The sequence below is a fragment of the Notolabrus celidotus genome, chromosome 13 (genome assembly GCF_009762535.1).
Source record: "Notolabrus celidotus isolate fNotCel1 chromosome 13, fNotCel1.pri, whole genome shotgun sequence".
Taxonomy (NCBI): domain Eukaryota; kingdom Metazoa; phylum Chordata; class Actinopteri; order Labriformes; family Labridae; genus Notolabrus; species Notolabrus celidotus.
In genome coordinates, this window is record NC_048284.1 from 32,359,239 (window position 1) to 32,431,327 (window position 72,089).

The 72,089-nt window shown below is 42.4% G+C and overlaps 2 protein-coding genes across 3 annotated transcripts; both read left to right on the forward strand.

Moving 5' to 3' along the window:
• Positions 1 to 11,138: 11,138 nt before the first annotated feature.
• On the forward strand, positions 11,139 to 38,638 carry meis2b (Meis homeobox 2b). 2 transcript variants are annotated; one of them, XM_034699688.1, is made up of 13 exons: positions 11,139 to 11,361; positions 11,924 to 12,156; positions 13,141 to 13,282; positions 13,504 to 13,554; positions 13,684 to 13,734; positions 13,836 to 13,982; positions 19,684 to 19,798; positions 28,886 to 29,025; positions 32,775 to 32,851; positions 34,616 to 34,674; positions 34,836 to 34,922; positions 36,287 to 36,380; positions 38,531 to 38,638. In XM_034699688.1, the coding sequence occupies exons 1-12, from the start codon at positions 11,350 to 11,352 to the stop codon at positions 36,343 to 36,345; spliced, it is 1,173 nt and encodes a 390-aa protein (XP_034555579.1). In that variant the 5' UTR covers positions 11,139 to 11,349; the 3' UTR covers positions 36,346 to 36,380; positions 38,531 to 38,638. The 2 variants fall into 2 exon arrangements, with proteins under 2 accessions (XP_034555579.1, XP_034555581.1); XM_034699690.1 differs by having other exon boundaries at positions 36,287 to 36,375.
• Positions 38,639 to 69,832: 31,194 nt separating this feature from the next.
• On the forward strand, positions 69,833 to 71,891 carry LOC117824295 (histone-lysine N-methyltransferase 2D-like). Its single transcript, XM_034699753.1, has 2 exons — positions 69,833 to 70,034; positions 70,426 to 71,891. The coding sequence occupies exons 1-2, from the start codon at positions 70,027 to 70,029 to the stop codon at positions 71,819 to 71,821; spliced, it is 1,404 nt and encodes a 467-aa protein (XP_034555644.1). The 5' UTR covers positions 69,833 to 70,026; the 3' UTR covers positions 71,822 to 71,891.
• The last annotated feature ends 198 nt before the right edge of the window (positions 71,892 to 72,089 follow it).

Genomic DNA, 72,089 nt, shown 5'->3' on the forward strand with positions numbered 1-72,089 from the left:
TGGACACAAGCAGTATTTACTCTCAGAACATGTTTGTGATCCCAACTCTTTCTATAATGATCTGTGATGAACAATCCTTCAGAACATAATTCAAGACACAGCAGCACCTACTGGTGACAGGTGGTACTGCAATGTACACTATGCTGATAACTGCACAGGTAAGCTCACAGTTTCAGCCTCAGCAGCACAGCAACACCTGCAGCACATCAGGGAGTCGCGCACATCAGGCGGTGCTTGAACGAGGGCCCGCACATCGCCGCTTGCGGCTTTAATTATTATTATTATTCTTTCTCGCGCCATTTCAATCCCCAATGTGCTTGCCATAACGCGGTGCAAAAGTCCCCAACCGCTGCACATGCACCAGGCCTGGTGAAAATTTCGACATTTTGGTGGTCCCGAAAAAAAAATCCCCAAAATGGCTAAACGGCGCCCCCTTGAATTTGAAAATTTCAGAGGGCCAGCCCCTCACGACGGTTCAACATGCATGCATGAAATTTTTTTTGGTAAGGTGTCATGCCAAGATCTACAAAAAAGCCTCTTAACGTCGTGGTGAAATCCCAACAGGAAGTCGGCCATTTTGATTTTTCTGTTTTTGACCCCTTTATTTTGGGTATGTATTTGTTCGAACTCCTCCTACAATTTTGCTCCCGCCAACTCCCAACCACGCACATTTTGGAGTGGACAGATTAACGATCAAACGATATCAGACAGAATTTCTCTACGTCAATTTTTGTGGGCGTGGCACTTCGCTAAACTTGGAGTACATTTTTTCAACCGCTAAAGTATGTATTTATGTAAATAGCTCCTACAATTTTGCTCCGATCAACTCCCAACCACGCACATTTTGAAGCAGACACATTGACGATCAAAAGTCATCAGACAGAATTTCTCTAAGTCAATCGGTGTGGGCGTGGCCACGCCTCAAACTCTGATGTCTCGCCATGAAACAGGAAATACTTATAGCTCCTTCATACAGTGTTCAATTTGTTTGAACTTACATACACATGATCAGGGTCCATCCCTCAACACACCTATGGACTCATATATCTACTACAGCCATAGCGCCACCCACAGGAAATGCATGGTACTGATATTTACATACAATCTCCGATCTCTTCCAAATTTGACATGTTTCATCATGGGCCCAGCCTGAACTCATCTACATACACATGTTTGTCATTTGAATAGCGCCACCTAATGGACACAATGAGTATTTACTCTCAGAACATGTTTTTAACATGCTTGTGATCCCAACTCTTTCTATAATGATCTGTGATGAACAATCCTTCAGAACATAATTCAAGACACAGCAGCACCTACTGGTGACAGGTGGTACTGCAATTTACACTATGCTGATAACTGCACAGGTAAGCTCACAGTTTCAGCCTAGGCAGCACAGCAACACCTGCAGCACATCAGGCGGCGGCTTACATCAGGCGGTGGTACAAATCTGGAACTCGCACAAATCAGGCGGTGCTTGAACGAGGGCCCGCACATCGCCGCTTGCGGCTTTAATTCTTCTTTATTACGCCGTTTCAAACCCCAATGTGCTTGCCTTAACGCGGTGCAAAAGTCCCCAACCGCTGCACATGCACCAGGCCTGGCGAAAATTTCGACATTTTGGTGGTCCCGAAAAAAAAATCCCCAAAATGGCTAAACGGCGCCCCCTTGAATTTGAAAATTTCGGAGGGCCAGCCCCTCACGACGGTTCAACATGCATGCATGAAATTTTTTTTGGTAAGGTGTCATGCCAAGATCTACAAAAAAGCCTCTTAACGTCGTGGTGAAATCCCAACAGGAAGTCGGCCATTTTGATTTTTCTGTTTTTGACCCCATTATTTTGGGTATGTATTTGTTCGAACTCCTCCTACAATTTTGCTCCCATCAACTCCCAACCACGCACATTTTGGAGTGGACAGATTAACGATCAAAAGTTATCAGACAGAATTTCTCTAACTAAATTTTTGTGGGCGTGGCACCGCGCTAAACTTCGAGTACATTTTTTCAACCGCTAAAGTATGTATTTATGTAAATAGCTCCTACAATTTTGCTCCGATCAACTCCCAACCACGCACATTTTCAAGCAGACACATTGACGATCAAAAGTCATCAGACAGAATTTCTCCAAGTCAATCGGTGTGGGCGTGGCCACGCCTCAAACTCTGATGTCTCGCCATGAAACAGGAAGTACTTATAGCTCCTTCATACAGTGTTCAATTTGTTTGATCTTACATACACATGATCAGGGTCCATCCCTCAACACACCTATGGACTCATTTATCCTCTACAGCCATAGCGCCACCCTCAGGAAATACATAGTACTGACATTTACATACAATCTCCGATCTCTTCCAAATTTGACATGTTTCATCATGGACCCAGCCTGAACTCATATACATACACATGTTTGTCATATGAATAGGGCCACCTAATGGACACAAGCAGTATTTACTCTCAGAACATGTTTTTAACATGCTTGTGATCCCAACTCTTTCTATAATGATCTGTGATGAACAATCCTTCAGAACATAATTCAAGACACAGCAGCACCTACTGGTGACAGGTGGTACTGCAATGTACACTATGCTGATAACTGCACAGGTAAGCTCACAGTTTCAGCCTAGGCAGCACAGCAACACCTGCAGCACATCAGGCTGTGGCTTAAATCAGGCGGTGGTGCACACCATGGACTCGCGCACATCAGGCGGTGCTTGAACGAGGGCCCGCACATCGCCGCTTGCGGCTTTAATTATTATTCTTCTTCTTCTTCCGCCGTTTGAATCCCAAATTTGCATGCTTCAACGTGCCCCAAAAGTCACGAAACTTTGCCCAAAATTCAGCCTTGAGAGAAATTCTCATATTCTGTTGTTTGTTTGTCAAAATTCGCTCTATAGCGCCCCCTACACCCATGGAAATCAGATCTGCCACTGGGAAAGACTTACATGCATGAAATTTTTTTTGCATATCTATCATGTCAAGACAAAAAAAAAAGTCTATTATGGTCATGGTCTAAACCCAACAGGAAGTGCACAAATTTAAGGTGAAGGCCAGATTTTGGCGATTTTAGGGTACGTATATAAGAGATATCGTCTGACAATTTTGCTCCGATCAACTCCCAACGACGCACATTTTGAAGTGGACAGATTAACGATCAAAAGTTATCAGACAGAATTTCTCTAAGTCAATTGGTGTGGGCGTGGCACCTCGCTACATCTGGAGGACATTTTGAAAATCTCTAAACAGTAATATCTCTCATATGCAATAATGGATCAGGCCCAGACCGGTCATGCATGATAAGTGACCGAGCCTGAACGCCTCTATAGGCAAATATTCACCAATATCATATAGCGCCCCCTACTGGCAGCACAAAATCACATGTACTACAGTTTTTATCCAATCAACTCCTGCCTCGCACCCAATGTAGTTGTTACAAGTTACATACACATCATCATGGGCCCAGCCTGAACTCATATACATACACATGTTTGTCATATGAATAGCGCCACCTAATGGACACAAGCAGTATTTACTCTCAGAACATGTTTTTAACATGCTTGTGATCATAAATTCTTTCTATAATGATCTGTGATTAACAATCCTTCAGAACATAATTCAAGACACGGCAGCACCTACTGGTGACAGGCGGTACTGCAATGTACACTATGCTGATAACTGCACAGGTAAGCTCACAGTTTCAGCCTAGGCAGCACAGCAACACCTGCAGCACATCAGGCGGTGCCTTAAATCAGGCGGTCGTGCACATCTGGGACTCGCGCACATCAGGCGGTACTTGAACGAGGGCCCGCACATCGCCGCTTGCGGCTTTAATTTCAAGGTTTGTGTTTCGTGGACGACCATGTGTTTTGTGGACGATCATTTAATTTGTGAACGATTGTGTTATTTATGGACGATCAGGCTATTTGCTGATGATCGTGTGTTCTGTGGACAACGTGTGTTCTGTGGATGATCCTGTGATTTGTGGATAACTTTAGATCCAAATTGATCACTCTAAATCATTTCAGCATATCGTGGGTCTTTGCTGGTTTTCTCTGTTAATTTTGGATCATTGTGGCTCCACAGTGAACATTGTTGACCGTAATCGATCATTGAGGATCAACTTGTTATCATCAGTTTTCCTTGATCAGCCTGACTGGATGTACTACACACACACGCACACATCTCTGCTGGCCTCCTTTCTCAGTCGGTCCTGACAGAGCAAAGCTAGATGACAGGCATCTATATTTGTGTGTGTATGTGTGCGGCCTGTCCATGTTTATGTGTGTGAGTATTTGTGTGTGTGTGTGTGCGCTTGTGAGTGCATTAGTGTGTGTGTGTATCTTTGTGTGTACAAAGGAGGTCAGAGTTCTGGTGCTCTGCTGATGTCGTCTGATGGTAATTTATCACATGTAACACAGAGCTGACACCCTGAATCAGCCTCCAATCAGATCACAGAGTGCATTTATGCATACGTGCATGTCTGTGTGTGCGTGCGTGTGTGTACAGGGAAGCAGGAGAGGAAATGATATGCAATGAGCAGGGCTGTAGCCTGGGGCTGCTGCATGTTTTCTTATAGTTTCTGTATTTATAATTTAAATCAAGATTTTAATAATTCACTGAACAGATTTTCAAAGAAACATGTTTCTGAAGTAAATAACTTTATATCAAAGATGAAAACACTGACACAATATTTTCATTCATGAAGAGGCCTGGTGTCCTTAAATAAATCTGTTATCAGTAGCGACCATGGTCTGTTTATGACATGGTCTCAGTGATGTCGCCAATTTTTTAACATGTTTGAAATTCAGACTCAACCTAACTTTGGATCAATTTAGAAGCAGGCAAAGGGGTTTAGGCTGAGGCCGGCCTTAAGCCACAATGCTCCTGCACCTGTCAGTCAACTCATCCACGCCCCTAATTATCCATAACTTTAATTCTTATAGAATTTACACAGGTGAGATATAAGAAAATTCAACCCCCACAGAGGCATGAATAAAGAAATGAGACAGTCACCCTGCTCTCAGAGGTACTGCTGTAGAAATAATGAGGGGTCGGGCGTGCGGCAATGTAGCCAAAGTAGAGACAAGACAGTTTGTCCAAGTGGCTGACTGTAGAGGCTAACCACCAGCAATGCCATTTGTAAAGAAATTCACCTTCAAAAGATGTCCAGCCACATAAATGGTTATGTAACATCCAGCACATCGATCTAGTTGTGAGCACATAATCATGAGTTTCAGTCACGTGACTTTTATGTTGTTGCCGCCAGTTTTAGGACCGTAGCACCTTCAGCCGGCTGCCTGAATCTATTAAATGAACGACCAGCTCCAGTGAAAAATCGTTGTTCAGACAAAAAACACTCCTAACAAGAAGAAATGTTTTTTAAGAAGATGATAAATCTAGATTTGGAGTTTTATTTACTTGTAAATGAAGCGCTGACTCCTCTGAGGTCTGCTGGAAATGTGTCTCTTTCTCTAGTATTTATATGGATCTCGTCCTCAGTCCCTCTCCTTATACCGGAGAGTCCCTCATGACATCAGAGCACCGAGGTTTACCCGCTCCTTTACTTCAGGATGAGTTCATGAGCCTGAAGTTTATCATGTGAAATAAAGACACTTCTCTTGATCAGAGGTCTTTATGGCTCACTGCAGCTGTGAGGCAGGTTGAGGAGAGGTCTGATGAAACAGATATGGAGTCTTTACTGTTGCTACAGCACACAGCTACGACGGAGGATTACAACCACAGTAAGGATACACACAACATGTCATCACTTAAAACAAATAAAGGCTTAAAGATAGGAGAATAAAGTCATAAATCAGCTAGAAAAGAGTTGTTATAGAATGAAATAAGTCATGATAACATGCCATGGTTAATCTATGTAGGCTAATGAACGTGGACCATCTTGTGAAGTTACACTCAGGTTGGGATAAAAAGGCTGTTGCAGAAGCGTTCACTTGAACATTTGGCTTTTTTATCCAGAAGCTTACAAATGTATTGTCTTAATCTTATGACTTGAATCTCAAAATTCCATTTTGTTCCTATTAGTTGGCACCAATAACCCGTCATAGAAAGGCAGGTAGCATGTATTGATGTTCAGTCCCAGGTCGGTCCTAAAGATTGCACCGCAATGCTGTGACACTATAAGTATGGGTAATAAATATTTTTCTAAAATCACAATAGTTTAGTATTTTGATATTCCTATTATAATATATTTTAGGGTTGTATTACCATTGTATTTCATGTTCGATAACTTCAATTTAGTGGTTTTAGTTGGTTATTTTATTTTGAAACTAGGACTTGTATTTTTGAACCTGAACTCTTATTTCAGACTCTTAAAACAAATGTAAAGTAAACTCATCACAGTGACATAAAATAATTTCGGTCAAAACTTCTAGAACCTCAAATAAATCATACATCTACCATTCAAACCAGGGGTGGAAACGGTAGAGGAAGCAGGAGAATGCTGTTCCAGGATTAGAAGTCAGAGTAGGTACTGCATCCCATCTCAGATTATAAACAAAGAAGGGTGTAAAAGAATATGCACTTGTATCGGCTAGGGATGTACATTTTAAGGATTCCCTGTGATCGATTTTTGGAAATGTTAACAATCAATAATCGATTAATCAATAAAAAAAACATTGAATTTTGTTACGTCAAAAACAATTCAGAATACGTTGTTTTCCCCCTAAATTATATTTTCCACAGCAACAAAATGCATATAACTGACAGAGTTGAATACTAGTACATGTTTCACACTGATTATCAACGATCAGGCTCATCAAAATATTCTCTGTGGACATAATCTTATAAAGTGAAGGCTCATAATACTAACAGAAACATATTTCAGACTGACAGTGTCCAGTTTTCTGTCTACTCGTTCTTATTGAGAATAATAAGCATGTGTACGGGGTCAGGTGTCAGCCGGGAGAGCAACCGGGTCAGAATCAGTCCAGCTGCAGAAAAGCTCAGACGGCTCTGATGTTTCTGCTCTGCAAACATAGCGTATGAGCAATTCCCAACAGTCTGTTAGCTTTGGACCTAAAGGTGGAGAAAGGTCCTGTTTAAAGATCTCAACCTTTGTGTCGTTGTTGGCAGCAGTTGTGTATTGATCCTCTTTAAAAAGCAGAGACCAGTCACTCAGCCGCAGCCACCAGCTGAGTGTCTCCGCTGTGTGCAACACCTTTAACAGCTGATCACATTGAAACATGCTTTAAACTTAAACACCTCCCTGATAGCTGAGTGTAATATGAGACCACATGATGTTTGTTCCAGGTGACTACATGAAAACTAAAATGCGTGCAAATCCAGTGTCCCCACACTGACTGCATGATTCTATGTTTTAATCTATGTTTTTTTAATAAAGAACCTTTAAAAAAATAGATTTCATTTAAAATGGAAAAAGAAAAAGGAGAAGAAAACAAATCTGAGCAGGCCTACAAGCACAAACTGTCAATGCTGCACTTCAGACCGTGTGTAAAAGTTCTTTAAGGTCTTAAAGAAAAGGTCATGGAAAACTAGCATGAATTTGAATGTATAATTTCCTCAGGACTCTGTCTAACTGATCCAGATGCTGGTCTCTGTGTTCTTGTGAAAGAAGTAGGTGTGTTTTTAAAGAAAGTAATGATAACTATTTCAACCCAGTAATTATTGTCTTATTGTTTTGTTTTTAATTTACCTGACTGATGAGGGGGCCCTTCAAATGAGTGAAGGGAGGATGAGAAGGAGAAGGAGAAGAGGAATGCTGTCTCCCCCTAAACAACCCACTACTATCCTTCCTGACTTCCAGGACCTCCACTGAAGCCTTCCACACCCAGAGAGCCTACAGAAGGGAAGGAGCAGAGGGTCCTTTAACGGCGTCCACCTTCAACATGCCAGCCGAGACAGAAACCACATCACCGGGCTCAGCACAATCCAACTCATATCCCAATTTACTGCAGGGCATACCGGATCAAGATGCACAGAGGTGTCAAGTAACGAAGTACAAATACTTTGTACCCTTACTTAAGTAGAAATTTTGGGTATCTATACTTTACTGGAGTGTGTCTTTGAACTTGTAACGGTCTGTCCAGCTTAGTTTTTGTTCCTGCATCTCCTGTTTCTGATCACCCCTGAATGCAGCATGCTAAAAGCGTATCCCCTGAGTAACGGCAGGGAGAGACATGCCCAGAAAAGTCTGAAGGAAGGTAACTACTACTGTACTCTCTGATGGTTGTTACAGACTTTTTATTATTGTGTCCGAGTCTGTCAGACACAGATTCAAGTTTCTTATGTTACATTTATGTGCGTGTTGTGATAGTGTCTTACTTAATAAAGTAATCAAACATTTTGGCTAGCCTAGATTGAAGCGGTCTAGCCTTCATGTTGAGTAAGACCCTTTTGGTCAACACCAGCTGTTCTGGGTCTTGAATGTGTGTGGGTGCTTGATGCTTGGATGTACATTGACATTCCAATAAAGGCTGTTGATAACATGCCTGTGAAGTTTGACTTTCTGCACCATTACAATACTTACAGGCAACTAGTCATCATATCCTCCGCTCCATTAAACACGTTAATGCTCAGTAGTACACATATATGTTCTTTAATGTATTTGCATTGTACAAAAATTAGGGATGCACGATAAATATCGGTGTCGATAATTATCGGTTCGATATTGGGAAAAATGACGTCACACCGATAAGTCCGATATTGAAAAAAATTGCCGATACTAGCAGTACGTACTGATTTGGCCAAAATTCAGTATGTGAACCAAGTGGTTTTTGGGTGCTGTGAAGGTTATTGAATTACATATAAAGCACTTCTTAACTTTTTAAATCATAAATGGATGCTAAAGAAGCAGTTTCTCTATCGGCTTCACCGTTGTTTACTTCCGCTTTCCGAACCCGGAAATCTAGTGACGTCTGGCCCAGCATCCTGCAACACAGATCGAACAGAACAGTCATACTACACACTGAATTCAAACGCAGTATGTAGTAGGCAGTACCTACTGTCTACTACATTAGTAAGTAGTATGTAGCAGGCCGTTTTGAAAACAGCCAAACTCTCCCTTGTGTATTCACAGTGGCATAACACCGCCATCTACTGACATGCTTAGGTATTGACTTAATACCAAACTTTTGAAATAGTATTAGATCAGTTCAGATATTTAACAAAAATATAGGGGCTGTCTGTTTCAAAACAAAAATAAACATGTAGTCTTTTCCAACCTACTACAGATACATCAGGCATTTTGGTGCAAATGTTTCGCTCAAAGTGTCTTATTTTTTAAACAAACTAAAACTTCATGAAACCAAATTTTTTGCCTATTAAACTTTGAGTTTCCTTCAAATTTTTTCCCAAAGTAATTTCAAACCTAGAATTTTTTTTTTCCATATTGCACGACAACGTCATACATATTTTGTAGCCAAAACCTAATTTATTGTATATTTTTTCTCTGAATTGTTCAGTTTTTAGTGGAAATCAATGAGCAAAACACAATTATTCACTAGGGAGCCATGGCAACCTTCAACCAGTCATCAGTCATCATGATACAGCAGGTTGCATATATATAAATACAATATACTTTATAAATATCTCTCTAAATATACTTAATTATGTCATTTAAATATTTTCTTCAATAATAAAAACACTGTATGTAGCTTTATGGAATAATGTATGAAATGTAATAAAATTATGATTGACAGATCTGAAAATAAATACCTGCTGTTTGAATATTGATACACATATTTTCAACACAGTTTGACTCTAATTTAAGTTATGAAATATTAATTAGTTTTACATTGAATCAATCCAGTAACCATTCCTCTAGAAGTTTCAGAAACAATTTGAAAGTTTTTTTCATCCAAACTTTTTCAAAATTGGTAAAAATATCCCTGAAAAACCTTGAGTGGGTCTCTGATCAAGTGACGTCCTTCTGGTGCATGAATTACTCACACATAGTGGATTATCCGTGCACTGCATGTATCTGATTGTATACATCCGGTTTCTTCTGAAAACTGATGAATAGAATATGATACTGTAGGTGTTATAGGGTTAAAACTTGTTTCTTACAACCCATTTCAGTTTGAATGCTTCACTATTTGTAACTGTTTAGTCATCATTTATGTCTCTTTATAACCGGCTTTCTTTTTATCACCCAACTGTGTTCAGTGGTGGACAGTAACAAAGTAAATGTACTTAAGTACATTTTTTGAGTATCTTTAAATTAGTATTATTTTTTGGTGAACTTATTACTTTTACTCCATTTGAAAGACAAATATCCTACTTTTGACTCTACATTTCTATCAGTGCTCTAGTTCCTCACTACTTTATCTTTGAAGTCAGCTGATGAGTCTTCTTTTCTGAAATCAGATCCCAAAGACCGTAAACTGTTGGAGTTCTTGTGTTTGGTTTGTCTCAGTGGTGTAACCGTACCTCAGTTGAGCGTATTTCAAACGTTCTTCAGATCAGTCTGTTCATTTAGTCGTGGTGATGATGGCTATGACTGAGAAGGATGATTTTTCTCTACCTGAGCACCACGGCCATATTTTAAACTCACGTTTGAGGTTTTGAAATAAAGAATGATTGTTTGTATTGTTGTAAATCTCTGATCTGTTTACCACACAAACTTCATCACAGCCTCCAAAACATCAGCATCTAACCTGAGAAAGCATGTGGAGGTCTGGAGCTAACACACTGCTTTGATTCCAGAGGAACATTGTAAACTTGTCTGTGCTTGTTGTAACTTAGTTTAGATTTCATGGTAGACTTTTTAGATATGAAATCATGTTTTCTAGATAAACAGAACGGAGCAGAATGTTCACCCATGCATTCTTGACTGACCTCATGCTTTGTGAAAAATTCAGAAGTGGGTCATGGCCACCCCGTACAACCCCTGGATGCACCCCTGTTAACATAGCACGATCAGAGAACAATGCTCATGCTCACTGTATACGTTTTATAGAATCTGAATAAACATGCTCACAGACTGCTACTGTGACTCCTCGGCTTTATTTTGAAAGAATATTACCGGAAATCACCGTTTGAACAATCGGTATCTTGATGTGTGGATGTGTGTGTTTGCATGTATTGGGTTGTAATGGTGTGTGTGGTTGGTTTGGAGGGGGGGGGGGGGGTCTATAAGATGCTGTGCGGCAGCAGCGCGTTCATTGAGCGTGTCGGCGCGCGCATACAGAGATGGACTCGCGGACAGAGTGAGGAGAGCTCGAGACAGTCCTCATCATTTGAAGAATCAGAGCACGCGGATACATGCTGCTTGTGATCAGCTGATCGATCTGTGAGATTATTGATGGTCAGGATTGTAATCCGGATTAAACTCTGTTTCAAACTAAATCTGCACGAGAGGAGCTGCGCGCGGACATGACGCAGAGGGTAGGACCGATCTGACATTATAAAATAATTCATAACTAGGCATGTTAGTAAAATAAGAGTGGACTATTTTCCTATATGATCTATTATTTGAATCACTTAGTATATATTATTGATTAAGTACTGATGGAATGTAATCTGTGCTGATGTGTTCTATACATTATTACTTTATTATTATTATATTAGCTCTGAGTTCACAGCAGAACTGATGTGATCGATTATTGAATAATTATTAATAACATGTGTGACTTAATTTAGAATGTATCATTTGACATTTTAATATGTAAACTTCAGATTAAAGATGAACGGGTTATGATCTGTGTGCAAAGAGGGAGAGGATCCTGTTATTTAACATTTTCATTTAAACTCTTGGAGTGAACAGCGGAACCTTTGTGACCGATTTTTGACTGATTAATAATAGGATAAATAGTTTGATCATTTATCATTTATTGCTTTGATAGATATTGATGCTCAACCTGGCTCAAATTCAAACTCAATAATATGATAAATAATAATAATACTTCACTCCTATCTTCGATACAATAAATGTAAATACCCCCCTCAGTACGAGGACCTGTCTCATTTCGGGGGGGGCATGGACGGTGTCGGGGTCCCTTCCTCCATGTACGGAGACCCGCACGCGCCGCGGCCGCTGCCGCAGGTCCACCACCTGAACCACGGGCCGCCCCCGCACCCCCCGCAGCACTACGGAGCGCACGCGCCGCACAACATCTTGCCCGCGAGCGTGGGGGGAGTGGTGAACGACGTGCTGAAGAGGGACAAGGACCTGGTCTACGGGTCAGTTTATTATTATTATTATTATTATTATTATTATTATTATTATTATTTATAATTACCCTCAACCTTTAGGCTACTATAAGAAGCAGCAGCAACATCAGATAAATAGGCCTATCAGTTCTGTTATACATCTGAACATTTTATTTTAAATGTTGTCTCAGTAAGTCTTTACTGATGATTTCATTTTTACAACATTTTATTTTATTTTATTTTATTTTCTTCTTCTTGTTTTTGTTTCTGTTTTGCTCTCGTCTTATTTTCATTTTATTTTACTTTATTACATTATTTGCTTTAATCTTGATCTTTTAGGGAGCCGTTTCAACATCTGGCAAGGGACTAAGAGTGTAAACTAGCCTTTTAGCGAATTCTGGCATATTTACAGAAGTGTGAACTAATATGCCCGGTCCTTTTAAATCAAAAATAAATACATAGGCAAAAAAAAAAAAATCAGTTCTTACATTGTTGATACTAGTTATTTAAATTATTTGTTCTGCTTTTATGGGGAAACAAAAAGGGTCTGCCCGAAGTGTTTTTGGTTGTTATTATTATATAAAATACTATATAATAAATAATAATAACCAAGTCAATTAAATTATCAGCGTTAGAATGATTTTATGTTTGTAGAATTGATCACAAATAACAAATATACCTTCGTTTTTTGACCTTTTTTAAATAAGGTTATTGTGGCCCATTTCTAGTATTCTAAAGGTATATTCCACCGCAGGCCCTGTGTGATAACGAAATGATTTTATTTCAGTGGTTTTAGTTTATTTGACAATAATAATTTAATATTCTGATGAAACAGTTCTCATCATTCAGAGTTTTAAATTAAGAAAACGAAAACAAATCAGTGAAATACACAGAAAGATAAATGTTTACAGCAGAGACCAAAACGTTTCTTTAACTCAGTTTATCCGAGTCGGATTTATCACGGGCTCTGGCCTTAATTCCGGTCCTGGTCTGAAGTGGTCTCTGTGATTTCAGGCACCCTCTGTTCCCGCTCCTCGCGCTGGTCTTCGAGAAGTGTGAGCTCGCGACCTGCACGCCCAGAGAGCCAGGTGTGGCGGGAGGTGACGTCTGCTCCTCGGACTCCTTCAACGAGGACATCGCCGTGTTCGCAAAACAGGTACGCGCATGCGCAGGGGATATTTTCGATCAATCGGCAGGAATAAAAAGGCGGATAGTTTATCTGCTCTGTATTTAAATAGAGACAGATGATTAAAAAATCATAATAGATATCATTTAGAAAAGAATGACCTTTGAATGTTCTCATGACTGTGAGCAATAATCTCTGGAAAATGAAACAAAAAGAAAACTGAGATTTATTATTTTAATCTGTTCATCCAGATCCGCGCAGAGAAACCTTTATTCTCTTCAAACCCGGAGCTCGACAATCTGGTGAGTCTCTAACACAGGTTCTATTTATCACAATAATATGGTATTATTATTTGAACCTGTTTGAATAAATATGCATCAGTTATATGAGTGTAAAAGGTGAAATGATCTGAATCCTGTCTGTGTTTCTAGATGATCCAGGCGATCCAGGTGCTCCGCTTCCACCTGCTGGAACTCGAGAAGGTGAAAAACAGAAGAGAAATTTGAAAATGATTCATTAATAGAAATATGTATCTCTGCTGTGTCCGCTCAAACTGAACCGTCATCGGGGTATTCATCCGCAGGTGCACGAGCTGTGTGATAACTTCTGTCACCGGTACATCAGCTGTCTGAAGGGGAAGATGCCCATAGACCTGGTCATCGAGGACCGGGACGTCTGCAAGGCCGACTTCGACGACCTGTCCGGATCCTCCACACACCTGGCAGACCACGTGAGTCCGCGCCATCCATCAACGAAGACATGTTTGATTGAACTGCAGATTAATGCTAGTTCACCTGCTCTCACCGTGTTTCAGTCACAGCTGGTCACTGCTGTGTGCGCGCACGTGTGTGCGTGTGTGTGTGTGTGTGTGTGCGTGTGTGTGTGTGTGTGTGTGTGTGTGTGTGTGTGTGTGTGTGTGTGCGTGTGCGTGTGTGTGTGTGTGAGTGAGTGAGAGGGGTGAAACTGATAAGTTGGAGTGTCATGATAAAATAATAAAATCAAAACACAGTAATTTGATATAGTATTCATATATTTCAGATTTGGCCGCGGAGTTAAACCTCTGATATAAATGTTAAATAAAATAAATATAGGGCATTGTAATTATTTGAAGATTATAGCTTCCTTTCTATGAAAATCATGAGTTGATAGTTAATTTTTTTATAACAATTATTTAGCTGACTCACTAAATATGAGGATGGATCCACAGTGTTCCTGCAGTTGTCTGTGTGTAGAGACACCGACCTGTGTTGTGTTGGGATGTGGCCAATAGCAGGGGTTCCCAATGTGGGGGTCGGGAACCCCTGGTGGGTCAGACACAAATGGGGGGGTCGTGAGATGTCTTCCAAAATGCGTTTTTTTATATAAAAGTTAAAGTCTTCAGTTATCTAAAAATAGTAAATTTTACCCGTTATAGAAAAAAATATCAACAAAAATAGTAGCTAAACTTGAAATAAAAACTTGAAAATAGAAAATGTAATGAGTTTTCTGCCTTTCTTTGTTGCCAGATGACTCCTAAGTTTAGGGTTAGTGAACAGTTAATTATCAAAAGCATCAGTAGCAGTAGGTTAATTCATAATGGCACAGGAAACACAGACACATAACATACTCAAACACATTCATATAGGTAGGCTAATTTTCTGCAGACCAGCTAAATGAAGCCACATTAAATCACTTTGAGGGACATGGGGGAAGCAAGTCTTTGGCATTGATATTTTGAGGGTCGTGGGCTGAAAAGTTTGGAACCCCTGGCCTATGGAATAGCTAGTCCCTGATCCTGGGTTGTCACATTCTGACGCTCTGTCCCTGTGCGTCTCTGACTGATGCACATGGCAGCATTTATTTATTTACTGCATGCCATGTGGTGAAGAGTGGTGAGGACAGCGGGTTTGTGTACCACCGCAGTTGTCTTTATATATGATCTGGAGTGTCAAACAATTACGCTCTTTTTATCATGGTGATAGTCACATTTGGAATTTCATGTTTAAAAAAAACAAAACGTTTTAATGACAGATTCATAATGACATATTAATAATGTATTAATACATTAATAATGTTTTAATATGTAATCTTGATCCAGGAGTCAAATGAATGTAATGAAATGTGCTTTATGATCTTAAATTTAAGATATTTGATTCAAATAAATGCTGCACTGCTTCACCACTGTGCTGTTGTAGAGCAGGGGTTCCCAAAATGTGGGTTGCGAGATGTCTTCCAGATTTTTTTTTTTTAAGTTATCTAAATTTGCTTATTTTACCCAATATTGTAAAATATAGACAAAAATAGTAGTTACATTAGAAATAAAACCCTGCAAATAAGTACATTTCATTAGTTTTCTGCCTTTCTCTGTTGACAGATGACTCCTAAAGTTAGGGTTAGGGTTAGCTAACAGTGAATTAACAAAAGGATCAGTAGCAGCAGGTTTATTCACAGCAGCACAGGAAACACAGCCACATGTGCATGTAGGTAAACTCATTTGAAGTATGAAGCAACATTTAACCACTTCCAGGGGGTCACAAGTCTTTGGCAACTATATTTTGGGGGTCTCAGGGTGAAAGTTTGGGAACCCCTGACTTAGAGGGAGCAGTCAGCTTCAATGTGCTTATTATAGTATCGATTTCATTTTTTAAAGCAAAGGAGAAAATGTCCAATCAGTGGATATACTGTATGGTGTGCAGTTATTCCAAGATCATTTTGATTACTCACTGTCGTCCAGTGATCCATCGTTAAAGACAGCAAATGCACTTTTCAGGAGTTCCAGTTTGGTTGCTTTCTCTGCTTAACATTGATCCTCTATAAGAAGCTATTGTTCCCTGCGAAGGTGACCGGACACACCATGGCCTTATCTCAATGTCCTCCCTGAACCCTCAGCCCTTCTTGACTTAAAGCTAGGGTTGGTTGTCATGGAAAAACTAGCGTGAATTTGAATGTAGCATTTCCTCAGGACTCCGTCTAACCCTTCGCCCCTCCCCTCGGAGCTCCTCCAAAACGACGCCCCAACTCACATGCATGAGCGCCGCTGATTCAAGACCATACGATGGTGACTGATTGAAAACCGGTCCTCAGCACATGGTTTGTGTTTTGCACTACATCAACTCATGTCTCACTCAGCGGCAAGAAAACACCAAAACATTCTCATAGTGAAAGTTAAAAACACAAACAAACATGAAATGTACGCGCAGGAGGCGGGCTGAACAGCAGGACAGGATTTGATTGGTTTCATAATTTGGCTCCTGATGGCAGGGATTGGTTGGTGTTTTCCCAGGTTTACTCCGGCTGTAGATAGCAGCTTTTTTTACCTCTTTTTTAAGAACACATTATGTATTGATTACCATCAGGACATGAAGATAATTTTAACCATAACAAAAAGTGGATCTAAATGTGACTGCCAACCCCAGCTTAAACTGCTGTCACCTGTAAAGGGATTGAGGGCAGGAGGCTGTAAGGACTCAAACTGTAGAACTGGGAATAGGAGAGTACTTTGGGAGTTCTCATGTAACCTGCATGACATCATGTAGATCACCTTAGAGATATTAGGAATATTTATTGCACCATTTTTACTTTCCTCAAATTCAATGCGCTTAAGGGAAGGACTGACTGATTGTCATGTGATCCAGGCTCTTACCATACAGACTGCTTAACCACACAATTTATATAAATAGGATATATATACATATTAAAACTCAGTGTTGTTTATGTTTCTATCACAGTTGCAGCAGGAAACAGGAAGATGCTGCTCCAGCTTAACTAAAGTGTGCAGAGAGGGACAAAACGGCATGTGATTAAAAAAAATGATGCGTAAATGTCTGACCTTACAGTTATTGCTTCACAATTAATGTTGTACATTGTTCACACATGCAGCTTGTCCTTAAAGAGAAGGAACGTTTTCAGGGATTAGTGCACGTGTGAAAGCAAGCTATAGAAACTCTGGGTTTATTAATCAAGCTAAGAGCCAGCTTCATGTGACGGATGGATTAGTGAGGTCTGATTTGCGTGGATAACTTAAGAAAACCTGCGTACAAGAAACAGGAAACGTCTAAAACAATCTGATAAAAAATGAATCTGCTGATGCGAGGACACCTCAGTGATGATGATGATGATGATGATGATGGTTCAGCTGTGTTTGCTGAGGTGCTTCAGTGTGTGTTTCAGTAAACAGGATTAATACAGCTGGTTGGGGGTGAGGGGGTGCGGTGGGGTCCTTGTCTCAGCCCCCCTGCTGTGCTCTTCATCACTCAGCAGCAGACTCAGTCACATGTTAAACACAGTCGGATCACAAACCCTGACACAATGATTTGATTTGATCAGGGGTTTTATTGGTTGTGTATTTGCTGTCATACCAGGTGTTCCAGGTGTCCGGAAGTACCGGAAACCACATACACACACATTAAATAATGTGTAGCTCATTTCTTGATCTGCACACACTGTATGGGGGGTGAGTTTTTTCATAACTCGGCAATTTCGAAGATATTGAGATCAGGAGTCTTCCATTATGAGAGGCACAGCTGACTTGATTGACAGGCGGATTGACATAGCTGTTAGTGAGGAAACTTAAAGTCCACCTCTTTATGTCACAATCACTCGACAGAAGTTATGTTGAGTTAAGCATTTCCAATATGGCTCCCGCCGAAGATTGGTCTTAAAACAGCACTTCAGAAACAGATGGGTGACATCAAGGATACTACGTCCATTATTTATACAGCCTATGGTATTCCTGGTAACCTGCTGAAGAACTTCTACTGCTGCACGATAGAGAGCATCATCACATACGGCAGCACAGTCTGGTACTCCAGCTGCACTGCAGCAGAAAAAAAGGACCTTCAGCGGATTATCGAAATGGCACAGTGGATTGTAGGTACCCCACTACCATCTCTCAGGAACATCTACTCAACCCGACTGCCCAAACAAACATCATCCATTATGAGGGACTCAACGCACCCTGGACATTCCATGTTCACCACCTTACCCTCAGGCAGACTCAGAACAATCCGCAATCAGACGAACAGATTTAAGAACAGCTTCTTCCCCAAAGTGGTGGACATACTACAGAACCTGTGACCCAGCCCGACACCCAAAAAACTGTTTATATTGACCCTAGCCACTTTGCTGACAGCACACTGTTCATAACTGTCAGCTATTTAAGGCGATGAACGCACATAATTTTATACAAGTTAATATTTGTAGTACTTTTGAAAATTGTATTTATTGATAGATTGAAAACTGCTGTATGGAAATGCCAACAAACAAAGATGTGTTGTGCCTATCCCATCCTATCCTATCCTATCCTGTGATCAAAGCCCTGATGTTGGGGTATCGGCTTGTGTCTGTTCACTGACCAAATTTTTGGACGTGCAAGAAGTTAATCTGACGGGGCAGGGGCAGCTGATTGTGCGCTGATTTAACCGTGCCTGGCCAAGTGCACAATACAACAAAAACCTGAAATGATCACAACTTTTTAAAACCGGTAAAGTGAAATCAGACCTTAGAGAAAAGGTACCGTAAACCCAGGAGGGGTTTCACAATTCACCGTCATCAGCTCTCATCAGAAGAAGACAGACGTCTCTTCTAGTAGTATGTGTATTGTTGCCCTCCCCACACAAGTTAAATATGTTAGATCTTCTTCAGTCTCAGACTTAAGGTGAGGAGATGAGACAAGCTCAGTCAGATTTCAGATTTAACCCTTAAATTCACCCAGAGTTCAGAGACAGATTTTACCACCATATAAAGAGTAACTGTCTGAGGCATGATGAGTTTCTGACCTGTTTAAACCGGAGAGATCTGTCAAACCTGCTGCAGTCTGAACCTGTGTCTTTGTAAACTGTATTCACATCAGAAACATTTAAAACACATCTTATTGCCTGTGTTCACCTGCAGCCTGAATCTGACACACACACCAACATGTTGTTAGCCTTAACACACACACACACACTCACACTCACAGCTGTAGAATAAAGAGTGCGTCTGGTTCTTGCTGAGTCTTTGTTCCCTCGTCATCTGTGGACTCTTCATCGGAGAGCCATCCGGCAAACAGCTGACACACACATGCACACACAGAGCTGAAGAGGTTTGCTCTGAGATAAAGTCCTGTGGGGAGGGGACACACGGGGGGGGGGGGGGGGGGGGGGGGCTCCCATAAAAACAGGACTCAGTGTGACCCTGCTCAGTCTCTGAGCTGGACTCTGGAGGTTCACAAGCTGCTGTCTGTCTCCTAAACTCTCTAATCTGTGTGATGGACAGAATGGTAATGTAGCTAATGCTAAGCTAACAGTTTTCCTCTGCTGTGTGTGTGTCTGTGTGTGTTCTGTGTGTGTGTGTGTGTGTGTGTGTGTGTGTGTGTGTGTGTGTGTGTGTGTGTGTGTGTGTGTGTGTGTGAGTGAATCTGATCCTGGACCTTGCTGGTTTCTCTAACGCTCTTCTCCCCGTCGTACCCTCAGAACACGGCGTCCTGGAGAGACTTGGACGACACCCACTCCACACCGTCTGTGGGGACACCGGGGCCGTCCAGCGGGGGACACGTCTCTCAGAGCGGGGACAACAGCAGCGACCTGGGTGAGAAAAACAACCTTCGTATCACAGCTTACCTTTGACCTGTGACTGATACAGGAGGTCATACATCACCTGTTAGCTGCTGCAGGAGATGATGATGATTATGATGATGATGATGATGATGAGGATGAGGATGAGGATGATGAATGAAGAGTCTCTTATTATTACACTGTTCATTCAGCTTCTCACAAATAGATCAGTGTGATCAGTTTATTCTCATGGATTTGATCTTTCTGGTCTTTGGTTGATCTTGCTGGACTTTGGTTGATCCTGCTGGTCTTTGGTTGATCTTGCTGGTCTTTGGTTGATCTTGCTGGTCTTTGGTTGATCTTGCTGGTCTTTGGTTGATCTTGCTGGTCTTTGGTTGATCTTGCTGGTCTTTGGTTCGCTTTGTTTCAGTCTGATCTCAGATCAGTCCTGCAGCACGTTACACCCCTGTAACGTCTCTCCTTCAGTGTGAACGCCATAGAGTCATGATGAAGGGACTCACACTGGGCCTAGTTTTGCCTGTACTGAGCTGAAGCCTGATTGTCCCCCCTCCTCCTCAGTCCCCCTGCTCTCCTGTACTGTTAGATCTTGTGCGTATGTCATCATGGCGTCCAACACATGCCTTAATGTCACCATGTAGCGTCCTTAGTTCAGAAGAACTGTATCACAGAGAACTTCACTGAGTTTGTGGCTTACTTTGTTAGAGACCTCAAAATGATTGAAGAGGAACAGTTGCATTGATTAGCTGGTTAGCTAGCATGTCCTTATAGCGTACTGTCTGCTTGTGCTCATGCATGCTCATCCACTTCTTCTGACCCTGCCAGAGCAGGAAGTGTCCCTTGGTTGAGCATGTAGGCAGCACTCACACAAGTGAGACAAAGTGGACTTCGGGGTGAACCATGCAGCTTGCCCACCGCTGTGCCGCCATCAGAGGTAACAGAGGCACTAAAGGGGGAGACGGGGTCACGGTAAAACGATACAGCAGACAGGTGAACAGACAAAGTGTTGCCTGTGTGACTGACCCCTTTGGTTCTGCAGTGCCGTAACCAAATGTGAATGACATGGTACTTCCACCAGATCCATGTCCGGTCCGTCTCCAATCCCCTGTGGTCCAGCTCTGTGCTCTTTCGTCCGTCAACACCAACCGGTTGCGTTTTCAGAATGCAGCACTGAGCAGGACCGCCGGACAGCTGGAGTCATGTGACCGAGGTTTTCCCGAGGTAATCACTGAATCAAGGATTCTCCTCCTCCTCTCCTCATCCATGTTGTCTTTCTGGTCCTCTGAAAACCTCTGACCTGTTGACTCCAGGCCTGGCTCCGCTCATCATGACGGTTTGTTGTTGTAGTTAAGTGAAATACGATCTGGTGATAACACAGAGTGTTTTATTCTGAAAATTAACCGGATGTTTTCATTTTGTTTTGGTGAAACCTGACTTCCTGTCCCGCTCTATCTGCTCTGTTGAGATTGATGCGTCGTGCTCTGGCATTCTGCAAAAATAGAAGTCTTGTGTATCTGATCCAGAGGGCTCTGACCTGCTGGATCAGAGACACAGCCTGAACGCAACAGAGTGGATCCAGTGGAAGTTAACACACTGACTAGAATAGAAACCTATCAGATCTGGTGCCGTGACCGATTGGAGACAGACTGGACACGGATCTGGTGGCCGTAACACACATTGTACTGTTATTGGTTCACTGTTAAAGTACACAGGTGCCATGACAGCAGAGCTTCTGTCTTTAAACTGAACTCCTCTGGAAACTGAGAACTCTCTCAAATGTTTTATACCAACATTTTTATCAGAGATCCTAAAATCCTCCTGCTGCCGACCGTCAACATCTCGCTCTGTAAAAAGTTGAGATGTCGTTAACGAGATGATCGTCACAGTCCAATCCTCTCAGCTGGAATCATGAAACTTTAATGACGGGCGACAGAAGGTGGTCACAGCACGATGGTATCACTCTCTGTGGTTTGACCTACAAGAACATGTGGGCACACCGAGGGGACCCAGCTCACACCGACCACAGGTTTGAGTCTGTGTTCTGGTTCTGGTTCTTCGATGCTCTGTGATCCTAAACCAGGGGGCTGGGTGGGTGGTGGTGGGGGTTTAGGGGGGGCTTGGAGGTCTGAGGACTCTGAGGAATGTTTGGATCTTGAAGTGTGGTCACAAAGAGCCGAGAAGACAAAAGATCTGCTGCCGATCCGAGAATTCGAGGAAGGGGATGTGATGCTTTTGTTGTGAACAGAACCTCGAGGGGGGGCATGTGTGTGTGTGTGTGTGTGTGTGTGTGTGTGTGTGTGTGTGTGTGTGTGTGTGTGTGTGTGTGTGTGTGTGTGTGTGTGTGTGTGTGTGTGTGTGTGGTGGGGTACTCTGACATGCCAGTGACATCAGATCACCATGATGACAAGCTAACAGAGATGATGATATTATAAATCGGATTAGATTCAGATTTTATGACACTTTACAGAAATATTCCCAGTGAGCTGATGAATGTTCTGACTCCTCATTGAACGTTTAATCTGTTAAAATATGCAGATTTATGCTGGACCTCTTCATCTACACAGGTTCATGCTCTCTGTGTTTACAGACAATCTTTAAACTGAATCATCCCCTCCTCGGCAAGTTTAATATTCCCCACCTCACACAGAGGAGAAACATCCAGTCAGAGCAGTGCATCCTGGGTAATGAGGGGAGGGGCCTGTAGGTGTCATCATGATGGATTCGAGCCCTGCTGAGCTCATTAGACGAGCCGTGTTAGTTTTACATCACCGACACAGCCGAGAGCGCCGCAATCAGTTCAGCTAGCCGCTAAGCTATCCATCTTCCACTGTAGACAAGAGGAAATGTCTCCCAGAGAGAAAACACACAGAGCCGCTCTGAGAGACGTAAAGAGAGAATATGATTCTATGAGTGAAATATAAACAGCTTTAAATATCAGTCATACGAGGTCTGAAACGATACTGCAGAGAGGGAACACACTGAGACCCAAACAGCTGCAGGTCAGGAGCTAAAACATCTCATACTACACTGTGAAGAGACGTCTTTGTCCAAACACTGCGGGTCTTATCCTTGATTTCGGAATTATCCTAAATTATAAGCAGTTTTCATCACTCCAGCTGCCTTTCGTGATGTTGTTAAACAAGATATTTACGATGTAGATTTATTAGTTTAGTTTAGTTTATTAGCTTAATTGACGGGGACCATGTTCTACACAACTGCTGAGCCAGACTTACGGTCAAATTCCACCAGATCTGTGTCTGGTCTATCTCAGATTCTGTCACAGCACTGCCTCTGATAGGTTTCTGTTCTAGTCAATGTGTTAACTTCCACTGGATCCGCTCCATTTCGTTCTGGCTGTGTCTCTGATCCAGCAGGTCAGAGTCCTCCGGATCAGATACACAAAACTTCTATTTCTGCTGGATGCCAGAGCACGACGCATCAATCTCAACAGAGCAGATGGAGCGGGACAGGAAGTCAGGTTTCACCAAAACAAAATGAAAACATCCGGTTAATTTTCAGAATAAAACACTGTGTTATCACCAGATCGTATTTCACTTAACCCTCCTGTTATGTTGCGGGTCAAATTGACCCTTTTTAGTCTGTATTAGGCAATATATGCCCTCCAAACCAGCTAAATGCAGCATAAAAATCTGGACAAGAGGTGTCTCGGGTTAATTTATCAACATCACTTCATAAAAAAAAAAGAAATTCAAAATTTGAAATAAAATAAACAAAAATATATGTCATGTGAAACGGTTGCATTTATATTTAAGCCTTTCCAATGTACATTAAAAAAGTTTTAACATGAATTTTAATGAAAAAGGAGTGAGCTATCCTCATTGAACCATGATCTGTGAGAATTAAAGAACACCAATGGACTAAATCTTGATTTAAATGGTTAGTAATGGAGTTAAAAATTAGATTTTAAAAATATGTTTTAGGATTTTTGGGGTTCTGAAACTTTTGGATAATTGAATATACCCCGGGTCAGATTGAACCAGGAACATTAAATGCTGTTCCAGAGAAACGAACATAACAGGAGGGTTAACTACAACAACAGACCGTCATGATGAGCGGAGCCAGGCCTGGAGTCAACAGGTCAGAGGTTTTCAGAGGACCAGAAAGACAACATGGATAAGGAGAGGAGGAGGAGAATCCTTGATTCAGTAATTACAGCTTTAATAAAAAGTCATTTATAAAGGGGAAAAGCATTAACTCATATTTAACAGCTGCAGCATAAGGCTTAGCACAGAAGCTAAACTCAGTCATCAACGTACACAGAGCTCTCAGAGAGACAGATTTCTGTGTCTCAGTGATCTCATGTGACATATAGAGATGATCAATGTGAGCGTGGATCAAATTACAACAAAAAGAAGGATAAACATGATTGAAAAATGATACAGTCAGCTCAGTGTTACCTGAGGAAAGAGTTCAAAGTATAAACAGTTTAAATATAAAACAGTTTCTAACAAGAATAAAAAGGATATTCAGACTTTAAGTCTGAATCTAAACCATATTTATCCTCATTTAAGTGGTTTTAAAACTCTCTTTATATTTCATTTTTATCACTTAATGTGACAATATTTAGCAAAAGTCATTTCCCAGCCGTGTGTGAAATGTGTCTTTACACAGACATAATTCTATTGGTTGTAATTTTCATACAAAGACATAAATACTGCACATTATGGGCGCTGAGCAAGATGGTTCAGAGACATTGTAAACATTTCCCACAGAAGAAATCGGTCTCTGCAGATGTCTGTCTAACATGAGTCTGGTTCTGCTCGAGGTTTCTGCCTGTTAAAGGAAGTTTGTCCTCTCCGCTGTAACTTGCTAAATACTGTGAGGTGCAATGCTCATGATGGATTAAGGTGGGGTAAGGCTGAGTCTTACCCTGTCTTGGTGTTGGGTCTCTGTTCATAATTTGACATAGAGTGGTCTAGACCTGCTGTTTGTAAAAGCGTCTTGAGATTTTTTTGTGATTTGGCGCTATACAAATAAAGATTGATTGATTGAAGAAGGAGAAGTCTGAGCATCCAGGAGTCCTTGGTGAGAAACATCAGACTTGAATGCGTCTGATGTGGGTTTGAGTTAAGATGCACTTCTCACTTATTCTCCCGCTTTGTCTCTGAGAATCTGGTCTAAACATAGACGTTCATCAACCAAAAGTTCTCCTAAACCAGTGTACAAAGATGTTTTTATCAAGCTCTATTTCACAAAAAATTTAAGATGTGCAGGTTTAAATTTTAATTAATAAAATACTAGAGCTTGAAATGTTGAAATGTTTACATTTAACATTATATTTACACCTTACAATGAAAAATAGAGGCTATTCTTCTTCTATAAAGCTGTTACTGTAAGATTAAAACACTTTAAAGACTGAAAGTGTAGAACAGTATGAAACAGACAGAGAGGAAGTGGAAGAGGCTCTTCATACCTCGGGGTGATGTTTTTTTCTTTTCCACCTCCCGGCATCACTCCAGCACCCCCTCGGGTAATCCACCCCCCCGCCTCCCCTCCGATACACACAGGGTGACGCGTGCAGACACAGCAGGCAGGATGTATTTGTGTGTGTGTGTGTGTGTTTGTGTGTGTGTGTGTGAGAGAGAGAGAGAGAGAGAGAGCCTGTGCACGGTGTCGGACTCTGAGCGTCTCTGTGTTAGACGGTGGAGCTGCAGAGAACAGTCAGAACAGATTAGTGTTTCTGAGGATCTGCCCCGCGGCTCTAACCCCCACCCCCCCACCCCCCCTTGCTCCCATCTCTACAGGATGGGGGGGTTGGGGGGGGGGGGGGTGTCCTCCTCAGATATAATTAGGATGAGAGAATCTGTTTGTTCTTTCTTAAGGTTTATTCCTGTTTTCACATTTAAACTTCAGAATCAAAACACAGAAACCCTCAAATATACAACTTATCATTCGTTACTTAGACCACTGTGTGTGTGTGTGTGTGTGTGTGTGTGTGTGTGTGTGTGTGTGTGTGTGTGTGTGTGTTTTCTCCTTAAGAGACACCAGCTCATCAGCCACATAGGCCAGCTTTAAACAATAATCAATAAGATTGACCTGATTGTCACTACTCATTGAAGCTGACCTCTGATAGTGGGACTGAGACCATGCTGGGCTCTGAGTTCAGGATGTTCAAGAGTGTGTAGTTTGTTCAGTGTGCTGTAGTAAAACTGATTGTGTTAGATGACGACCACTGACCGTATTTCACAATTAACGCTACACTGTAAACCCGAACAGTACTTTTAACTCATATCCATTATGGGTACAGCGCTCAAAACCAGCTATTTAGTTGAACCAACAATTAATTATTGAGTTATCCGAACAATTCATGTTGTTTTAATTACATGTGGATCAATTTTATTGAGTTAATATCCATGTCCAAATAACAACTTTAGAGAGTACAGAGGGACGCTGCGTATGACGTCATCAATGTCACCACGTAAGTCTTCACACACTTGAAAAACCACAATGGCTGTGCTTCACGAAGCGAGTAACGAGGAAAGACAACGCCAAACCGCTGTACAGGTACAGGGAAGACCAACAATGATCCAACAAGGGACAGGGGAACCAGAGGAACTAAATACACAGAGTCATCAACACAGGTGAGAACACAGGACACAGGAGAGACTAATGAGGGGAATCACAAGAGGAGGGAAACACACAAGGACAGGAAGTAAAACTAAACTGGAGACACAAGGATTTAGAACTACAAAATAAGACTGGAAACACAAGACTAGACTAAGAAACATGACAAGAGACATGGATCACTAAACACTCAAGAGAGATGAAGGATAACTAATACAGAATAAACACGGGGAGGAACTAAGGCATGAAACACAAGAACTAAACTAACCAAACCATGACATGGACTCAGTCTCATCTAGAATGTATGAATTAAAAATATAAAAAATTTAACTAATAAATTTGAATTGGAGAAACTTGAAAATTAAAAAAAAGAAAGAAAACAATTATGTAAATCTAAATCATATTTTATCATTTCAGTTATACTCAAAAATGTTATTTCTGCTACTTGTGAACTCTGATGTAATCAGTTACCACAAACATTTTGAGTCATTTCAACTTGTTCGTGTTTACAGTGTTTAAGTGTTCACTGGATGTGAAGCCAAAAGAGTCAGAGCTCCCCCTGCTGACTGGCTGCTGTATAGGTCATAAACCGGCCTCTCACACTTTAACAGAGAGATCAAATTATAAAATGAATAACACATCAAATAAAACTCTCACGGTTTCTGTCCGTTCTTATTGTGCGGATGTTTGTCCACGCGCTCGTTTCCAGAGCAGTTCAGCTTTAATTAGTTACTTGATTTTAAAAAGATGATTGATTGACAGCTCTGTTTCGAGCGAGTACCGGATTAGCAGTGCAGAAACAGTGAGGGCAAACATAAACACTAACACAAGAGTCAGGGAACTTTTTAAAGCTTTAGGTATCTGCCTCAAACCCACACAGGATTCAGGTCTGTTGTGGACTGGAACCACCTGAGGTCGTCATGACGTCAGATTTACGTGACCGTTTTTCCCAGCAGCACTAGCGCGAACTTTCCCTCACAACAACAACAATGGCGGCGCCTGCTTGTGTCCTCGGCCGACCACTGCTTTGCCTTGGAATACATTAATAGTTTTAATTTTTTCACTGCAGGACAATGGAGGGAACACGTTTGGTTTGTGTTTTTGATCACGACAACCCCATCCCTGATGAAGGGGTTCTAGACCAGCAAAGCGTTGGAGCCACTCTGGAACCGGTTTTCCCGGCCGGTTCACTCGTAGTTGAAACACGAAAAAAACGGTTCTCACTGGTGCCAGCTCCGAACTGCCCCTGAAACTGCCTCGGTCGAAAAGGGGTATGACGTTCAGAGTGTAACTGGACCCGTAGACTCTGTTCAGACCAGTTTATTAAATTCAAACAGGATCCAGAAGAGATAAAAACAGACAGAGGAGGTGAACTTCTGCTCTGCATGATGAGTTTATTGAACAAGGTGAGGCACACGACAGCCAGAGGACAAACACGTCCCTGTTAGAGGACAGGCTCAGAGCCAACTTGGACCATGACTCTGATCTGGACACCATCCGTCTGAACTCCCGCCGCCCCCCCCGAGCCCCTGAGCCCACAGCACTTCCTTTTTAAAGTCAATATTCATCAGCTGAAATATTTATGCATGAATATGGCTCATATAGGCGCGTTTGATTGATGCTTCTCCAAAAACAAAAAGACATGCTCGGGCCAGTCTTAAGAAAAGTCGAGTCTCTGTCCCGCCTCGGGGGAGGAGTCTCTCAGATGCATTATTCACACGCCCTGCAGGCAGGCTTTCAAGGCTGCTCTGCCCTGAGGGCGCCGAAACAACCAGCATGTAACAGAAAATCATCTCTGCTGATGCACAATTAATGCAGAGAGGAAGAGGAGGAGGAGAATCTTCCTCTCTACTCTCCTTTTTCTCTCTCCTCTTCTTTTTTCCTCTCTTCCTCCTCCTGTTTTGGGAGGAGCAGAGGAGAAGATCTCAGCTACAAACAAAACAATTCTCCGGTCTCCATCCTCCGCTGAGGTCAAACATAGATCCTGCTAATCATCCAGTACTGACTTTGTGTGTGTGTGTAAGTGTGTGTGTGTTACTGTGTTAGTGTGTGTGTGTGTGTGTGTGTGTGTGTGTGTGTGTGTGTGTGTGTGTGTGTGTGTGTGTGTGTGTGTGTGTGTTGGGGGGGGGCGGTCAGTCAATGCCCCCCCTCCCCGCTCTGTGTCAGCTCCCTAAATGAACCTCAAACATCTCGGTGTTTACTGTGATCTTCTTTGTTATTGTTGTTTTCTTCTTCTTCTTTGTTGTTTTTGTTTTTCCTCTTCCGAGGAAGTGGCGAGTTTGAGGTCACACAGAAACGATGCAGCGGTCTGAGAGCTCATTACTTCCTGTCAGCTCCTCACGCTCTCATTACCTCATGTCAAACGCTTGGCTCACATTGAGTTAATAGCTGTGGTTTCAGACTCGTCGCTGTTCTGCAGGGACCACAGTGAGGAGGAGGAGGAGGAGGAGGAGGATGTGAGAGTATGATGGAGGTTAGATCTCTCTGCTAACGTGACCCTTTTTGTCTCTGATCACAGGAGACGGCCTCGACCACAGCCTGGCGTCGCCGGGGACAGGAGACGAGGACGATCAGGACAAGAAGAGGCAGAAGAAACGAGGAATCTTCCCTAAAGTGGCCACGAACATCATGAGAGCGTGGCTGTTCCAGCACCTCACAGTAAGAAAAACACCAGATCCTCTTTCTCTGATCCCCAACACCAACTTGATCCTGTTAGTCTGATCCCAAAACTTTCTGGATCCTGTTTAACTCATCCCAAAAACCAACTGAGTCCTGTAAAACTGATCCAAAAAACAGCTTGATCTTATTAGTCTGATCCCAAAAAAACAACTGGATCCATTTAGTCTGAGTCTAAAACCAATCAGACCGTGTTAGCCTTATGCAAAACCAACCAAATCCCGCACGTCCGAACCTAAAATGACCTGATCCCCACAACAACCCAATCCTGTCAGTCTGATCATGTTGATCTGGTCCTGTTAGTCTGATCCTTCAAGGATCCTGTTGGTCTTTTGGTCTTTGGTTTGTACAGTGTACCCCCAGGCCTTCTCTGGGGTTTCTTCAGTGTTAGACCAGAGTTTGTGCTGAATTTGTCTGGGGTCCTCAAGTGTTTGACCAAAGGTTTCATAAGGTTTGGTCGGTATTTTGTTCATTCTTGTAAAATGACTTTTTGTAAATGCACTGTTCTCGTCATTCTGACCGCTCAGAGGGCTTTTGACCCTGCTTGTCTCATTCAGCCAGTCACACATCATTCTTACACTGATGCAGAGGATGCTGTAGCGAGGGCCATCATTAACAACTATTTCACACACTGCTGACTGTTTGGGGTTCAGTGTCTAGCCCAAGGACACTTCCGCATGTCACTGCAGGAGATGAGGTCGGACTGCCATCAGACTGAGGAGCTTCCCTGTAATTCCCTCCAGGGTTCATCCTGTAGTTGTCTGGTTTTTCCTGTCTATCTGTATTTGTCCAGAGTTTGTCTATACAGGGTTGTTGTTCAGTATCCCCCCAGTATTTTTCTGGGGGTTTGACCTGTATTTGTCCAGTTTCTATCCAGGGGTTGTTTAGTTTTTGGGGTTTTTTTGCATTGGTTTTCTAGTCAATCAATCTTTATTTATATACCACCAAATCACAATACTTTCTATCTGAAGACTCTTTCCAAACAGAGCAGGTCTAGACCGTACTCTGTCATAGTATTAACAAAGACCCAACAGCAAGACAGGATCAGATCCAGTCCCATCTTACAGACAGGACTCAGTCTGATCTCATCTTAATCCACCATGAGCAGAGCACTTTGCAGCATTTAGCAAGTTACAGTGGCAAGGACAAACTTCCTTTAACAGGCAGAAACCTCCAGCAGGACCAGACTCATGTTAGACACACATCTGCTGAGACCGTGTTGGAGAGAGGGATAGAGGGAGATGAAGAGAGAGAGATGATAGTGGTGAGACGGATAGTAGTAGTTGTAGCAGCTGGAGTCTGGCACGTCCACAGCAGTAGAGATCCAGAGGAACCTACGAGACAAGGGAGCTCAGGGACTCCAGAAAGGCCAATGGATAGTAACTTTAATGAGACAGGAAGAGTTAAAGTAAGAGACAGGCAGAGAGAGGAGAGAGAGGGAAAGTTAGTTGAGTGTGAGTCTACTGTGGCCAAGTGTTCAAGGTTTTCCATTGTTTATAAGAGGCCGTTCACAGTTCACAGTGTCCAGTAGTTTTCAGATATTAGGCGGGGGTATGTAAATTGCTTGCTTGTAGTTTGTAACAGATTTGGGTTGTGTTTGTTTAATGCTTTCTCAGGATGTATACAGTGTTCCTCAGCAGTGCTCAGAGCTTTGTAAGCTGGCCAATAAGCAGAGCCTTAGCTTTTATCATCGGACTGGAGACCCTGCCTCCTCAGAGTCCTCCTGCCTTAGATGTGATCACTTTGTTTAAGGCCTATACAGGTCCAGTAGTCGCAGTAATCCCTCCTTCCCAAAGGCCACCCTCAGGTTTTCAGAGCAAAAAGCAGGATGATTGAACTATCCCCTCTCTGCCCCTCTTTCAGGACTGATTTGTTAAGCCCAAGTGTTTTCAGACAGGATGTGTGTGAACAGTGAGGGGCACGCTCTGAAAGGTTCTCTGCAACACCAAAGCAAACCAGCATTCATCCGAGGTGTGAAAGGAGAGGAGTTAGAAGAGTTTGAGACGCTGCTGTGTGTGTGGGTGTGTGTGTGTGTGTGTGTGTGTGATCCTTTATGGTTCTCTCTGAAGAGCCTCAAAGATCTCCTTTGAGGAGCAGCTGGGGAAGGTTCAGATTCATTATATCCTTCATTATAAGCCCATTAGCCCGCTTGTTGGTTTCTGTCCTGCATTCCTTCTCTTTTAAACATCGAATGTAAGTCTGAGCCCGACGACCACACCTAAATCCAGAGAGCTAACAGTGTCAGAGTCACTGAAACCCAGTAATTCAAACATCTGTAAGGCAAAATCTGATATAATCCCACATGTGAGCTTCAATCTGTCTCCATCCTGACAGAAAGACTCGGTCTCAGTCTGAATGTCCATCAATCAATGAACAATGAGAGAAATGACGAGCATCATCTCATTATATAAATCTGTCATTAATAAAAACAGTATCTATTCAGAGCTTTGAATATACTGAGTCAAATCTTTAAAGCTTTATATCTAACAGGCTGAAGAGATGATCTGTGTTCATACAGAGAAAATAAAGCTTGCCCAATCTGCATCTTCTTTTAGACCGAGTTCATTTGCAAAAACAGTTAACCCACTTTTGAAACATTAAAAAAAAAAAAAAAAAAAAAAAAATGTTTTTTCTATTACTAGCTTTTGGTATTATCAGTCAACTGAGGTTGGCTGGCTTTGACTAAGTAAAAATGACTTTACTAATCAGAGGTATCTTGAAAATGTAACTTAATTAGGAATAAATATATATAAAAAAATACGTTTTTGAAAATGTATAAAAACGGAGAATGTACCAAATACAGGAAGTGATCTGGCAGTGATCGAGTGAGCAGTTTGCTTTTTCGAGGAGAGACAGACCGTCCTGCCAGTCACAGGTCATTTTGATGTGTCCTTTCAAAAATTAAAGCCAAACGTAATTTGGAAAAATAGCCTTAATTCTGGATATTTTCTATCAGAGATGATGAAAAAAGAATTCAAGTTTCCACTCACTTATTATAGTTCAGACTAATAGTGGTACATTATTCAAAGTTAAAGTTATAGCTTTTTTTTGCCTTTATTGACAGGACAGCTGAAGAGAGATAGAAAATGTGGGGAGTAGGGAGTGGGGGAAGACATGCAGTGAATGGTCGACCAGCCGGGAGTTGAACCCACAACCTCTATAGCCTCCATACATGGGCCACTTAGACAGCTAGGCCACCAGTTCATAATCTCTGCTTAAAGATATCCAGAATTAATGCTCCTCGCCGCCAAAACAAACCGCTCACTCAATCACTGCCGGATCACTTCCTGTATTTGGTGCATTCCTTTTTAGTCATAATTTGTTGTTTGTTCTAAACGTTTAAAGTTTTGATGTTAATCTTTTAATGCCTTTCATCCCAACAGTATGGAATATTTTAGCAAATGTATTCTGCCTGCCGATATGATTTTAGTTGTACCTGTTAACCTCACATACTACTTGTAATTGATTCTATTATTATTTTCTCTATTGTTGTTATGTGGAAAGAACTTTGTAAACTTTCCATGAAAGTACAGTTATCATTATGAGTCAGCTGACAACATTTTTCTTTTGTTTAATGTTAAATTTCTGTTGTAAAAGAAAGATATAGAAGCAACGAAAGGTCAAAGGTCACACTCTGCAGGTCCTAAAATATTTTAAACTGTTTGATATTTTGAAAAAACAGTTCTTAAATTACAGCCTTTGATTTTTCTGTCTCTTTTTGTCCCTCCCAGCACCCGTACCCCTCAGAGGAACAGAAAAAGCAGCTCGCACAGGACACAGGCCTCACCATCCTGCAGGTCAACAACTGGTGAGACACACACACACTACACACACACACACACACACACACACACACACACACACAGGTTACAAAAAATTATATGATGACTGATTATTATCACATTTTAATCTGGATTGTAACAGTTTGAAAAGGTTTTCTCTTTCTTCTTCAACCTGATTGGAAGTTTCTGTCTCACCTGGTTAATTAATTTAGTATAATTACATTAAAACAGATTACTTGAGTGTTTTTTGGTTCAGAGTTTACATGTTCTGTAAATATAAATACTTTTATATTTAATTATTACGGTGTATTGAATTGTCAGGTCACATGACTGATAAGTAAATGTTCTGAGCATGTTAATGTTATGAACACATGTATTCATAATTTATTTTCACAAAGACACACGTTTTTCTGTCAGAGGGTTCCAGTATGGCGAGAGGATAACCTTACTTAATCTGCAGTCTGATCGAATTATCAATAATCTGGATCACAGCTTCATCACTCAGACATTAAACAGTTTATACCTTTCTCACCTGATTAAACACACCTGAGTGAAGACCGGCTCAGCCTCTGTGAGCTGATGGATCAATCAACCGATCGCCCCGGGCCGCCCTGAACTCTAATCAATACTTTTTAAACTGAGACTCACATCATATTGATCACACACACACAAACCCACACACACACACACACACACACACACACACACACACACACACACACACACACACACACACACACAAACCTACACACACACACACACACACACACACACATACGTGCGCGCGAGAAAGAGACTGTGTGAACAGTGATGAACATGATGGAGGACGGGTCTTTTTCTGTCAGTCATTTAAAATTAAAATGTGTAAAACATGAAAAATTTAAGTGAAACGAACATTTCCCCTTTGCGATGTTTGAGGATGTTGGAGATGAATTTACATATTGGAAAACATTTTTACATTTTACAAAACAAATTCACATTTAAGAAAACAGATTCACAAAATCAGAAACACTTTTAAAGAGACAGAACATTAAGCCTGAAACAAATTTTAAAAAACGGCAGATTCTGACTGAAAAGGAATGTACCAAATACAGGAAGTGATCACAGGTCTTTTTGATGTATCCTTTCAAAATAAAAGCCAAACTACATTTGAAAAAATAGCCATTATTCTGGATATTTTCAATCAGAAATAATGAACAAGAAACCGAGTTTCCACTGACTCATTATAGCTCAGCCTAATAGTGGTGCCTTATTCAGCGGACACTGAGATTTGTTCATAATCTCTGATTGAATATCCAGATTTATTGCTATTTTTTTAAGATTTCAAATGGCTGATATTCTAAATTTACACATCAGAATGACCTGTGATTGACAGGGAAGTCTGTTTCTCTCCGCCAAAATAAACCGCTCACTCGATCACTTCCTGTATTTGGTACGTTCCTTTTCAGTCAGCATCTGCTTTTTTTAAATTTGTTTCAGGACCTGTAAAAATGTTCTGTCTCTTTAAAAGTGTTTTTGATTTTGTGAATTTGTTTCATCCTTTGTAAATCTGCATTGCACTTCCCAACCACCGTAAGTGGGAGCTTCATGCTGCTCTGTCACATCTGAGCTGGCCATGAAACCATTAAAAAACTTGTAACAAATGATATTTCACAAACATTTGGGTTTTGGTTCATTTCATGCTTGAAGGTTTATTTTCCCATCATGCTTTGGGGCTTTGGGAGTAAGATAGATAATAAATATCACTGTGTGTGTTCTTGTTCTAATTTAAGTTTCTTTTAACTCTTCAGGTTTATCAATGCGAGGAGGAGAATAGTTCAGCCCATGATTGATCAGTCCAACAGATCAGGTAAATCTGAACATGACTGACCCTTTCTGAAAGTCAGAAACATTCAGGAGTGCAGAGTGTGAGAGTGGAGCATGATTATGTATATACAGACTGCGGAGGGGTGTGTGTGTATATGTGTGTGTGTGTTATGCTTTCTAACAATGTGTCCTCTCCTCTATCAGTTAGTCAGGGTAACGCCTACAGTCCAGACGGTCAGCCAATGGGAAGCTTTGTTCTTGATGGACAGCAGCACATGGGCCTCAGAGGAGGTAAGACACACGGGTCATTGTTGTTGTATTGTTTTCTGTACTCATATTGTTCTCTGTCCTTATGTTGTTTTCTGTCCTCATGTTGTTTCCTGTCCTCATGTTGTTTCCTGTCCTCATGTTGTTTCCTGTCCTCATGTTGTTTCCTCTCCTGATGTTGTTCTCAGTCCTATTGTTGTTCTCTGTCCTCATTTTGTTCTCTGTCCTGATGTTGTTCACTGTCCTCATGTTGTTTTCTGTCCTCATGTTGTTCTCTGTCCGGATGTTGTTCTCTGTCCTTATGTTGTTTTCTGTCCTCATGTTGTTTCCTGTCCTCATGTTGTTTCCTCTCCTGATGTTGTTCTCATGCTGTGCTCTGTCCTGATGTTGTTCTCAGTCCTATTGTTGTTCTCTGTCCTCATTTTGTTCTCTGTCCTCATTTTGTTCTCTGTCCTGATGTTGTTCTCTGTCCTCATGTTGTTTTCTGTCCTCATGTTGTTCTCTGTCCTGATGTTGTTCTCTGTCCTCATGTTGTTTTCTGTCCTCATGTTGTTCTCTGTCCTGATGTTGTTCTCTGTCCTCATTTTGTTCTGTCCTGATGTTGTTCTCTGTCCTCATGCTGTTTTCTGTCCTCATGTTGTTCTCAGTCCTCATGTTGTTCTCTGTCCTCATGTTGTTCTCTGTCCTCATGTTGTTCTCTGTCCTCATGTTGTTCTCTGTCCTCATGTTGTTCTCTGTCCTGATGTTGTTCTCTGTCCTTATGTTGTTCTCAGTCCTCATGCTGTGCTCTGTCCTCATGTTGTTCTCTGTCCTATTGCTGTTCTCTTTCCTGATGTTGTTCTCTGTCCTGATGTTGTTCTCAGTCCTCATGCTGTGCTCTGTCCTCATGTCGTTCTCTGTCCTATTGCTGTTCTCTGTCCTGATGTTGTTCTCTGTCCTTATGTTGTTCTCAGTCCTCATGCTGTGCTCTGTCCTCATGTTGTTCTCTGTCCTATTGCTGTTCTCTTTCCTGATGTTGTTCTCTGTCCTGATGTTGTTCTCAGTCCTCATGCTGTGCTCTGTCCTCATGTCGTTCTCTGTCCTATTGCTGTTCTCTGTCCTGATGTTGTTCTCTGTCCTGATGTTGTTCTCTGTCCTGATGTTGTTCTCAGTCCTCATGCTGTGCTCTGTCCTATTGTTGTTCTCAGTCCTCATGTTGTGCCCTGTCCTCATGTTGTTCTCAGTCCTGATGTTGTTCTCTGTCCTCATGTTGTTTTCTGTCCTCGTGTTGTTCTCTATCCTGATGTTGTTCTCAGTCCTCATGTTGTTCTCTTTCCTGATGTTGTAGTCTGTCCTCATTCTATTATTTGTCCTCATGTTGTTCTCTCTCTCTCTCTCTGCTCCCTCAGGTCCGATGGGGGGCATGGGGATGAACATGGGGATGGATGGACAGTGGCACTACATGTAGACCGGTTTTGAGGCCTGAATCTCTTACAGGGTAAAGTAAGTTCACTTCACTCTTTCACTGCTGTCACTCATGTTTCTAACTCCTCCTCCTCCTCTTCCTCCTCACTCTGATGATAATGCAGGAAGCACTGTCACTTTTTAGTTTCCCCGTGTAAACACAGAGAGATTAAAACTTATGTAAAGCTGGAAGAATATTGAAATGAGAGCTCATTTAGCTCAAAGAGATTTGAGACTACATGTTCGGAGGACACAAATCCATGAATCAGATGTTTCTTACATGTGGACTACAAGCACAAAAGCTTCCAGCTCTTTAACACATATGCAGACACTTCTTTCTCTACCACATGATCCCCCTCTTCCTCTAAACCCCCACAGTCTGATTAAGAATGCCCCCCCCTCCTCACTGACAGGTGTAAATGAAGACGTATGGTAAGCCGGAGGCGTGCAGCTCTCTGAGTTTTATTTAAGAGCCGCTGAGCTCAATGAGCCTCGCTGTAATGACACTCAGAGTGATTAATAGAGCTCTTTATATGGAAATAAGACACACATTTTTCTCCACCTAGTCCCCCCTCCCTGTCTGATACCCCCCCTGTCTGATGCTAATGATACAGACTGTGATGCCTCCTCTGACACATAAAGAAATTAAACATCACGGTGGATCAAATCTGCGTGTTTATTGAATCTAATGTGATCGTTTCTCTGCCGGATCATTAAACAGTGAAATCTCTGTTCAGCTGTTATTTTTATTAAAGTGGAGCAGCATTGTTCTGAGTGTAAATCTCTGCAGGAGGACACATTTAAAGTCCTACCACCCGTCTCCACGCACAATAAATCCCAGTGATGACATTTAAATACATGTGTGAGCAGAGGAGAGGACCAGGAGCTGATCATCTGAACACATATATCTAACTGAGACGTCTAAAGGCTCAACTCTGATCTAATCTGACAATATGTAGTCTGTAATTTAATTTAATTTAATTTAAAGAGGAAAGAATCACAGAGACTCTGAGTTTTGCGTTTTTTGACCGGAGGAACTTTACCCCTGAACTACGTGCGTTTCGACCGGTGGACCCAGGGTCTAAATTTAGTTCAGGGGTGGAAAATCTCCCCCTAAAAAGCCCCTGCTAGGGGAGTAGTACTTTTCAAAGGTCCCGGGACTTTCGGGGGGCAGGGCCTACAATGCTGAACGTGTCTGATTGGTAGATTAACTGCAGTGTTTTTATTCTGCCTGCCGTCCACAATAACATCACACACATCTGTGATTCACTTGATTTCTCTTTCTTTCATTAGTTTTTATTTGTTCTATCTTTTTTGTATGTGTGTGTACTTTTCAAAAGAAGAAGCTGTGATTCTCTTGATTTAGCAGCTTGTAACAGTAGTCTTCTCTCAGCCCACCGTGAATGCATCTCTCCCAGTGTTACGGTTTAAAAGTGACCCTGTAAACTGGAGACCTTCAGCTGAACGTGTCAGTGTTTGTGGAGTTTACACAGCTGTTGAAACACAGAGGGAGTTCCTGGGAATGCAAACTAGTTTAGTTTTTATTAAGATTTCAAAATATCCTCATCAAATATTTAATGATCGTCTAAAAACGTTTATGAGGGATGCATCCGGCTGAAAGTCTCCAGTTAACAGGGTCGCTGTTTAAACCAGAACACCGGTCGATCTCTGCCACGGCTTTTTGAGTTCAAAAGGATTTTATAGCCGTGTTGAAATGTCTTTGCTACTCGCGCTTATCTCCTCTCACGTGTTGATTCAGTGAATCCATCTGTGATGAAATATAGCACCATCTAAAACAGACCAGCTGAGTCTCTTCATGCTAACAGGCTAACTGTTGTGTTGCTCATAATGATACCTGCCTGTCCGTCTGCTTCTATGGTGTCATCTGCGATGAATTGCATTCCTCTTTGTTTTACTGCCCTCTACTGGTCTGGTGGTGTAGCGCATTTACTTTTTTTTTCTCCATACGTCACTGGCCTGATTTACACAATCTACCCGGGACTTCAGCCCGCGGTCGAAACGCAGACAACAACGAGGGCACAGGAACCTTTTAGTTCAGGGTAAAGTAGTTCTGGGGGCTAAAAGACCCCGGAACTCTTGGTCCAAATGCACCTTATGACTAAATGTCCTGTTGAACTTTGGGTCGTACCTGGACTCATCTGGTCTACTCTCTGCTCCTCTATCTGTAGGTCTCCATGGTGACTCAGGGATCTTCTTCCATCAGGCTGTGGGCTCAGAACCAGCACCCCTGCCTGCCCAAAAGGATCTGTACCTGATCACCTGACCAACCCCCCCCCACCCCCCCCCCCCCCCCCCCACCCCTCACTGGACCCCTGTCTAATCAAGTGGACCCACATCCAACAGGGTGCTGTAGAAGATCATCATGGAAACACCCTCCCCACCCTGCACCCTGAATACGGACTTGGCAAAGATAAGAAGAACAAGAGGATGCCTTGCTCTTCTACATTTACTTTAAATTATTTATTTATTTTTTTACTGCGTGGTGGTGGTGGTGTGTGTGTGGGGAGGGGGTGATTCTTCTTCTCTGTTCTTGCTCTTCTGTTTTTGAGTTTGACCCTCACTCCCTGTACAGAGACCCCCCCCCCCCATAGGACTGGAACACTGTGGGATTGGTTTAACTAATGCGAGCCTCTGTCAGCTGCGTTGTTGTGTTGTATAAACGTTTATGTGTGATGTTAGAGTGACCTTTGACCTTTGACACTGACACGTTTTCTAAAGCAGATTTATACAAACACTCTGTAAATGTTTGTGTTCGTCACTTCTTATAAACGGGAACGACTTTGAAATGTTTTTTAGCACAGAGTCTGCACTCACATCGAATAAACAATCTCTGAGGAGCAGCGCAGTGTTTTATTGTGAAGGAGTTTGGGTTTGCTTCTGACAGCTTCATCAGTGCGGGTTCATCCTGGAGCGTCTTATTCTGACACTTTATCAGACATTCAGACACACAGAGTCACGACCAAGCGACAACCTCTGGTATTAAAAATATGAGTCCAATTTCAGAAGTGCTTAAAACTGCAGTTCATCGAGGATCCACTTGAGGCTGGCTTCAGAAGTACCGGAAACCACATACGCACCATTCAAAAAGACGATCTTTACAGCAGAAATAAACATGTTTACAGCCTGGTACAAAAGACCAGTGTACTCTGGATAGCTCATTTCTCGATCGGCACACACTGTACGGGGGTGAATTTTGTTCTAATGCTGCAATTTCGAAGATATTAAGATTAAGAGTTTTCCAATGAGAGGCACAGCTGACTTGATTGACAGGCGGGAACACTGTAGCTGTTGGCTAGGAGGCTTAAAAGCCCGCCTCTTTACATCACTAGCTCTACAGAAGTTATGTTGCTTTCAACATCTCCAATATGGAACCAGCGATGATTGGCTTCAAACATAGACTGTATAAAATATGGACGTAGTATCCATGACGTCACCCACCTGTTTCTGAGAGCTGTTTTGAAGCCAATCAACGACGGCAGCCATATTGGAAATGTGGAACTCAACCAGGCAGAGTGTGAAGTTGTTTGAGCCTCTTAGCCAACAGCTATGTGTTCTGACCGGGAGTCACGTCAATCATGTCCTTATTTGGGCAAAACTCGAAATCTTAATATCTTCTGCACCGTCATGTTATAAAAAAATTCACCCCCCCCCCCCCCCCCATACAGCCTCAAGTGGATTGTCGATGAATTGCAGGTTATAACACTTCCACATGGGCTTCATCGTTTGAGACCGGAGATTGCTGCTTGGCTTCAAAACAGTGCTTCAGAAACATATTGATGACGTCACGGATACAACGTCCATCATTTATACAGTCTATGCGTGCGTGCGTGTGTGTGTGGGTGAGTTGTTCGTTTGTTGCCGCAGGTCACGTGCCCGCGCGGCTCGATATGAGGCGGGATTCTGTGTCTCGTGTTGGATTGATGTGACGGCAGGTGATGGATGACCCCCGCGCGCCGCTTTCACTAAATGTTTCTATAAAGCCTCCGCGCGCGCGTGTGTGTGTGTGTGTGTGTGTGTGTGTGTGTGTGTGTGTGTGTGTGTGTGTGTATGGGCCCGATGAACAATAAAGAGTAAAAAATTTTCCTGAAATATTTTTCATTGTTTTTAAAAATAAAAACTCGATGATTTATTCCCGTGCAGATCAGAATAAAAACAAACATTTTGTAAATGAATTTAAAATAAATAAATGAATGAATGATTGTCTCGTTTGTCTCTGTCAGTCGGTAACGATCCGTCGACCTGCAGAGCTGCACGCGACCTGAATTAAATCATCCATACCTCCATACATTTCCGTTTGATCCAATTTATTTCGTGAATTCAGTTTGAACACAACCACACACACACACACACACGCACGCACGCACGCACGCACACACACACACACACACACACACACACACACACACACACACACACACACACACACACACACACTCTTATCACGCAAGATGCAAGATGAGGCCGACAATTTTAGTTCTTCTTGTTACAGTAATTATTTTTAACCTCAAACTCTTATTATATTTTGAATCTTGTTTTATTCTTTCCATAATTCGTTGAATCTTAAACGGGATTTTAATGTCAGACTTTAAAAAAATACAGGATCTCTAATCCCTCGTTTTTATATATTAAAAACTCTTTGTTTCGTCTTTTTAAAATAATTGGGAGACATTTTCATGATCACTGAATCAATCATTTCCTACTTTTGACAGATTTACTATAAATAAGAATAAAATAATGAGTCCGAGTTTCTTCACTTCAGCTCCTGAGCTTCATAATGATAAAAAGATATACAGCAACAAATCGGTTTAAATTAGCTGATCAATAAAAAGATACAGTCAAACACCAAACGGATATTTAGTGCGCTGTCATCCTTCATGCTCTGTGTGAGCAGGTGAAAATAAACTCTGCAGGCCTGAACGGGATCCGTAAACACGACTTACAGGGATCTTTATTTTGCAGTAGGGCTGATATTATTCTTGCATTAAATGTAGAACAAAACGAGCTTACAGAGAAAATCTGAAAACTAGAGAAGACTTTCTGTCTTTTATTACAATCCTTGAACACAGAGGAGGCTGCTGGTGTGAAATAAAATATTACAAACACACAAAGGGAGTAAAAGCAGTGTTCCTCTGGTTCTCTATCAGACCAGCTCCTGCTACAGACTCTCCCTGCTCTCTGCAGACTTTAAACCAGGCTGCAGACTCTCCCTGCTCTCTGCAGAAGATAAATGCGTTCTGAAAGGTGCCGGAAACGTGCGCGCGTCTGTGTGAAATGTGGGTCAGAGCTCCGCAGAAACCCGCATCACATGATGCACTACTCTGTTTTAATAACAGGACCCCTCCCCACAACAAAAAACAAGAGCTGATACTGGTTTTAACATGCAGAATACAACAGAATAAAAACCTTATTAATGCGCTGATATGAGACTGGGATTATTTATACTGGAGTATTAGTGCTACCTGCTTTAAGACAGTAAACTCACACTGTTTATATGATAAAGGCCTAACACATGAAATATTATAGAAAGCATATGTTATAGAAACATGACTAAATGAGTAAATTGCAACGCTGTTAATATTACTGAGTGAAACCCTGATAGACTTAAATTAAACAACAGAGTAATGTGTGAATATGTTCAAAAATAAATATTTTATCCTAATCTCTGTTTGGGTATAGATGATGGATGATTTGTTTTTAAATAACAATAATGATAAAAAAATTATAATAATGATAATAACAACAATATGAATAGTAATACTATTTGCATTAATAATATAAGAACAACAACAACAACAACAATAATAATAATATAATAATAATAATAATAATAATAATAATAATAATAATAATATAACCGCAATAATAATACAACATAAATAAAATATAGTAATAATAATAATAATAATAATAATAATAATAATAATAATAATAATAGTAAAACATAAATAAAATATAGTCATAATAATAATAATAATAATAATTGATACAAATCTGATTTTCCAAAATCTGCTGCGTCATCTTTCTATGAGGTCTAGATGCTTTCAACTTTAATGTCGCTCAGATTGAAAAACCTCTTCAGGTGAGGAAGAATGATGTGATGAAACACAACAGGTGAGTCTGAACACAGAGCAGGGGGGTGGGGGTCTTCATGTGACCAGCTCAACAATATTTCAGGATAAAAAAAACAAAAAAAACATGATCGTATGAATGTGTGAAAAAATGATGGGTGGAGGGGGTAGAGGGGGAGGTGGAAGAGAAGGAATACAGAAAGTAAGGAGGGGAAGAAAAGGTTAAAGAATTAAAGATGGAGGGTGGAGGTGGGTTATGATGATTGAGGATGGATAAGAGAGGACAGGAATAAAGGACAGGAATAAAGGAAAGGAATAGAGGACGCAGGGTAATGCATTAAAACATGAAGAGAGAGGACAAAGAATGGAGAAATGGATGATAGAGATTGGAGGATGAATGATGGATGATGAAGAAAGGGAAAAGAAAGATGGAGGGTAAGGGAAGAGGAATGGAGGAGGGTGGAGGCTGTAGGATGAGGAATGTCTGATTAAAGAATTTACGATGATGGATAAGGGAGAGATGAGGAGGACTGAGGTGGATGAGGAGGATGGAGAGGAAGACAGAATAAAGGCTGCAGGATAGATAAAGAGGAAAAAAGGATGGAGAATAAGCGGATAAGGATGAGGGGATAGGAATGGTGGAGTAAGGAAGGGAGGGTGTAATATGGAGGATGGATGTCTGAAGCTGCAGAATGTAGGATGCAGGATGTAGGATACAGGATGTAGGATGAAGGATGAAGGATGTAGGATGCAGGACGTAGGATGTAAGATGCAGGATGTAAGATGGAGGATGTAGGACGCAGCATGTAGGATGCATGATGCAGGATGTAGGATTTAGGGTGTAGAATACAGGATATAGGATGCAGGATGTAAGATGCAGGATGCAGGATGTAGGATACAGGATGTAGGATGTAGGAAGCATGATTTAGGATGTAGGATGCAGGATGCTGGATGTAGGATGCAGGATGTAAGATGTAGGATGCAGGATGTTTCATACCACACATTCACTCTCCTGTAAAGACTGAATCAAACCATGAAACAGAGACAGCAGTGTTTAATTATCTGTGAACATGTAAGAGAAAGGTTAAGAGTTTAATTTATCAAACTGGCATCTGTGAAGAAGTAAATCAGAATATTAACTGAAAACCTAAAGACATGTCAGAGGATGTTTTACCCAAAGAGACACCTGCAGGTTAAAATTATTATGACGTTAAGTGTCCACTGCCGATGTTTTTTGGGATGGCAGCGCCTGTTTTCTATTCAAACCCGGTGTGATTCAGCGTTTCCAGCACTCAAAAAACATCCTCAGAGTTAGCTACTTTCTGTCTCAGCGCTCTTCATTAAAAACAGTTGAACTTTTGAAACACCGCAGCACTCTTCAATGTCACTTCTTGATCACCAACCAATCAGAATCAAGAAGGGGTGGGACTTCTGGTATTAACTTTCGAACGGCAATGGTGGCAATCGGTATGGAGGAGAAAAGTTATCGCACTCGTGCTGCCGGATGACTTTTGTAACTAGTAACAGTAAATGCTGATGAGAAGTGCTCTGAAATTGAGGTTGTGAGCGCTCCCACTGCCAAAAAACTGTGTTAGTGGACACAGCACCTAATAATCCATGACTGAAAACATCGGGGGAACAGATTTAGAGGAAAAAGGGGCCATACTCAAACTTTATATTTCCAGTATCATGTCATAATGACAACAGGGACTCAAGATCCTATAGCACCTATAAAACAACAGATCAGGACACTGTCATCACTCTCTCTTATCTTCTCCAGCGGCTCTCAAACTTTTTCTGCAGGTTAGATGATAATATTACAGTACACATCAATGCACACACATACTGTAAGTCCACGTACATGAAAACACACAATCAGAAGTCAGAGTTGCAGCTTCAGTGAGGAACATCCAACTGCAAAAACAAAACCAACCACTTAGAGAAAAGGAAGACAATTCAAATCCCAACATCAAGACAGGATAAGATCCAGTCCCATCTTACAGACAGGACTCAGTCTGATCTCATCTTGATCCACCATGAGCAGAGCACTTTGCAGCATTTAGCAAGTTACAGTGGCAAGGACAAACTTCCTTTAACAGGCAGAAACCTCCAGCAGGACCAGACTCATGTTAGACACACATCTGCTGAGACCGTGTTGGAGAGAGGGATAGAGGGAGATGAAGAGAGAGAGAGAGAGAGATGATGGTGGTGAGATGGATAGTAGTAGTTGTAGCAGCTGGAGTCTGGCACGTCCACAGCAGCAGCGATACAGAGGAACCTACGAGACAAGGGAGCTCTGGGACTCCAGAAAGGTCTATGGTTAGGAACTTTAATGGGACAGGGAGAGTTAATGTAACTGATGGAGGGGAGCTGGATGGAAATTGCTACCACAGTGGAGCTAAGCAGCTAGCATTGTTTAGTCATCCCGTTGTCCGCCATGTTTGTTTCCTCTGTAATTCGGTTAGACTGAAAGAGACTGTCCAGTTTTGAGTGTGTGTTGTTGAATGTAATCTGTCAGTGTCTTTTTCCCTGCACATCGCGCAGCATAAGAACAAAAGTGTTAAATCTGTCATTATTCGTTGTCTCTCACTTTCTTAAAACCAGTTCTGATTTTGAGGATCCGTATTGTGGGCCAGGCATCACCCTGTCTGTGGTCTGTTTCTGAGGATGAAGTGAAGGCGGTGTAAATCAGAGACCCTCAGTGTCCCTCTGCTTTAGTTTGAAACTGAAGCTGCTGTTTTGTGTCAGCGCCTGCAGCTCTGTCCATCTTGCTCTGGATCCACAGTTTCCTTCATGTCGGGGGGGTCAGAGGAGGATAGGGGGCTGGTTGGATGCGAATGGGGGGGTGGAGGAGGATTCAGATGGACGTTCGGACTCTCAGTGGCGTGTCCTCTCTGAAATCAAAGTGACACGTGTCATCGCAGGTTTTTCACCTGATGTTTTGGGTGCCACTGTAGTCGAGTCTGTGTGACAGCCCCTCACTCTGAAGTTAGCACATCTCTGCAGACCATGACCCCACTGACCCCTCCCCCTGTCCTCCCTCTCCTCCTCCTCATGTGGACACATCCTGCAGCACGTCTGTGGGATTTACTTTTCATCGTGTTTCTGATGTGAAGTTCAGAGTAAAAACCAGCTGAGAGGAGAAGAAGTGAACTTTCTGCACTTCCTCAGTCAGATCTGTGTTTCTGAAGACTTTAACGTGTGTTGATAGAAAAGGATCACATGATGATGTCACATCAACCACAGGAGGCTGAGATGTGTGAAGTGTAAAAAAGGTTGCATGTAAAGCTGTGCAGACGGAGCCAGGGGGCGCTGTCAGGAACCTGAACCGTGATAGATTTAATATTATGTAAACTAACACCTTCAGACTGAGACTCATCTTCACAGAGAGTCATGGAGTCTACGAGAGACTCAGATCAACCTCTAACAGGTGACCTCATGTGGATCAACCCCAACCTCCAAAGACCCCTTTTCTGCAGCCTCCACCTTCATGATGATGTCACTCCACTCACTGCTCCCATGATGCTCAGTGACCTGTGGGCTTCAGTGAGTGAGGAAATGTCCAGGAAACTGACCTGGTTTCTGCTCCAGTGAAGTCTTCCATCCTCTCCTCATCCTCTTTTTTCCATCTTTCCCTCACTGTGATCCTCTCTTCTTCCCCATCCTCTCCTCCATCCTTTTCTCTTCTCTATCCACCTGTATCTTTTTTAGCTCCGCCTTCTAGTCTCATCTTTTCTTCATCCCCTTCTCTATCTTTCTCTCCTCTTTCCTGATGTCCAGACCTCAGCTCTGACTGAAGATATTGTTATCCATATGATGAGAAGTTAAAGCTCATATTGGAAACAAACCCTGATTAGAGGAGCTCTGTGATTTGTCACCAACAATCAGGCTGTTGGCCAATCACAGGGAGGCTCAGAGACCTTAGACTGTATCACTGAGTCCCCCTCCGTCACACAGAGACTAAGGAGACTTTAAAACATGGCTGTATCTCAGTGACTTCTCTCATTGGATCCTGAAGAGGTGTTCCAAAGCTTCATGATAACGATTTTGGAAACGTTGGCTCACCCTGACTTTCAGTCAATCTGGACACAGACAAAGAGGTGGAGCTGAGGCTGTGTTTGGCCTTCTGCGTCGAATCGACAGCATATCGAGGTCTGCGTAGCTCCCGTACCTACGCAGAGGCCTACACACGTAGCTGATGCGCACCTCCTCCAAAATGTAACTACGCATAGAATCGACGAGGACTGCAAGCCCTTCTGCGATTGGTCCATTTAGTGGCATTGTATTTCCCGTATTTACAGCACTTCCGGGATTTCCGCTCATCAGCCGTGTATTTCATCTCTGACTCTCTATTCTTCCCTGACATCATGTCTGTATCAAGCGGAAATCACATACACACCTATTCAAAGAAGACGATCTTTACAGCAGAAATAAACATGTTTACAGCCTGGTTAAAAAAACAGCTTGGGTCTACATGAGGTTTTTTTTTAAAGACATTAACAGCTAATTTCTCTATCGGCACACACTGTACGGGGGGTCAATTTTTTTATAACGCGACGGTTCAGAAGATATTAAGGTTACGAGTTTTGCCCAAATAAGGACATGACTGACTTGACTGACAGGTGGGAACACATAGTTGTTGGCTCAAACCCCGCCTCTTTACCTCACACTAACTTTGGTTGAGTTCAGCATTTCCAATATGGCTCCCTCCGATGATTGGCTTCAAAACCTTCAGTTATCAGGCCCCTCTCCTTTGGAATCATCTACCAGTCAGGGTGTGGGAGGCAGACACCCTCTCCACTTTTAAGAGTAGGCTTCAAACTTTCCTTTTTGATAAAGCTTATAGTTAGAGCTGGATCAGGCTTGGACCAGCTTTTGTTATGCTGCTATAGGCCTAGACTGCCGGGGGAACTGGCGCACTGACACACTGGGATCCTAGCTCACCCCCTTCCCCCCAACCCCTTCATCACTTACTTTAACTCTGCCTGTCCCATTAAAGTTACTAACCATAGACCTTTCTGGAGTCCCTGAGCTCCATTGTCTCGTAGATTCCTCTGAGCTGCCGTAGACGTGCTCCTGCTGCGGACGATCTGGACTCCAGCTGATACGGACGTGCTGGACTCCAGCGGCAACAGCTTCTACGACTGGTCTCATCACTATCACCTCTCTCTCTTACTCCCCTCTATCTGTCTTTCTAGACCCAACTCGGTCGAGGCATGATGGCTGTCTAACATGAGTCTGGTTCTGCTCGAGGTTTCTGCCTGTTAAAAGGAAGTTTTTCCTCACCACTGTAACTAGCTAAATACTGCGATGTGCAATGCTCATGGTGGATTAAGGTGGGGTCAGACTGAGTCTTACCCTGTCTTGAAGTTGGGTCTCTGTTCATAATTTGACATAGAGTGGTCTAGACCTCCTATGTTTGTAAAAGCGTCTTGAGATAACGTTTGTTGGGATTTGGCGCTATACAAATAAAGATTGATTGATTGATTGATTGATTGATTGATTGATTGATTGATTGATTGATTGATTGATTGATTGATTGATTGAAAACAGCACTTCAGAAACAGATGGGCGATGTCATGGATACTACGTCCATTATTTAAACAGGCTATGGTCTGTATGATAAAGAGCAACATGTATCAGCTGTAGATCATCATAACACGCTGTGAAAAAGTAAACAGAGATCGTAGTGGAGCCGGAAACAGGTGACTCGACTATCAGAGAGACCACACTGGGTATTGCTGTGCAAAATGGACACATCGATGCACAAGTATGAAGAGCTCATGTTCGGGTCACCCCCTTCTGCTTAGGGGTTACTCAGAAGTATAAACCGGGCTTTAGCCTTTCAGTCAAATCTGTCAATCAACTATGCAAATGTATCAACTCTTAGCTTTAAAATAATCCATACAGAAGAGCTATAAGAAATCATTCCCTGTACAGTGTGTATGAAGAGAGAAATGAGCTTATTTCCGTACCAGGGAGTAAACATGTTTATTTCTTCTATAAGACAGGCTTCTTAGTGTGGGCATGAATGGATCTCCGTGAGTTTTAGAAGCCAGCCTTAAGGGGGACACCTGAGGAACTGCAGCTTTTTGGACTTCTGCACTTGACTCTAAATTTTAATCTCCACAGGATTTCACTTTGGAGAGGTTAAAGAGTACTGTAGGTCGGAGCAAGAACACATCCTCTCAGCATGTCGGAGTTTCTCCACTGTTTCAGCTCTATTAAAATTAAGATTTCAACTGTTTATTTCTGACTCTGAACTGAACTTTGCTGGCCTGCAGGCTGACGTCCACTTCTTAAAAACAGTGTGTGTGGTCTGCAGTGATGGTGGAGGAGGTCAGGGGTCAGACTGTGACTCATAAACTCTCAGCTGTCCTCAGATTGCAGCAGAGCTCATCTGACACTCAGACAGATCTGACCACAGACTGAGACATCATCTGAAGAGGGTGTGTGTGTGTGTGTGTGTATGTTTGTGTGTCAGACAGAAACTTTTCTGAGGAGTCAGAAAGTAGAGATCTGCTGGGTGAGATTATGCTCATAATGAACCGTCTGTCTCTTCTCTTTGTGACGTCTGCTGGTGAGAACCTGTCCCCGGGGTTTCTATGCCCCTCTGGTGGATTATACGAGATCAGGATTTGGCACCCTCAAAGAAGTTTCTGGGACTGATGAAAAGTGGGTCAAACTTGTGTGGTGCTTCTTATTTAGGCATGAGGGGAACAGTGTGTTGATATGAAGCTGTATGGCCATGACCAAGAGTTAAGGGGCGTTCACACCAAACCTGAATAAAATCAGTCGTGCGAGTAAATTACATAAAGATGCAAGTTCTGGTCCAGCAACGCAAAATTCATTTTCACGAATAATTCGTGAGAGTTGAAAAATTTGAACTCCAGCAAATCTTCTGTGCAATGATAGCCAATCAGCGTGTAGATCCAACAGTGTCGTGTCATGTGACCAATCTGCACACCAATTGAAAGAAGACCATCTCCACAGCAAAAATAAACATGTTTACAGCCTGGTTTAAAAAAAGAGTGTAGTCTGGATAGCTCATTTCTCTATCAGCACACACTGTACAGGGTGAGTTTATTCATAAGGCTGCAGTTTTGAAGATATTAAGATTACAAGTTTTCCTATAAGAGGCACAGCTGACTTGATTGACAGGCGGGAACACTGTAGCTGTTGGCTAGGAGGCTCAAAGCCAGCCCCTTTACCTCACACTCACTCAACAGCAGCATTTCCACTATGGCTGCCGCTGCAATTGGCCTCAAAACAGCGCTTCAGAAACAGATGGGAGACATCACGGATACAACGCCAACAGAAAACTGTTTGTCTTCATCAGATGGTGTGACAAGGACAGGCACAAAGACCCAAATGCACGACTCAGTCAAAAAAGGACTCTTTATTAGAGTAAGTACAAATGAAAAATCACAGCAACGCTGGAAACCTCTAAGGACAAACCTGACAGACCTGGACAGAACAACTTGACACACGTGAACTATGACAGTACAAGACCTCAGCACAAGACACGACAATCTGGCACATGACAAAGGGAGACGCAGACTTTTATACATGAGGTAATGGGACACAGGTGGAAACAACGAGGGACGGGGATGACAATCACCACAGAGGGGAAACACTAGGGCAGGAAGTGAAGTTGCCTGAAACAAGAGGAGAGACATGACTACAAAATAAAAGTGGACATGACAAACAGGAAAGACAAGACTAAAATAAAAGGTGCAACTTAACATAAACGGCAAGACAGACATGACATGTATGGACTGTATGGATGATATCTACATAGTCTCAGTGACATCACCCATTGCTTTTTGAGGTGGAGTTTAGAAGACGATAGACATTGGTTGCCACCATAGACTGTGTAAATAATGGACGCAGTATCCGTGACGTTGCCCATCTGTTTCTGAAGCCAAACGTTGGCGGCAGCCATATTGGAAATGTTGAACTCAACATAACTTCTGTCGAGCGAGTGTGACGTAAATAGGCGGGCTGTGAGCCTCCTAGCCAACAGCTGCAGTGTTCCCGCCTGTCAATCAAGTCAGCTGTGCCTCTCATAATGGAAAACTCGTAATCTTAATATCTTCGAAATTGCCGGGTTATTAAAAATTCATCCCTTGTAGGCCTAAAGTGTGTGCCGATGGAGAAATGAGCTATCCAGGCTACACTCATTTTTTTGAACCTGGCTTCTTATGAATTGGTGTGCATGTGGTTTGCAGATCATTTGAAGACAGCCTCAAGTGGACACTCAAGGAACTGCAGTTTTTAGCACTTTAGACCACTTTTCGGCAAGGGCAGAAGTTTTCACTCAAACTCTCTAGAGAGATGTATTTTGCAGAAACATCAAAAGTAAATATTAGAATAAAGAATAAGAGAAATGAAATGACCCAGGTGTCACTTCACAGGTGGATGTGTATCTGTAAACCTGTGAAGCAATGAGGGAGACATCATGGTCGTTCCTCTTCAGCTGCTCATAGAGAAAGAAAACTACCTGAGTGAATGTGAAGCTGCAGAGCTCAGAGTGTTTACTCTGTCAGGGGAAACATTTAAAGCTGATCCCATCCATCACCAGGAGCCAATGAAATCACTCCGTAAAACATGTCAGCTGATCTAGTGCTCAGAACATTTCACACATAAGTCTACGAGAACAACATCATCAATATAATCAGTTTAATATGTTATAAAAACATCTCTACATCAAAGATAGGAGGATATGATCTCACAGTGATCAACAGTCTGAGTGATTGATCAGCTCACAAACACGGTCAGCAGGTGATGAAGGAGCAAGCAAGGCCTCCTCATCCATCACCTCCACTCCGCCCGGCAGCTCCACCTGACAGCTGCGGTCAAATAACGTTTAGCACAGGGACCCTGTGTTTGGGGGAGATTATTACTGTCACCGCTGTAATGGATTAGCTTGGACCAGCCCGGCTCAGCCAATGAGGGCCGAGGACGCAGCATTAGCATCGCTATCAGAGGACGGCCGGGCAGCAGCGGGTCTGTGATTGACAGACGGAGGAGGAGGAGGCCAGCAGACACACAGCCGGTCTGAGAGCATGCAGCCAACAGCCAATTATCTGAGAGAAACAGGGTCATTCATCATCCAGTTAGACACCCGTCCACCCAAACAAAGAGAGAGAGACACCGGGTCCAGACACACACACACACACACACACACAGAGAGAGAGAGGGGAAGATACTCATGAGATCAGACTGAGAGAAATAAATCAGAGCAGGTTCACATGTAGAGCTCACAGGGAAAACATAAAACAAACAAAGGGATAGATGAAGGGAGCTACATGCAAAGAGCTCTAAAACTAATACACAGAAAAAGGAGTGTCACTTATTACAGGTTTTTAAAGACATTAAACATTAAACCTTTAATTTTAAAACCTAATCGTGTCTTTAAAATTCCATTGTTTTGGATTCCATAACAGTCTTTAAGTTGGTATTAACAAAAAGGAAAATTTCATACCTCTGTCTGATTTGTGAATGAAACGGTTGTTATAAACTGTGCTTCGTGATCTTGACTTTTATGTTTATTAATCGAATAAACGCTGCACTGCTGTACCAGTGTGCTCTGAACCAGGACTGAGAGGGAGGTCAGCTTCAGAGTATTACATCCACACGTCTGCAGTGATTCTCTCACTTTAACGTAGAGCTCTGTCAGCTTCTGTGAGGCGGCTGCCCGCTGATCAGTCTGATCAGCTGCACCTGTACACTGTAAACCCAAACAGTACTTCTAACTTATAGCCATTAAGGGTACAGCACTCAAAACCAGCTATTTAGTTGAACAAACAATTAATTATTGAGATTAATGTAGTTTTAATTATATGTGGATCAATTTTATTGAGTTACTATCCCTGTCCAAATAACAACTCTTGAGTGTACGCTGCGTATGACGTCAAACCTCACCACGTAAGTCTTCACACACTTGATAAATCACAATGTGCTTCACGAAGTGGCAAAACTAAACTGGAGACTCAAGGATTCAGAACTACAAAATAAAACAGGAAACACAAGACTTAAGGAGAAAAGACAACAAGAGACAGATCACTAAACACTCAAGGGAGACAAAGGAGAACTAACACAGAATAAACACAGGGAGGAACCAATGCGGGCTGCACGGTGGTGCACTGGGTAGCGCTGTTGTCTCACAGTGAGAAGGTTCCTGGTTCAAGTCCCCAATCGGGCAGGAGTTTGCATGTTCTCTCCGTGCATGCGTGGGTTGTCACTCTAAATTGCCCAATAAGCGTGAGTGTGTGTGAATGGTTGTCTGTCTTTCCATGCTTGCCCTGTGATAGGTTGGCAACCTGTCCAGGGTGTACCCTGCCTTCCGCCTGATGTCAGCTTGGATAGGCTCCAGCCCCCCATGACCCTGAAATGGGATGAGCGGTCAAGATAATGGATGGATGGATGAAACACAAGGACTAAATTAAACTAACCAAACCATGACATGGACTCAGTTTCATCTAGTATGTATGAATTAAAAATATAAAAAATGTAACTAATAAATTTGAGTTGGGGAAACCTGAAAATTAAAAAAAAGAAAGAAAACAATTGAGTAAACTGAAATCTAATTTATAATTCAGTTATACTCAAAAATTGTACTTCTGCTACTTCAGAACTCTAATGTAATCAGTTACCACAAACATTTCAACTTGTTCGGGTTTACAGTGGATGCTTAGCTCAAAGGTGGGCGCTTACACAGGGAGTTCTCTGGTGATATTTTTATTCTGTTTATTTCCCACCTTTCTTTCTCATTTCTGTGTTTGATAATTGATTCTGATTGGTCACAACCCGTGACAACCCCACGACAATGGTGATTAATTCTGCATAACAAGAGCAATGACAGAGACATGGAAGTTACACATGTCGCATCAAATCAATCCCTGGAAAAGAGTTCAGGCACATTTTACCTCTGCTTGTTGACACTGAGGAAAAAACACAGCCCGTGGCATGGATGGTATCGGCAAATGCTGGGGCGCCGCTTGCACTCTAAATGAGTGAGGAAGAACATTTTAAGATAAAAGGAGAAATATTATTTTATCTAATAAAATTTGGGATTAAATTGAGTACTGATGCCAATTTACAAAGAAGTTTTCAAAGTCTTTAAATATTGTGTAGTGTTCTACTTTGATAGAAAATGTAGGCTAGGCTTCAATAAGCATTTTGCTTCTGGCTTTTCAGCCATCACTTAATACATTATTGTTGCTTTGTCTGTACTGTGAGAATGATGGTTTATATAATGACGGAATAAATTCTACTACTATTACATAATGCATTTTGAAATTGTATATTTTTTTCATGCTAAATATCAGTGTTGTTACCCTTTTATTAATGTTAAGAAAGCGTGTAAAAAATAAAGCTGTATGTAAGTTGTCTTAAAGTGTACACGTGATGTGGTTGTTGGTGGAGTTTGTTACAATACAAGGGGGACCAGTTGAAATCTTGGCTAAGGCACTGAGTCGGCTAGAGACGGCTCTGAGCAAAAACAATAGCTTCCGTTTTTTTGGCAATGATTGGTAAAAAAAAAAGACATTAATTTCCAAGTTAATCTTTAAGTTCTGGATCATAAAAAACAAAAAAAGATGCTAGTGAGAAAAGTAACTGTGTTCAAAGTTGTGACTTTTGCCTCAAGGACAAAAGGCAACATTTGTATTCTTGCAGAAGTCCTGACTATTTTTTTTATTTGCATATACATTATCAGTCAAAAGTTTGGACACACCTTCTCAATCAATATTATAGTTATTGTAATGATTGTAAAAACTGTAGATTAATACCAAAGACATCAAAACTATGAAAGAACATATATGGAATTATTGAATGAACCAAAAAGTGTTAAACAAAGCAGAATATGTTTTATATTTTAGATTCTGTAAAGTAGCCCCCTTTTTCCTTCATGACAGCTTTGCACACTCTTGGTATTCTCTCAGTCTGCTTCATGAAGTGGTCTCCTGGAATGGTTTCTAATGAACATGAGCCTTGTCAAGAGTTCATTTGTAGAATGACTTGCCTTCTTAATGTGTTTGAGACCATCAGTTGTGTTGTTCAGAGGTAGGGTTAGTCCACAATGGATAGCCCTATTTGACTACTGTTGTAATCCAGATTATGGTGAAACCAGATTATTTCATAGTTTTGATGTCTTCAGTATTAATCTACAATGTGGAAAATAATTAAATTATATAAAAAGCATTGAATGAGAAGGTGTGTCCAAACTTTTGACTGGTAGTGTATTTCATTTGTAAATCAAAATCTTCTTTTTTTTTTTTTCAATATTTTATTTATAGTTTTTCGTTTTTACAAAGTGAAGTATGTCGTAAACAGAGCACCATACAATACAAAGTGAAACACCTAAGTAAACAAACAAAGAGTATGGTACTGATAAGTATTAGCAGAGAGAAAATAAACAAAAACAACCAAAGAAGAACAAAACAAAAACAGTGCTGCCAGTTCACAGAGATACATAAATAGTGTTTCATAATTTTTATCACTAAAGTAACAACTCAGCAATAAGGTAAGGCGACATGAATAGTTGGTGGAAAGAGGTTTAAGTGCTCACCAATTCCCTCCTATATTGACGGGTCAATGTGACATTGTGCCAAAAAAGGTCCCCAAACTTTCTCAAATTTACTCTGTGTGTTGGGTTTGTGCAAACGCAGCTTTTCCATTTGTAAAACATATAGCATGTCCTTAAGCCAGTGCAAGAAACAGGGTGGTGAGGTGGACTTCCATGTAAGGAGAATAAGTTTTTTAGCAACCACCATCCCCAAGTGCAAAGCAGTCTGCATATCATATGACCACTTGAAAGTCTCTGCAGAGCATCCAAAGATGGCCAGGTTGTGGTCGGGTTGAATGTCTCTGGAATAGGCTTTTGTGAAAAACTCAAAAATGGAGGACCAGAAGTTGTGTAATACAGGGCAAAACCAGAAAAGATGTGCCAGAGATCCTTCGGCAGAAGAGCATCTATCACATTCAGAAGACACTGAAGGAAAGATGTGATGGAGTTTGGTCTTTGAAAAGTGCAGTCTGTGCATCACTTTGTACTGGATTAATCTGTAGCGTGAGTTGATAGAACAACAATGAATCCGTGACATTGCTTCTTCCCAAAACTCGGTGGATACCTCCTCATTCAAATCCCTGGCCCAAGCTTCCCTAATATGATCTGAAGAAACTGAAATTGTAAAACAGTTCACAAATTTTGATACGAGCTGCCTGGAGTCTGGGGGGAGCAAGAGACCATTGAGGAATGAATGTGTGTTAGGGGTTGATTCAAATTGTGGCCATTTATCCTTAACATAGTGTCTAATTTGCAGGTATCGAAAAAAATGTGAATTTGGAAGGTTGTACTTGGTGCTTAATTGAAAAAATGACGCAAAATGACCATCGATATAAAGATCAAGAAAGGTTCTGATACCCCTCTCATTCCAGACTGCAAACACTCCATCCAACTGTCCAGGCTTAAATGAATGATTCTTACATATGGGAGCATGTATGAAATCATTAGAAAGTTGGTGAGCCAATAAATCAAAATCTTCTTAAGATCATTGTTAGCTATCATCAGAGTAACAACAGCTGTCTTCAGGTGGAGGGTGTAGAAAAGGTGGAGCTGTCTGTCAGAGGAGGTGTCTTAAAAAACTGCTCCAACCAGAGACAGATTGGATGTTTATCTTGACCTTATTACCGGCCTTTCTTACTGATCTTCTGGCTGTGTAAGATGCTTGATTCTGATTGGTCAAAACCCCTTGATGATGGTTATTAACTTTCACTAACATGATCAACACCAGAGTCAAACTGATCACACGTCATGTCAAATCAATCCACAGAAAAGAGTTCAGACACATTTAGCTTCTGCTTGTTGACACCACAGACTTTAAGGTCAGGTAAAACCGTTAGCTTCCGTTAGCATCAAAACAATGTGGCTAAAATGTTAGCTTCAGTTAGCATGCTAAATCAGCAGGCTACAGACATTTTCATCTTGGATCCTGTCCATCAATATGATGAAGGAGTGGAGCAGGTGAGAGAAACTTTAGGTTAGTGATCTCTACAAAGAAAGTTAAACCATGAGCGGTGGTGATGATAGCAGCAGGGTTCAAAGTTGTGACATTAGTTTCTTTTTAAAGGTGTGTGAACCACAGAGCTCAGAGAAGAAGGAGAGCTGAATGAGGACAGTTTCATGTTCAATCCACCGCAACAGGCAGAGAAGAATCCATCACCATGGAACGATCACTGACGAGGAATCACTGGGACTATTTTTAAAAACTGTAAACATAAATCATTTAAATCAATAAATTCATCTTTAATCAATGTTTTTAACAACGTGTTCGTAACTTAAGTTAGTAGCCGGGTAATAATGTATGGTTAGCAGGTAGTTATGGGAAATAGAGTCCCGAAAGGGTGAGACAAGACCCCGACGTGAAGCTGTCCATATAAGCAGCTGTTTAGATTTCTATCAGATCTCAGACCGTCAGCAGCTTCTGTCTCCTTCATTATTTAAACTCAGACTGTTTTTACTCGATAGAGTTTAAAAATGCAATTTAATTACCTCCGTGTGTGTGTGTGTGTGTGTGTGTGTGTGTGTGTGTGTGTGTGTGTGTTGTGTGTGTGTGTGTGCAGATATAAGTGGATGTGTCACAGGATGATGGATGATCAGGGATTCTACCCCCCTTCATCCATCAGTGAAACTGTTTCTGTGCAGTGGAGTGAAATCTTCAGCCTCCTCCTCTTCTCCATCACAGACCAGGACCAGCTCCTCCCAGCATGCACCAGTGCTCCAGTGCACCCTGCCCACAGAGGCAGCAGCCTCACCTTTAAATAAAAAACACCTTTAATGTGATTTTTAATCCAAATAATATGATTTCAGTGCTTATTCCTCCTCCTTATCACTCTGATGTAGGTCTGTGTGTGTCTGCATGATGTAGAGCGGGGCGTGTTGTGTGTCTGCTTTGGGTGTTGTTATGAGCAGGCATTGTCATGTTGTGTTTTGGGAAACACACAAACACACACGCACGCACGCACGCACGCACGCACGCACGCACGCACGCACGCACGCACACACACACACACACACACACACACACACAGGGAGAGAGAGACCGTGGTCATCATTAATCTCAGTCAGCAGAACAGTCTGTGTGACCCAGCAGTGACAAATGCAGCGAGGGGGGTGGGGGGTCGCGGCTCCCCAGCTTCATTTCCCGTTAATGTCACATCCATCACGACAGCCCGGCCCGCCGCGCTGCCCGCCATGACATGGGTCAGGGGGGAGGGATTAATTGGAAGGACAAGAGCCGGTTTACAGGGAGGAGACGAGTCTGACCACAGGAAGAGAAACACATGAAGAAGAAGAGAAACACATGAAGAAGAAGAGAAACACATGAAGAAGAAATACAGTTCAGGGACACAGAGTCTGAAAAATATAAATTTATGCAGAGGAGATTTTTTTGTGTGTTTAAATGTGAGACACCTCAAAACACATGCCTTCACCTCACCCTCTGTGATTCACTCAGGCCTCAGTGATCAGCCGCTGCCCCCTGCTGGTTCATCAGACACTTGATCATCTCTGAATGTCTGAGACTAGAGATTCATTTAAAGCCTCTGGAAATGTAAATGGAATTTTTAAAATTCACATAGATTATCAAAATATAATGTGTAATCAAGCTACAACAAAAATCTGTGTGAAAATAAACATCCATAACTCTGAAAACACTCTGTTCAAAAACATCTTATTTTACAGGTCAGAGCATTTCTCAGGACTGTGTGGGCGTGGCCTAACTCTTTGATTGACAGGTCAAGAGAGAGTTCACAGCCTGCATGTTTGAGTGTCAGACGGAGCTGTTAGTCTAAACTCTGAGCTGTTTGGGGAAAGTTAGTGGACCGGTCCTGGGGATAGTTAGTGGACCGGTCCTGAGGAAAGTTAGTGAACTGGTCCTGGGGATAGATAGTGGACCAGTCCTGGGGAAAGTTAGTGAACCGGTCCTATGGGAAAGTTAGTGAACCGGTCCTGAGGAAAGTTAGTGAACCGGTCCTGAGGAAAGTTAGTGAACCGGTCCTGAGGAAAGTTAGTGAACTGGTCCTGTGGAAAGTTAGTGAATCGGTCCTGAGGAAAGTTAGTGAACCTGTCCGGGGGAAAGTTAGTGAACCGGTCCTGAGGAAAGTTAGTGAACCGGTCCTGAGGAAAGTTAGTGAACTGGTCCTGGGGAAAGTTAGTGAACCGGTCCTGAGGAAAGTTAGTGAACCGGTCCTGAGGAAAGTTAGTGAACCGGTCCTGGGAAAAGTTAGTGAACTGGTGCTGGGGAAAGTTAGTGAACCGGTCCTGAGGAAAATTTGTGAACCGGTCCTGGGGAAAGTTAGTGAACTGGTCCTGGGGAAAGTTAGTGAACCGGTCCTGGGGAAAGTTAGTGAACTGGTCCTGAGTAAAGTTAGTGAACTGGTCCAGGGGAAAGTTAGTGAACCGGTCCAGGGGAAAGTTAGTGAACTGGTCCAGGGGAAAGTTAGTGAACTGGTCCTGGGGATAGTTAGTGAACCGGTCCTGAGGAAAGTTAGTGAACTGGTCCTGGGGAAAGTTAGTGAACTGGTCCTGGGGATAGTTAGTGAACCAGTTCTGAGGAAAGTTAGTGAACTGGTCCTGTGGAAAGTTAGTGAACTGGTCCTGGGGAAGGTTAGTGAACTGGTCCAGAGGAAAGTTAGTGAACCGGTCCTGGGGAAAGTTAGTGAACCGGTCCTGGGGAAAGTTAGTGAACCGGTCCTGGGGAAAGTTAGTGAACCGGTCCTGGGGAAAGTTAGTGAACCGGTCCTGGGGAAAGTTAGTGAACCGGTCCTGGGGAAAGTTAGTGAACTGGTCCTGGGGAAAGTTAGTGAACCGGTCCTGGGGAAAGTTAGTGAACCGGTCCTGGGGAAAGTTAGTGAATTGGTCCTGGGAAAAGTTAGTGAACTGGTCCAGGGGAAAGTTAGTGAACCGGTCCTGGGGAAAGTTAGTGAACCGGTCCAGGGGAAAGTTAGTGAACTGGTCCTATGGGAAAGTTAGTGAACCGGTCCTGGGGAAAGTTAGTGAACCGGTCCTGGGGAAAGTTAGTGAACTGGTCCAGGGGAAAGTTAGTGAACTGGTCCAGGGGAAAGTTAGTGAACTGGTCCTGGGGAAAGTTAGTGATACGCTCCTGGGGAAAGTTAGTGAACTGGTCCTGGGGAAAGTTAGTGAACTGGTCCTGGGGAAAGTTAGTGAACCGGTCCAGGGGAAAGTTAGTGATACGCTCCTGGGGAAATGAGCGGAGCATATGCGGGACTGCTTTAGCCATTCAGCTGCAACTCAAATCAACCATGTCCCAAAGTTTTCCCAATTCCACTGCAGTTAGGAAATAGAAGAACGACAACAAGCTGTCATCTTCAGCAGTGGATGTGCAGACAGGGACACAGGAGCACAGCGGTGTAAAGAGCAGAGAGACAGCTATACAGACAGATTACAGGCAGTACGGGATTAACAAACAAGCTAACAGCTAAGACAACACTGAGGGGAGCTGGCTGAGACGTCAGGAGACGGTCTGAGCAGGAGCGGAGTAGTTTTGTTGAACATGTGTGCACGTGACTCAGTGTTTCATTTCTGATTTGTTGGATATTATTATGTAATAAATATCAGGTTAAACCAGCCCTCTTAAAACCCAGTGTGAAAACATGTTAAAAACGTAATTGAGCTTATTTGAAAAACGGATCGAAGTTGAGTTCTAATATTTTTACATAGTTTTTAGTATTTACATATGGTCTGAAATATCATAGGTAGATCGTTTTTGTTGATTTGGGTTACCAGTAGCTTTAAGTTCCATTATTCATTTGACCAGTCTAACAGTTCTTATGTGATGTTTTTAAAGTCAGTGTGATGGACCAACAAACCTCTGAGGCACACTGAGGTCTGAATTTGTTGCTTCTGTAGGAGTGAGAGTGGATGCTGAGGATTCATCTGATTGTTCAGCGCATATTTAAAGCTTATGTACAGTCAGAGGATAATAAAATGCTCTTCATCATACCACACAGACTAACACTCTTCATCATCATCATCATCATCATCATCATCATCAGGATTCACAGTGAGCTCAGAGTGAGGCCGTTTGTCAATGAGCTTTGACATGGATCTGAACAGGCAGCTCCCCCCCTCAGAGCGCTGCATTGCAGACAATATCTGCACACACACACACGACGAGAGACGAAGGACTATGCCATCATCATCATCATCATCATCATCACCAGCAAAATCCTCACAGAGATACGAGTCAGTCACGGTCTGCCATGTCCCCGAGCTCTGCAGAGGAGGAGGAGGAGTTTGTACAGAAACATCACTTTGTGTTTGTCAGACAGGCGAGTGAACGAAACACACAGATACACGAGAGGAGACGCAGCGCCTCGACAACACGAATCCAGAGATATGTGTCCCGTTCTTCAGAGGATCTGGATCATGTCTGAGGCATAAATGGAGATTTATTGATGTGTTTTATATCAGTACAAATACTGAGCAGAATTTCTTTCATATCCACCTTATTCTTAAATGCGGAAGTAAAGCTATTTCGTACTTCCGCATTTTGTGTGGGACATCTGGTTCATAATATTCGTTGTCCCGTAGCATGCCAAATATCTTCAAAGATGTCTTGTGAACATTTTCAAATTTCAATTAAAAGCTTTAATGGTAACTCGTTGTCACATCTGCGCAGTATAGGAGCCTGGGAGGATGATATGAAGAAGTGGCCTGAAATTACTTACAAGTGGTGTTAAAAGGAACCTCGGCTACCAAAACGTATTTTCCTATATGATCAATGTTTGTATCAGCTGTATAAAAACGATAATAAAATCTCTCAAAATATCTTAGTTTGTATAAAACTGGAAAAAATATTTTCACTCGTAGGCCGCCATTGTTCTTTGCGTCGCAATGATGTTTGGGTAGTGACGTCATTTGGTTGCAACAGTCTGTTTTCTTCATGCGTGTCAGCTGAAGCATGTGATTCCTGGGTGCTCTGTGAAGTTATATTCCGGATCAGACTGTCTGTACAGTGGTTGACTGCCCTCGCTGAAAAAGTCCAAGATCCAGAGACTCACTGTCCTCCTGAAACTGTTTTTTCAGCTCATTTTCACAATTAGCAGCAGAAACGTGGTCTTGAGTAATAAGTTGGTGCGCATCAGCTGGCCACTGTACCGCTGCATCAGATGTGTGTTTTTCCGTCTGAGTTGCGACATCACTCTTACTTGGAGTGATGCCATTCATGTTCACAGCCTCGTCACCTCCCGTTTGGACTATTGCAACTCCCTTTTGTTTGGTCTCCCCCACAAAACCCTCCATAAACTTCAACTGGTTCAAAATTCAGCCGCCCGTGTCATCACACACACCGCCTCCATCCACCACATCACACCCATCCTGCAACAGCTCCACTGGCTCCCCATCACACACCGGATCAACTACAAAATACTTCTCCTCACCTTCAAATCCATACACAACCTCGCCCCTCCATATCTCTCTGACCTCCTCCATACTGCCACACCCGTCCACACCCTCAGATCCTCCTCCTCCATCCACCTCACTGTCCCCCCTGCTCGCCTTGTTACCATGGGGAGCAGAGCCTTCAGCCGCTCTGCTCCCCAGCTCTGGAACTCTCTCCCACCTGACCTCTGTAATACTGACTCACTCCCACATTTTAAATCCAAACTCAAAACCCATCTGTTTAAACTGGCTTACTCCATCTGACCACAACTCCTCTGTCCATTCACTTAAAACTTTTTAAACTGTATTATTAACTGTTTGTTATTTAAACTCTGTTTGTTTTTAATGTTGTAAGGTGACCTTGAGTGCCAAGAAAGGCGCCTATAAATAAAATGCATTATTATTATTATTATAACAATGTACACTTACGGACTGCTGTGTTGACTGATCGGGGGACTCGTCGTCAGCTTCCTCCGTGATCGTGGTCGTGGTTGTGATCGTGCCCGATGGTTTGCCATCAGAGGCTACATCTGCAGGTGCAGGATGTTGACATCCCCACAGGAGCACATCCAGCGTCTCCTGCCTATGGCGTTTCCTCGAGCGGACTTCACTCTTTTCCCGTGGGTGTTTTGTCTGTTTATGAACGAAAACTGACGGCACAGCATTTGGCTTCAGTCTCCGTTAATAACTAGCAGCACCTGTGAGCTCTTTCACCAGCGTGGGTCGGCTAAATGCATCAAATGCATCTGGAGTGAAGTGGCGAGAACATAGCCGCCGGTCCTTCGGAAGTTGTGTACGTCCACAAGCAATTTCCCACTCCTTTCTTCTCTTTGTGTCTCTTGGAAAGCTGTGTAGACTTACACCAGTCCCCTTGTTTCCCTTCGACTGGAAATTACACCCAAACGCAGCACAGAGTGGCATTATTATGGTTTTCACGCTCCTGAAAGCCAGCGAGTAAACACGGCGAAAACCAGAGGCTCGGCAAGACGCAACCATTACACTTCATCAACCCAGCATGCATTGCGCTAGTAAAGCAATGGCTGCGCCCGTAGGTTAGAATATGTGTTATAAATTTCACTTTTTAAAGAAATAACAATTCTTCATGTCTACTTAACAAAGCATTCTAGTATGAGACAAACATTAAAGCAGATTTATGTCCCCACAGTCGGGGTTCCTTTTAATGGAGACTTTTGGAGACTGACGTGAAAGCATGTATCGTTCTTACTCTACTCAATGAGCAGTGGATGCTGCTGTGAGTCCCTCCTAGCTGCATTCAGAGCAGGAGGCGATCACCCCTCAGCATCCAGACTGTTAATGTATCATGCATGTGCCAAGACACTGCTGGCTGATCCCGCCTACTATCCCTTTTGGTCCATTTAGATACTTAATGTACTTAATGTTAAGAAAATGTAATGTTTACTTTGATTTGTTGTAGGCTCCTCAGTGTAGTTCTAAACATATTTAGGGTGTTTTTTAACTTCTTTTTTTCTCCCTGAACGTTAACTGTCTCTCCTACAGCGTCGATTACAATTACAATTATGCAGATTAAATGATGGCATGATTTAGAGACTTCTAGCGACTTTTAGGACAGACAATAGCTACTTTCCTCACTGAGGAGTTGGCAACACTGCTCCAGCCAGACAAGCAAAGCTAGCAACCCTGTTGTGTGGTACTTAACATCCACATTCAGCTCTAATATGCGATTGGTGATCATAACGGCCAAATTTCAACATATCTGTGTCCGGTCCGTCTCTGATCCTTCACAGCACCGGATCTGATAGGTTTCTATTCTAGTCAATGTGTTAACTTCCACTGGATCCGCTCCGTTGCGTTCTAGCTGCGTCTCTGATCCGGCAGGTCGGAGCCCTCCGGATCAGATACACAAGACTTCTATTTTTGCCGGATGCCGGAGCACGACGCATCAATCTCAACCATAGACTGTAAAAAATATGGACGTAGGATCCGTGACGTCACCCAATCTGTTTCTGAAGAGCTGTTTTGAGACCAATCGGCTGCGGCAGCCATATTGCTTCTGTCGAGCCAGTGTGACGTAAAGAGGCGGGCTTTGAGCCTCCTAGCCAACAGCTGCAGTGTTCCTGCAGGCAGCTGTGCCTCTCATTGGAAGACTAGTAATCTCAATATCTTCTAAATTACCGAATTAGAAAAAAATTCACCCCTCTCACAGTGAGAGGACATCGAGAAATTAGCTATTCAGACTACACTCATCTTTTGTACCAGGCTGTAAACATGTTTATTAATGCTGCAAAGATCGTCTTTTCCCCATTCATGTGTATGTGACTTCCGGTACTTCCGGAGCCAGCCTCAAGCGGATCCTCGATGAACTGCAGCTTTTAACACTTCCGCATTGGACTCATATTTTTAGACCGGAGGTTGCCGCTTGATCTCAACAGATCAGATGGAGCGGGACAGGAAGTCAGGTTTCACCAAAACAAAATGAAAACATCCGGTTAATTTTCAGAATAAAGCACTCTGGGTTATCACCAGATCGTATTTCACTTAACTACAACAACAAACCGTCATGATGAGCGGAGCCAGGCCTGGAGTCAACAGGTCAGAGGTGTTCAGAGGACCAGAAAGACAACATGGATGAGGAGAGGAGGAGGAGAATCCTTGATTCCGTAATTACAGCAGGAAAACCTCGGTCACATGACTCCTGCCGTCCGGCAGCCCTGCTCCGTGCTGCGTTCTGGTGTTGACTGACGACAGAGCATGGAGTCGGACCGCAGCGGACCGCAGCGGATCGGAAATGGACCGGACACGGATCTGGTGGAAGTCCTGTGTAACAGTCCTCTTCTAGGAACATTTTTCGTTTGTACCAGCTGTTATGAAAACCTCTGACGGCACACACGCTTTACTTTTTCCATGAAGACATAACTGTTGAGCGATTTGCTGCTCTATGGGCTTTGAATGGGTTAAGTTACTGGTGTTTACCACTGACCGGAAGAAAGAAACCGGAAGTGCTTCACAAAATAACCGTTAACTGCCTGCGTTCATGTAATGGAAGAAAATAAAGTGAATAATGTGTTCAGATACAAAACATGTTACATACAATTAATAAAACCTCAAATACGCTCCAATGCAATATCTTGAAATATGAGGAATGAGTATTCGGCTGTCACCAGATCTGTGGCATCCTGTCACTCTTTGTCATTGAAGCATCAAAATGCTGAGCTGACATCAGAAAAGTATCTGGACTCTGATTGGATCATATATCTGTCATTCTTCAGGACACCTCTGTGTTCTGAGGTACTTTGTGCAGTGAAATGTTATGAAAGGCTGTTTCCTCAGTGTGCTGTCAATCACCTGGTCTGACTCCTCCCCCCTGCCAGTTGTCACATTACAAACGTACAATAAAGAAACAATGCGTCCTGTTTCTGATGGTCAGTTGTTTTCGTAGGTCATGAAGAAACATCAGTATTAATTTTCTCTGTTTAACAACAAGCTGAAGACTCCTCACAGGAGCTTTAACATTGACTGTGAGCTGCCATAACAGGGGATTCCATCTTTATCTGATTAAAACAGAATTTTAAATAGAATTGTTTTTTCTGCTAAAGAACACCTCAGAGCACTCTTTATACTATTTCATTCTCATTTTAATGTACTTTAACCAGTGGTGGACAATAACAAAGTAAATGTACTTGAGTATGTCTCTTGAGTATCTCTACTTTACTTGAGTATTAAAATTTTGGGAACTTATTACTTTTACTCCATTTAAAGACAAATATCACTACCACTATCAGTGCTCTAGTTACTCACTACTTTAGCTCTGAAGTCAGCTGATGAGTCTTCTTTTAATACCTAAGTTTTATATAGCGCTTTTAAATAACTCAAAGACGCTTTACAATAGAGACAATAAATAAATAAATACAAATAAAGACATACAAGACAAGCAGACGACAAGGGAAGAGGTGGAAAAATTCATGTGTGGGGAATGCCTGTTTGAAAAGGTAAGTTTTTAACTGTTTCTTAAATGAATGAAGTGAGTCAGAAGCACGGATGTGTGGGGGGAGAGAGTTCCAGAGGGTGGGGGCGGCTATGGCAAAGGCCCGGTCCCCCAAGGTACGGTGCTTGGATTTAGTAATGGGAGTGAGGAGGTTGGAGTCAGAGGATCGGAGGCGGCGGGAGGGGTGGTAGTACTGGAGAAGGTCAGTGAGGTATAGGGGGGCCAGGTTATTGAGGGATTTGTACGTGGTGAGCAGGATCTTGAAATGGATGCGCTGTTTTACGGGGAGCCAGTGGAGCTGTTGAAGGACAGGGGTGATGTGGTCTCTGGAGCGGGAGTGGGTGAGTAGCCGGGCAGCAGAGTTCTGTACGTATTGTAGTTTTTGTAGATGGGAGGAGGGAAGACCATACAGGAGGCTATTGCAGTAGTCGAGTCGTGAGGATATAAAAGCATGAATTAGGGTTTCAGCAGCGGATTTGGAGAGAGTGGGACGGAGGCGGGCGATGTTGCGGAGGTGAAAGAAGGCAGTTTTGGAGATGTGACGGATGTGGGGTTGGAAGGAGAGAGTCTGATCGAAGATGACGCCAAGGTTCTTGATCTGAGGGGAGGGGGTGACTGAGTGACCGTCTATGGAGAGCTTGAAGTCCTGGGCGGAGGGGAGGAGGGATTTGGGGCCGATGATGATGATTTCAGATTTGTTACTATTGAGTTTTAGAAAATTGGTGGTCATCCATGATTTTATTGCAGATAGGCAGGTGGTGAGGGTGGAAACAGTGGCAGCGCTGATTGTTTTGGTGGAAAGGTAGAGTTGGGTGTCGTCGGCGTAACAGTGAAATTGGAGTCCAGCGATTGATGTGACCAAGGGGTAGGATGTACAGAATGAAAAGGAGGGGACCAAGCACCGAGCCTTGAGGGACATCATGGGTTACTGAAATGGAGTGGGATGAGCAGTTGTTAATGGAGATGAATTGCTGTCTGTCTGTGAGGTAGGATGAGAGCCAGGAGAGGGCTGAACCAGTTATGCCAGTGTAATGCTGTAAGAGGTGGAGCAGGATGGAGTGGTCGATGGTGTCAAAGGCTGAGCTGAGGTCGAGGAGTAGGAGAATTGAGAGGGAGCCAGAGTCTGAGGCGAGCAGGAGGTCGTTGGTGACTTTGATGAGGGCTGTTTTGGTGCTGTGGTGGGTGCGGAAAATCTGAAATCTGATCTCAAGGACCGTAAACTGTTGGTGTACTTGTGTTTGGTTTGTCTCAGTGGTGTAGCCGTACCTCAGTTGAGCGTAGATCAAACGTTCTTCAGATCAGTCTGTTCATTAATGGTGGGTAAACACTACAGGATAATCAGGCTGATTTTTGTCCCGATCTCCCCCTTACGATCAAAGACAGCAAAGACCCGATTGTCTGATGTTTGCAAACGACATGGTGTGTGATTTTCCTGTGGTGTGGGGTGTGTTAAGAGTGATTCTGTCCAGTCCGGTGTGTTTACACCGAAGTCACGTTTTACTGCACGAGATTTGGAATATTGAGCATGAAGAACCTGATACTCTGCTGAAGAATGGGTTAATGTGTGATGTGCTCCGTAGTGCACACCACACACTATAAGATCAGAAGAGAGAGATCTTGTGCGATCTGTTTTTTGTTGTCATCAAGTGTGTGCTCTCTAAATGTGTGAAGGTTTGAAGGATCCTGTAATGTGTGCCAGCCTTTAGTCGTGGTGATGATGGCTATGACTGAGGAGGATGATTTTTCTCTACCTGAGCACCACGGCCATATATTAAACCCACGTTTGAGCTTTTGAAATAAAGAATGATTGTTTGTATTGTTGTAAATCTCTGATCTGTTTACCACACAAACTTCATCACAGCCTCCAAAACATCAGCATCTAACCTGAGAAAGCATGTGGAGGTCTGGAGCTAACACACTGCTTTGATTCCAGAGGAACATTGTAAACTTGTCTGTGCTTGTAGTAACTTAGTTTAGATTTCATGGTAGACTTTTTAGATATGAAATCATGTTTTCTAGATAAACAGAACGGAGCAGAATGTTCACCCATGCATTCTTGACTGACCTCATGCTTTGTGAAAATATGTTTAGAGATATTTAAAAAGTAATTTGAATACTTCAGTATTTTTAAAAACAAGTACTCCAGCAGCCTGTTGCACCAGCTGTGCATAAGTTGAGTCCTAAGTTAGGGTGTAAAGTCCTCACTAAATGATACGTTGAAACTAGTTAGTTTGTAACTTAAGTTGTGACATAGTTTGGTTGCACCACAGAGACGTAAGGTTCATCTTAACTAGTAGACAGTAACGTCCAAACTAACCAAAACATTGTCGCAGATATGACGTTTATACTTCCAGCAGCCAATCAGAGGAAAGCACCACTTTTGATGCATTGTTATCTTTCATGCCTTATCGTCTCAGAACTGACCAACGGCTGAAACAAACTAAAGTAAGGTGATAACTGCAGCCTCAATCCTTAATCTACGGTGTGTGTATAATAACAGTGACATCAAGTGGTACAATTATCAACTACAACATATGTTAATCATAGGAGAGCAAATCTTGGTCAGCATATTTTTCCAAAGGATTTAATCTCTCGCGGATATCGCGTATATACAGTCTATGGTTGCAGACGTCATGTACCCTCTGTATCTCCTCATCATCCCACTTTTCAAAACGACGCGCCATGGCAGCCGATATACTGTACGGAGGACTTTACACCTACTAGGACCCAAGTGTAAGAATTAAGTTGCAACTTAGGCTTACGTTGGAACCATCTCAGCTGGTGCAACGCCCAAAACGTTAGTAGAGTGTAAACTTCATCCTAAATGAGAAATTACGTTCAAACTAGGCTACGTTTGACCTTACGCACAGCTGGTGCAACAGGCTGCAGGACTTTAACTCAAGTCAGAATCTGACTGAACAACTTTCACTTGTATTGGAGGAATGTTTGACCAGGAGGATCTATACTCTGACTTCAGTACTCTGTACTTTGTCCACCACTGCGTTTATATGAGCTTCATGTGGCAGGAACTTGATTTTGAGTATTACATTACATCTTTGTAAAAATGTCTCTTCTGACAGAGTTTGAAATGTTTTATTTATGCTGAGATTATTTCAAACTGGATTTGATTTGACCCTTTTTAATATTTTTAGGACTTCTTTGAGATATGGATGAGGGCATGTTGGTATATTAATGTTTATTTTCTGATCATGAATGTATATCAGTTCAGTTCAGATTGCCTTATTGGCATTAACAGTTCAGTTATTGGCAGAGTTGAACAGTACACAGTTTGTCTACATACAGTATGACACAGTGAAAATGTATATCTTTACTTCATGTGTCTTCATGATTTTTTTTATATTACAGACATTTTGTTATTGTTTGAATTTGAAAGTTAAATAAAGTTGGATGAGATTGAGGTATCTCACATGAAGTTATACAATAACATGCATTTTTATTGCTTGCAGTGCCCACAGAAAGTTCGGATAGAAACAGCTTCACGGATCTGTAAATTACAGTAACAAGGGATTGAAGCCAAACATTGGTGTAAATTACGGTGACAGTTAGCATGCCTATATCAACAGAGCTGAGGTCCACTACTGGATGTGAACCAGATGTTAAGAGAAATGTATGTGCGTCGTGGACATTACTTAAACCTATATAAAGAACGGGTTTAGTGGCCTTGGGAGGAGAGACACAATCTGGCCTAGTCGTCTTCCCAAGCAGTCTGGAATGCTTGGACGATACTGGTGTTGTTTTCCTGTAATAAACCTATTACTCTAAAAGCAAGCCAGTGTCACGAAGTTCCTTCTGCATCTACACATCACGGGCTGTCAATACACGACAAGATCAAAGGACATTCCGCTCAGTCTCCAGGGTGCACTTCGGAACTCGGCTTTGTGACTCACAATCGGTTCAGAGATGATGTCATGGTCAAAGGCAGAATCTATATATACAACCCCCAGCTCAAACTTAGTACACCTGTGACTACTCTCCAGAGCACACGTGAACTTCACCTGAAGCTTCAGTGGTTTATGAACCTCAGAGCATCATTCAGAACGTCTGTATTACCAAACTACCTGTCACACCTTATCCTGCACGGATCGTTGGTCTGACCAATAGGCAAAAGAGACGTTGGTACACCTGTGAGCACCTACTGACAAGATGAACCGGTAAGTCCCACATCTAACCTAAAACAACTTCAAATATGAGGTCTGGATGAAATGTTCAGGAGTGCACAGTTAGAGTCTGCTTCTTACGAGGCATGGGAGTTAGCTCCTAAACACATGAAGAAAAAAGCTCATCATTGATTGGCTAAATGAAAACATCATATTAGCAACAATACTTTGGTTAGTTTAATGTTACAGTGTACAAGTTAAGATCAGTCAGCACTCTAGCTGGGCACGCCCCTGCCTGTCTGCTCCAGTTTGTACTTTAAGTTGATACCTTACTGCATGTAACTTTAAATATGACTTAAAATGAATGTGTTCTTTTCACTGATCTTTAAAATGCTCATCATTACTCTATCTAACGTTGAGTTCTTGTTCTCTTTCTTTTCTGCAGACAGCAAAGTCTTCAAGAGGCAGCCAGTACCACCTCTTCACAGAGCAAGCACACCTTCTTTCTAGCTGAGGAGGTGCCGCTGCCAGAAAGTCCTACACCAGGAGCCCTGTCACTCAGTCCACAACCAGATGAGGTCCCTTTGTCTCTAAATCTGCCCCCTCTACCGACTGAGGAGCAGTGCATACATTTGCACCACGCAGGCTTTCTCTCCCTGGATGAAGAAGTGGCTTTTTTCATGTCCCAGGAAATCAACATCAGGGCTTCAAAGGTACCACTTCCTCCAAGTCCTGATGAGCTGGACATCAATAGTTCAAATGAGGAGGTGTACCAAGACTTGAAAAGCATCAGGTTCCCTGATGTGGATGATGAAGATGATGAGTCTTTGGATAATGAAGTGGCGGCTTTGTTCTCCCAGCCTCAAAGGAAAATGCCCTGGGAGTTTTCACTGCCTCCAAGTACAACAACGACAGATAAAGACCCTCAAGCAGGAGACATAACTCAGAGTGAGAGCCGGGGGATGAGTATGTTTCGGGCTATTCAAGAAAAACACACTCTGATGCCCCCTCATCTGCTGGCCAGTACCACCTCTTCACAGAGCAAGTACTACCACATCACCTTCTTTCTTGCTGAGGAGGTGCCGCTGCCAGAAAGTCCTAAACCAGAAGCCCTGACGCTGAGTCCACTCCCAGACGAGGTCCCTTGTCCTCCGAATCTGCCTCCTCTACCGACTGAGGAACAGTGCATACATTTGCACAACGAAGGCTTTTTCTCCCTGGATGAAGAAGTGGCTTTTTTCATGGCCCAGGAAATCAACATCAGGGCTTCAAAGGTACCACTTCCTCCAAGTCCTGATGAGCTGGACATCACTAGTTCCAATGAGGAGGTGTACCCAGACTTGAGAAACACCGGGTTCCCTTCTCTGGATGATGACGATGATGAGTCTCTGGTTGAATCGGCAGCTTTGTCCTCTCAGCTTCGTATTGTAACGCCTTTAGAGATACCACTGCCTCCAAGTCCAGCAACAACGGATAAAAAGCCTCAAGCAGGAGACATGACTCAGTTGTCAGATATTTATCTGCCTTCAGCTCCTCATCCTGTAAATGCACCCCTGGACCCTAAGACCAATGAGAAGAGGTATCCAGATCTGGAAAGCATCAGATTCTCTACTCTGGATGACCACACCTCTATGAAGATTCCAGTTTTTCCAGAAGTTCTCCCTCAAAGAGCGATTCACTCTCTGGATAGAGACACTGTGCCAAAGCTTCAGTGGCTGATGCCTCAGGAGAACCAACAACCTCCGAGCGCTCCACTGGTTCAGGTTGTGCCTACCAAAGGACACAGTCATAAGAACAAGTGGACTAATTCAAAGAGAAGAACACTTAGAAGGGGGTTCTAACCAGGACGCCACCAGAAACTCTGCATTAAAAACTAAAAAAATAATAAATAAACAAACAAACAAACAAACAGCTGTAAATGTTGAAATGTGATTTGTGTATAGCTGCTGAAAATAAGAGCAAAAATATCATGCAATATCAGCAATGCATCATATATCCCTCTTTGCTGATGATGTCCTTTTGTTTTTCTCTGATATAAAGAATTCACTTCCACATATCTTGAGTATGTTGGAACAGTTTAGCTTTGTCTCTAGTTACCAAATAAATTGG

Coding starts and splice junctions, on each gene's coding strand:
- meis2b (XM_034699688.1), top strand. Junction 29,026..32,774: donor GGCTGTTCCAGCACCTCACA/GTAAGAAAAACA, acceptor TGTCCCTCCCAG/CACCCGTACCCCTCAGAGGA. Junction 34,923..36,286: donor GCACATGGGCCTCAGAGGAG/GTAAGACACACG, acceptor CTGCTCCCTCAG/GTCCGATGGGGGGCATGGGG.